Genomic DNA, 72089 nt, shown 5'->3' on the forward strand with positions numbered 1-72089 from the left:
CCCTTTCTCTGTTTCTCTTTCTCTCTCTTTCTCTCAGTGAGAGCCGAGAGCCTGCCTATATATAACAGAGTAATAATGAAGTCAAACTGCCATACATGGCTTTGCTTTGGGAGGCTCCAGATGTAACATTTTCCTGCTTGCAATTTGGTTCCTTCCACACTCCCTTTCTCTTCCTCTCCCTCTCTGTTTGCCCTCTTTTTTTGGATGATGATCCATATTTTTGACGTGCCCCACATTTCTTAAACAATGCCTGGAAAATGATATGCTATAAACATATGACTAACAGACACAACTACAAGAGAGAGAGAGAGAAAAAACCCTTTGTATATTGTATACATATCCCACTGGGCACGCCACGTCATTTCAAAGTGGATAATATTTGACAGCAAAGTTCAAATGGGAATACAATGTCAGACCTTTGTTTATTTATAAAACAGATTCATGTGTTATCACTGTGCTTGGTCAGAACCAAATGACCTGGATTGGAGTTGAGATTACATTAAAAGTACATGGTGCAAGTGATCAATGCCGTTTGAGATTCTGCACAGATTATTACAACAATTGTGAAGATCTCCATAGACCTGCAACGACCTATGCATGCTATCTTGAACATGCACGCTTTATATGATTCATAAGAAGAAATGCATAGTTAGACAGTAGCCTCAATGTGGCTATGAATGAGTTCATCATTCTAAGGTTGAATGTTACATTAGTTTGAAAGAGATGTATCTTCTGCTTGGATAGTTCCATCTGTGCCACTGGCTGTAATTCCAGTTGGTCTACAAATTAATAATTTATGTTGAATTCATGTCTCCATCTCATCCAAAAATCAAAGTTAAATAATATGACTAAATCAAATCAAACTTAAAATGCACTTTAAATAAAGTTTGATTTGATTTAGTCCCATTCTTTAACTTGTATTTTTGGTTGAGATGGATTTGTGTATGTTTACCATGATGAAATAATCCTGTGGTTTAAATTTTACCCCCAAAACAACAGTTTACATTGATGACTTTTTCAAATCGAATGTATTTTTCACATAGATTCCATGTCATAAAACATTGACAAATTACATTGAGTCAACCAGTTTGTACCCAGTGGGAAGCTTTTTCATTTATCGTTGGCAACAAGCCTGAGGACGACTGTGAGAACCAAAAATATTTTGAAGAGGGGAAAAGGGGGAGTGAACAGATGTGTAAATGTTTTTATTTGGAATAAATATCTTGATGTCAAATACAATAAAAAAAATTGCCAGCGTAGATAAACCCCCCCCCCCCAAAAAACATGAAAAAGTATTTACAATACTTATTTTGCGCAAAGCGGAATGGATGTATACATAGTATACAAAGACAGCCCATGCAAGGACATGACATTGCACTCTTTTGCTGTACAAAGTGCAAAAGATAAATGACAAATAAAATATTCCAAGTAATACAGGAACCATCGTGTAGATGGACAATGTGGTCCCTCTGAAGAACCAAAACAAGAAGCATATAATGGATTACAGGGGGTTTCATTAACTGTGTACAAAGAACAGCTTGCCTCTCGCCTTAGGGCTCCGGCTGTGGACAGGATGGAACAGAGAGCTCCAACAGAACACACATTCTGTCACAGTCTCAGAAAGATTATGACATTTTTCTATACCACTTTGATGATTTAATTTCAATGATAATAACTTGGCTATGGCAACTAAGCCAAACACTTTGACAGGATTTCAGAAGCTGCACCGCTGGCTCAACAATTGGAATGATAAGGGCAACAATGAACACACAATCAAACCCAGTGATAAAGATGCTTACATGCTTGCGATGTCCTAGTACAAGTTCAAATACTGCATCTATGCTAGCACACTACTTGGAAGAATGCATGCCCGACACCCACTGCTTAATTCCTTGTGGTCTGCCAGTGCAGATATTGGAACACACTGTCTGTCCATGTGCATGTGTGGAGGGGACGGTGGGGAAAGGGAGAATGAAAGGGAGAAGGTATCTGCAAGTTAGCATTTCGTTGGACGGTGTACACTGAGTGTACAAAACATCATGAACACCTGCTCTTTCCATGACATAGACTGGCCAGGGGAATCTAGGTGAAAGCTATGATCCCTTATTGATTTCACTTGTTAAATCCACCTCAATCCGTGTAGAGGGAGGGAGAATCAAACAGACTGAGTCAACATCGGTCTCTGCTAAACTAAACTGAACTGAACAACGTGGTAACGGCCGGTGAAGTCAGGGGCTGGGGCGCAGCCTAACTTAGTGTGGGGCTGGGCGCAGCCTAACGTAGAGGATGATGACATCGCTGAAAGCTCTCTCTCTCTCGCTAACACACTGGTGTGGTGGTGACAGAGTGCAGACTACTACAGAGGCGTCGGTAGCGAGTTTCCTTTTTCCTGTCCCAGTTCGCTTCTAGGGACTGACTACACTACTGTATGGGACTTTTTCTAAAGCAGCCAATAGGACGATTTTTGCATCTATTTCTGTAACAGTTTCCGTTACTGAAGTTCTGCTGTCTGTCAAAGTTCTGTAGAAAGTTAATGTCTTATGCTGCACCCAAGGACAGGTTTATTTCAGCTCTTCTGTATTGTTTGCAAGAGGAACACAAGGGAAACAGATATGATATCCCCATTGCACTACCCCTTTTTGTCATTACTAAAAAAATGTGTAGGCATATTTTCATGTCGTGGAGGAGCAGAACACCATAGGAAAACAATTATTTTCGTGGATCACGGAACAGACATCATCACATTCTATGCTTACCAAATTAATTCCTAATAAGAACATGTGAATTCTAGAACCAGGTGTGGAATAATTACCATGATACTGTATCTACTGGTAATATCCGGTGCAATAATACTCAGTACAATACTCTGTATAGTACAACCATTTCTCCTGATTCTTATTCTACCTCTGGACGTAAAGGGGATACAATAAGTATTTTTGCAGTATAAAGTATTCTCATGCAGTACAAGGGCATTATGATCTTGGTCCAGTTAGCAGATGGTTTTTCCATACTGTATGTTTTCTTTATATTTTCCCACAATGTCTGGCTTCAGGATAAGTAGGTGAGAAAGCTGTGTGGACAGTTGGCTCGCGAGCAACTTAGAGTTCTGCTATGTCCCACAGAACCTGAACATTACAACACCAGAGAGGGACAAGATGGTGCATTGGTTCCAGATTCATCAGGTCAACTGGATGGATTGCTGGCATATGGACATTCTAGAATACAATCTAGAATACATTGGGATTGTAACAAAAAATACAAACACCAACTGTTTCTGTAATATTGGCTCTTCAAAAGTGTTAACGGTAACCAACTAACCAATGACCTAAAGATTACAGCACAGTTCCCTCTCAGTCTCTCTGTCTTTCCAACAACATTGGGTCCTTCATTCTTCACATTTGTCCCATTCTGCAGGCAGATGCCAGATACACCAGAAACAAAGTTCAGGATCATTATTGGGATTGTTTATTCTTGTTGGTTTTGTCTTTTCTTTGTCAAATGCATTTTTGAAAAACACACCAGTCCATTGAGGAGGGATAGTACTGTAGACTAGGAGGCAACAAAAGGAGGGTTCATGGTGTGTTAACAGGGCTTTAGGTGACAGAAGTCCAGTTCCTGTGGCTTGCGTTTCCCCGCACTGCAGTGGTCCCGGGGCAGCTGCAACCCCGTCTGCGTGGTACAGCGCAGCGGCCGCCTCTTGAAGCCTTTCCCGCAACTCCTGGAGCAGGGCGACCACTCCCCAATCTCCCACACCGGACAAGGGTCCCCACACACCCTGGTAGCCGAGGGCCTCACGATGGAGTCACAGTCCAGCCCTGGCTCTCCGTCCTGCCCCAGGCACTGCACCAGCCTCCCTTGCACCCCTCTCCCACACGTCACCGAACACTCGTCCCACATGCCCGCGGACCACTTACCTGGAATGGGTCCCTCAATACTGTATGAGGACTTCTTCAGGAGGTCCCCTCCTTCTCCTCCCTTCTGTCCCCCGCCCACGTCCTCAGCTAGAACACTGTTATGTGACCTCGTCCGTTCCTCTTTCTTCTTGTCCTTGCTCTCGCGGGCCAGGTAGAAGGAGTAGCGGATGCGGGGAGGGGTCATTTGACCGACAGACAGGACCTCCACAGTGAGGGCCTCGCGGAGCGGCTTCACAGCCAGCAAGGTCTCTGCCAGGCCGGCCGTACCGCTGTACCTCAGCAGGCTACCCTTCACGATGATGTCCCTCTCCACGGCAGAAACCACGTAGTTCCCGTTAAGCAGGTACTGGCCCTGGCTGTTCTTCACCGCCAGGTAGTTGTCATCACTCACCAGGCCCTTGTAGCCGCGCTGCCGTACGTCTATGTTGGATGCCCCCACCGGAAGCATAACCACAAAGTTGTAACCGTGTCTTTGGGGAAAATAGAATACATTCATAAATCAGTAAAACCACTGTTATTAAACAGTTACAGTAATGTTAACAAAACCATTCCTTTTACATGGAATTCATCCAATCCATTCCTGTTATCGGAATTTGTGTCACTTGTAAACAATGACAACTTCCATGCATTACAAGATGGTTCTCTAAACACCTATGAGAAATTGCATAAATGGTCCGAGAACTCACATGGGTTTGGTGAAGAGTCCCGACACCTTCTTGCAGCTCTTGTTGTCACCTCCACAGGTGCCACACTTGTCAAACTTCTTGTTGGAGCCCAGCTTGCCGTCACAACCAGCCTTGATACACTTCCCCTGGACACACACTGCTGAGGAGTCTGGAGAACATGGGGTCCCATCCACTACCTGGGATACAGAGAGAGATATATTTTATTACTCAACAAATGTTATGCAACATCAATAGCGGCAGGTAGCCTAGTGGTTTGAGCGTTGGACTAGTAACCAAAAGGTTGCAAGATCAAATCCCTGAGCTGACAAGGTAAAAATCTGTAGTTTTGCCCCAGTTAACCCACTGTTCTTAGGCCATCATGTTTAATAAGAATTTGTTCTTAACTGAATTGCCTAGTTAAATAAAGGTAAAATAATAAATAAATACAATTAAGTTCTGGGCTCTGAGATTAGTGTACATAACATACACAAACTATACATGCAAAATACCACACCTGAGGGGTATTTGAACGAAGCAGGTTTGAGGAGCGAGGTAACTTTGGTCAACTCAGGATAACTGGTCATACGAAAGTGGAAAACCTTTTAGCCAGGTAAATTTCTATGCCCACGAATTCTTCAGAACTAACCTGCACCGGGCAGGCTAACTCCCGGAAAACTTACCCTGAGTGAAATGACTGAGCTGTGAGTTGAGGACCAAATGCAATCAGATTCTGTCCCTGTTGCAAAGATTGCGTCATCATCCCCTTCATTTGAGGAAGACCACTGATTAAATACTGCATTATTCAATTGTTTTTTGCGTGTTAAAAAAACCAGTAATGTTAAAATATTACATTGCACATTTAGTAAGAACACAATTCATTTAAAACTTCACGCAACGTAACCCTTTTGTATGACTTAATAAAGAAAGAAAAAATGGGGGAAATTTTTTTTGTGTTGATAAATAAGCACACCAAAGCACACAAAAGATGTCATTAACAAGAAGTAATAAAAAATAAAAAGTCTATTTCACACCATCAAAAAAATCATTTTGATTTCGGCACAAATGAAAATGTGGCACTGACTCGCACATGGATTGATATTTCAGCATTGTCTCAATGAAGAATTTGTTGTTCGACTTGCCAAGTGCGACATGCACGTGCAGTTAAACGCCTGCTAGAGTTAGCGGCAGGCGGATGAGCAATATCCACTCTCATAGTATGGATGAAGCCTGAGCTGGAAAGCGAAGCTAACTGAAGCTGGTTAGCTTTAGAAAACCCTAAGTAGATGTAGCTTGTTTTGTCCTACTGTGATCATTTTAGACACGCTTAGACTGAGCAAAATATGTAGTTTACATACAGCCTTATAGTTGGTTCTCACACCCTGAACATGACCCTACTAACGCATGATCAGCCTGTCTGGAGTGGAAGCAGTCGACCAGGTCAGTATGCTCAACAGTCTGTGTCGGCAGAGTCGGGACCATGGTGAAAAATGTAGCTGATAACTCAACATGGTGTCTGTGAGTACTGCCTCAACTGAACTCAACTAACGTTTTCCCATGACCCGGTCAAAACTGGGACCCAATTGAAGTCCCAATTTTTTTAACCCTCCTGGTGTGTTCCGATCGAATTGGACCGATTTACAAGTATTCTCTCTGACAAATATAGTTAATTTAATCTTGTTGTCATAAGGTTCCATGACTTCGTCCACACAGGGCATCTGAACACACAAAATACATTTGGATGATTTTCAGAACATTTTGGGTGTTTTATTTAACTTTTGTACACCTGTGGTGTTCCTAGTCAAAAATGACCGATCATTATAAATGAATGGGTGAGACTACAATTACTGTATAAAATTGAGTGGCAACCCCAATGGGAACCTTTCCCCAATAGAATCTTTCTGCCACGGGAACCACACCTGTGGTTGGCATTCTCACAAACATTCACAACATTGTTTCAATAATATATAGAACTTTTCTCGCAGCTCTGGTATATGAAAGCTTTTTGAGGCCTTGCTCACAATTCATTCTGTGGCAGCACAATGACCAAACGATATACTGTATGTGAGGCTCTTGATCATATATTTGATCATGACACTGGTGAGGAGGAGAGAGTCCTTGTTAAACTTTGACACAAAGTAGTCTGTGATAAATAGCACAATATGTTTCATCTGAGTATTTGTTAGAGTCAAAATAATCCATACATTATGCTTTTTTGACTCAAAAACGAGTTGTGTGAGCTCAGGTCAATGAGGCCTACAGGCCTTGTAATGTTCACAAGAACTTAAGTTGATAAAAAGATCTAACACAACATTAGGTGATAACATTAGCTATAATGGGGTGGTCATTTTGGACTGGGAACACAGAATTAATTCATATGAAACGAACACAACAGGAGGGTTAAATAAACATACTTGTTCTCAGAAACTCTGTTCCAGTATTGACCAGTCAGAGCTCTTACCCCTTCATGTCTCTCTGCATATCTGCCCCTGCTCTGAAAGCCTGATAGTGTGACGGCAATGTGAAGTGGAGTTTGTGGACTGTGGAACCCGCAACTCCATGCCGTGACTGAGGCTCCTGCTCTGTCTCACTCCACACCACTCTATCTGAACAAGATAAGCCTTGTCTCCATGCCCTCCTTCTCTCTCTACATTCCATCCTCATTCCTTTCTTCTTAGACGCTGCTCTCTTAGGTCAGTTCATCTGCATGTACGTGTGTGTGTGTGTGTGTGTGTGTGGGGGGTTTGCCGCGAGGTGCTGTCTGTGGCTCCAGGAATACGTCACATCATCTCATAATGCTTGACTGCCTGCAATTGTTCTTTTCATGTCTTTACTACTGATACTGTACTGTAACATCTGAAACACCAGTCAAAACATTATGCTTTAGTAATTCTGGACAAAAACATATCTCAGGTGGTCTGGACATGTGTAGGAGAGGTCTTGACGGATATACCCTAACCCGATTACCCGAGATCCGACACGATATTCGAACAGGTCAGATATTCTGTAGTTGACCCTTGGATCCCGGGTTGGATCACGCTCGGTCGCCAGGGATTTCGGAACTGTCTGACAATATGTGAAATACCGACCAGATCCAAAACTGTATTTGAAGAAAATATCCTGATGAAAATAAATATTCCCCATGAATCACGTTTGCTACACATGGCAGTTGTCAAAAGCATGAATCTCTCTCCTCTGCCTGTCTGCCTCTTTCTCTGACTGGCTTGATCTCTCGCTGTAGCGGACATGCTACATTGTTTCAACTGGGCCCTCCCAAGGGGGAAGTGTTCAGGTAGCATATTCCATGATGTTTCCACTGGAGATATGAGATCAGCAATATGTTGCTATTTCATACCAAGGCGCAGTGGTTACTTACTTCGAGAAGGAGAGTGTTGGAAAGATCTTTCAAACCCAGTGAGGAACTACTGCTTACATTTACACACAGACCAGGTACTTTTATGCATGCTCAAGCTAAAAATGGCCTGGTCCTGTCGGTGTCGGTGGGAATTTAATGGATCCGATTCCATTCGGATCGCAATTTCGGGATCCGAGAAGACCTCTGATGTGTAGTGGTTAACAATGCTGCTTCTAGCACACGTACCATGTCTTCATGGTTTCAAATGTGCCTGTTGCTAACCTTAGGTTTGAGGGTATAGAATAGAATAAAATAGAATAGGAAGGTGGCTGCTAACTAACCTTGGGTGCAAGGACGTAGAAGTATCCGGTGCCGTTGGCCCTGCAAATGAGCTTGCACTTGTCCTTGGGGGAGACCCCGGAGTACTTGGGGACCCAGACCACCGAGGGGGTAAGCCGGTTGGTGTTGAGGCTGAACCCGTTAAACGCCTCACACTGCTCCTCACGGTAGCTTTTACCTAAGACAGGGAGAGAGAGGTCAGATGTTAGAGGTGAGGACCAACCATATAGTCATGTTGATTTAATGTGTACTGTCCCAGTAAAACAAAATGTAACAAAGTAAAAGTAAGAGTAAAGTAGTTATAGGTTTTGAGAGATGACCTGGCAGGGATCACCTCTCTTGGAGCAAGGTACAACATGTTGCCATGGTCCGGAAGAAGTGGAGTGAGCTCATTGACCTTACAAAATGTCCCAAAGGGAATAGAGAGGATTAAGTAATTAAATATAGGTCTTGGGCCGACTCTTACCTGTGTCAGAGCAGGGGTTCAGGCTACAGGAGCGGTACTTGACCCGGACCCCTTGGCAGTATTTGCCCCCGTTGGAGGGCACTGGGTTGTTACACTCCCTCTTGGCCAGTTGGACACCCCCGCCACACGTACGGGAGCAGGAGCCAAACGAACCCCACCTCCCCCACCGCCCGTCCACCTGGGGTGAGGTTATAACAGGTTATTATACGGCTATAACAGTTATTAAAGTGTTATTACATGGTTCTTATAAGTGATATGACAACATGGCCTATGTCAGTGGCCAACGCTCCAGCGTGAGTAAAAGACCTAAATAAGTGTGTTTGACAACATGGAGCTTGCGTCATTCACACCACAGTGGAAGGGCATTCACATCTCTACTGACATGACATATCTCACACTGGTGTGAGAATTGTTTGAAGTGTTTGAAGTGTGTTGACGAGTGTTGGACGAGCAAGCGAGTGCGCGTGCGTGCCTGCCCACCTGCATGTGCATGCATGTGCATATCTCACAGCCTTACCTTAGTCTTGTGTATATCCATCTTATCCATGCAGACGCCCCTCATACACAACTTTCCATCCCCACAGGCGGTGCCATCAGCCCAGGGGAAGTGACGTGTCTGACACACCAGCTGGCCCCGGGACTTCCCTGTACACCAGAGCCGACCACAGGGCGGCTGCATGAAGGGACAGGGCTTGGAGCCATCTCCGAAGGCCAGCTCACACTGCCGGTCCAGGCTGTAGGAGGATCCAGGGAGGACTTCAGGCAGGGCCAGAGGCTTCAGGGGCTGATCCAGCAGACACTCACCTAGTGAACAGAGAGAGAGAGAAATACAGGCCATGAGTTACACAGCTACACCAACAGAGGTTTTTTACTCCAACTCTTAGTAAGGCTGAGCTTACTGTATTTCAAGTGCCTTCAATTCAAGTGTTTAACTGCTCTGTCTTTTTGCATCCTTTCTCTTTTTTTATTTTTCTGTAGTGAAACACTTTGCACGTGAGGATTAGGATTTTCAAAAGTTTGTGTGAGTGGGTACGTGTGTATCTCTGCATGTGTGCACGTGTGTGCAGATTAAACATGTGCACAGCCTCTCAGCCAGTCACCCAGTTGTGACCCTGTGACGTCGACCCCTTTGAAGACGGCGCTTCAGAAACTGCTGATGGTTCATTACACTTAGCTGTTAAAGACCAAACACACACACACACACGGGAGGTGGTACGTCTACCTCCTAAAACATACACACACAATTTCTTGACTCGGCCAAGTCTAGTTTAACCCATTAGTGTGCTGTTCCATAGACATCTGCCTAGTGTCTGCCTAATGTCTGCCTCTGCCCTGCTGAGTAGAGTAACGATCACACACACACACAAGCACACAGACATGCACACACACATGTGAACGCACAGACATATACAGAGACACATGACCACACACACAAACAGATATATGCAAAATCATTGATCTAAGGCTAGGGTTGCAAAGGGTCGGAATCTTTCTGGTGAAATAGTAGCTTACAGCAAAGTGTGTTTAAATTATTTCTAACTTGTTAACAATTTCTGCTAGTTAGTTTTTGCTACCATGTGGGTTTTAGCTTGCTAACTGAGGAGTGTGTTAAGTCACCTGTTTCCATACATTCCATTCATTTTAAAACATTTATCTTACAAAGCAGTTGTTTAATCTAACTGCTGAACTATTTATCTATAAATGGAATTGTATTTGTTGTTTTTTTTTACTCATTTTTTTTCTAATCTTTACAGGAAAAGCCACAGGCACTATCTGATTGATGTGTGGAGACATTTCACTGCAGCTAATGTAGAAGGAAAAGCTGTGTACATTTGCAAATACTGTGCCAAATCATATGTGAAGAATGCAACAAAGATGCAGAATCATCTGGTGAAGTGCATAAAGTTCCCTCATCGCTCACAACAAGCAACCTCTGACAAAAGTCCCTCTACTTATATTTGAGGGGGAAATTATGAATCAGACACCTTATCAATAGCAACAGCTCATGGTCCTCCTGGAATCAGATATTTTTTGACTCAATGGAGGAATGTAGTCAGAGAAATGCTGATGAATGTCTTGCTCGAGATGTATATGCAACTGGTTCACCTCTGATACTCACAGTCAATGTGTATTGGAAGAGATTTCTGAATGTTCTTCGCCCAGCATACACACCTCCAACCAGACATGCTTTATCCACTCATTTGCTGACTTCAACAGAGTTCAAGTGAAGGTCAAGCAAATCATAGAGAAAGCAAACTGTATTACATTCATCTCTGATAGGTGGTTGAATGTTCGTGGGCAAGGAATAATTAACTACATCATCTCCACCCCTCAACCAGTATTCTACAAGAGCACAGACACAAGGTACAACAGACACACCGGTCTCTACATAGCAGATGAGCTACAGGCAGTCATCAATGACCTTGGACCACAGAAGGTATTTGCACAGGTGACAGACAATGCTGCGAACATGAAGGCTGCTTGGTCTAAAGAGGAGGAGTCCTACCCTCACATCACACCCATTGGCTGTGCTGCTCATGTATTGAATCTGCTCCTCAAGGACATCGTGGCACCGAAAACAATGGATACACTCTACAAGAGAACCAAGGAAATAATTAGGTATGTGAAGGGTCATCAATTAGAGCAGCAATCTACCGCACTAAGCAAAGTGAGAAGAATAAGAGCACCACTGTAACGGTTCTCTTGTGGTGAAGGAGAGGAGGACCAAAACGCAGCGTGGTGGTTATTCATGTTTCTTTAATGAAGACGCTATACATGAATAAACTAACAAAAACAATAAACGTGAGAACTCAAAACAGCCCTATCTGGTGCAAAACACAAAGACAGGAACAAGGACATCAAGACACTAAGGACAATCACCCCCAAAAAAAACAACACCAAACAGGCTACCTAAATATGGTTCCCAATCAGAGACAATGACGAACATCTGCCTCTTATTGAGAACCATATCAGGCCAAACATAGAACTAGACAAACTAGACATGTAACATAGAATGCCCACCCAGCTCACACCCTGACCAACCAAAACATAGAAACATACAAAGCAAACTATGGTCAGGGTGTGACAACCACATTGAAGCTTCCCCGCAACACCCATTGGGGTGATGTTGTCATCATGTTTGACAGTCTCCTGGAGGGGAAAGAGTCTCTCCAAGAAATGGCCATATCACAGTCTGCCGATATGGACAGCCCCATCAAGAGGATCCTCCTGGATGATATATTTTGGGAGAGAGTGGTAAAAGCAGCCTGAAACTCCTGAAACCTATAGCAGTAGCCATTGCACGGATTGAGGGAGACAATGCCATCCTGTCTGATGTTCAGACTCTACTTGCAGATGTAAGAGAAGAAATCCATACTGCCCTGCCCACTTCACTGTTGCTCCAAGCAGAGGACACTGCTGTTCTGAAATACATCAAAAAGCGTGACGACTTCTGCCTGAAGCCCATACACGCCACAGCGTACATGTTGGACCCCAAGTATACTGGCTAAAGCATCCTGTCTGGTGCAGAGATCAACAAGGCCTATGGTGTCATCACTACCGTGTCTCGCCACCTTTGCCTGGATAAGGGCAAGGTTCTTGGCAGTCTGGCGAAGTACACTTCCAAACAAGGGCTTTGGGATGGAGATGCAATATGGCAGTCGTGCCAACATATCTCATCAGCCACCTGGTGGAAGGGACTTTATGGATCTGAGGCTCTTTCCCCTGTGGCCTCCATCATCCTCCAAATCCCACCAACATCAGTCGCCTCAGAGCACAACTGGTTCTTGTTTGGGAACACACACACCAAAGCACGCAACAGGCTGACCAACACAAGGGTTGAACAATTGGTGGCCATCCAGGCAAATTTGAGGCTTTTTGAGCCTGACAATGTGCCATCCTCAACAAAGTTGGAAAGTGACAGTGAAGATGAGGCCTCAGAGTCTGATGTTCAAGAGGTGGACATTGAGGAGGTCCAGGGAGAAGACATGGAAGTCTGAGAGGAAAACAACCAAAGTTTTTGTTTCTAAACTATCATTTTACAGATGTATTTTGGGAGATGTGATGGATCATTGGGGATCATTCAATATTCCCTTTCTTTTGTTGTTCAGTGAAATCATCCCACGTGTGAAGAGTCAACTAATTTAATTAAAGTCCAATTCGTAACTAAATCGTATTTTTTTCTTCTATTGGAAGCATTTATCATTTGCAACTATGTCAACTTATGATAAGGTAAAAGGTTATGTTTCTGTCTCCATGTGATATGCTAAATATATCCAATACAAAAAAAATCTAAATTTAAATGGTATTAATATTAATGTGCATATATTTCCATGAATTCCCATATATTACCGATAATTCCTATATATTCCCGTTAATTCCCACGGAATCTTTCCACCTCTGAATATTCCCCAAAATGTGCAACCCTACCTAAGACAGCACACCTGAGTGACAAAAGCCCTGCAGAGTGGAGTTACGATAAAAAGAAGAAGCACAGAGCAGAGGGCCTAGCTGTTTCCAGGAAAAGTCTAATAATAATTCAGGTTTGACAGGCCTGTGTTACACAACATCAAAAGGCCAGACTGAATTGGAAGCGTCGGACGGTCTGTGACTTAGCACTCAGTGAGACTCTCCTAACTTCTCAATGCACTCAAATCTAATTTTATTTGTCACATGCTTCGTAAACAAAAGGGGCATACTAACAGTGAAAGGCTTACTTACAGGACCTTCCCAACAATGCAGAGAGAAAGATAAAAAAAATATATATATATAATGTATATATATATATATATATATATATATATATATATATATATATATATATATATCTATATACATTATCATTCAAAAGTTTGGACACACCTACTCATTGAAGGCTTTTTCTTTATTTCACTATTTTCTACATTGTAGAATAATAGTGAAGACATCAAAACAATGAAATAACACATGGAATCATGTAGTAACCAAAAAGGTGTTAAACAAAGGGTACAAAGTAGTCGCTAGCCTTTCTTGATACAGCCTGTTCAGAACTTTGGTTTAAGGTTTAAACCAGTTTGCAAGTGTTTTATTTCATTATCTTCAGCCATTTTCTTTGGCCAAATGAAGTTCCAAATGCAATGTTGTGTTTGCTGTGATATTTTCCCTTTGGCAATAACTTGACTTATGATATTACATTACCTTAAGTTTAGAAACGGTTTTGACAGTTTGGTGTGGTGTGATATGAAGGCAGTGTGCACTGGCACTCCAACTGTCTATGACAGTAGAACTTGAGGAAGAACATTTTAGGCCTACCAAAGATTCTCCTATAATCTAACATACAATGCTTATCTTTATTAAAAAATATTAGGATAAAACATTTACGAATTAGCCTCCTATGTCTATATCTGTATAGCAGTAATTCAGTGATTTATTCTCATAGTAATTCGTTATGGATCCAAAGCTAAATCAACATCTGCATTTTGAAAGGGTATTTTTATTGTCACGCCTTGGTCTTAGTATTTTTGTGTTTTCTTTAATTATTTGTTCAGGCCAGGGTGTGACATGGGTTTATTGTGTTTTTGTATTGGGGTTTTTGTAGGCATTGGGATTGTGGCTGATTAGGGGTGTGTCTAGCATAGGCTTGGCTGCCTGAGGCGGTTCTCAATCAGAGTCAGGTGATTCTCGTTGTCTCTGATTGGGAACCATATTTAGGTAGCCTGGGTTTTACTGTGTATTTTGTGGGTGATTGTTCCTGTCTCTGTGTTAGTTGTCACCAGACAGGCTGTAGGTTTTTACATTTCCGTTTGTTGTTTTTGTATTGTTCGTATTTATCGTCATTAAAGATGTCTCGATTTAACCACGCTGCATTTTGGTCCGACTCTCCTTCAACAGACGACCGCCGTTACATTTATCATTATTTTATTAATGAAAGCATAAAGATGCTGATGAGGAAATACAGTACTGTAAAGTATATGCTTTCACATTTTGATAATAAAGCATTTAAAGCATTTTGAAGATATAAGCCACCTGCATTTGTTTATTAGGCCAATGTGCAGTCTGACAAGTAAGCATACAATACATACATGTAAACATGGAAAAGTGCCTAATTTCTTACATAAGGGGGAGCAGGCCATGTCCAGACTTTCTCGGTGACCTCAAGTACCTTCCATGATGGCTGTACTAGAGAATGCAGGGAGACTGGGGTTCAATTCCCTGACGGGGAGGAAGGAGTAGGCTGTCCTTGTAAATAAGAATTTGTTCTTAACTGATTCCATATGTGTTATTTCATAGTTGTGATGTCTTCACTATTATTCTACAATGTAGAAAATAGTCAAAATAAAGGAACATCCTGGAATGATTAGGTGTGTCAAATTTTGTTACTTGTTTAATTAATTCGATTAATATTATGGTGTTTCTATTCCAAGAAAAAACAAAAAACCTCTGGGTTTCCATTAGGAAGGAATGGAGAATATGACGCTGTACAACGTGACGGTCGGCAGTACAGTACTTGGCTATTTAGCTAAAGAATCCCCATGTCATGTGGACAGGGCATGCGGGAGACCGGGGTTCAATTCCCCGACGGGGAGGAAGGAATAGGCTGTTCTTGTAAATAAGAATTTGTTCTTACCTGACTTGCCTAGTTAAATAAAGGTTACACTAAGAGCATAACATATCTGCGACCTAATTTTTTATTATAGTCTAACCAATATCCAAACGGAGATTAAGTGAAAATAAAAGCCTCAATTGATTTATCAAGACCAGTCCCCATGCTTGTCTCAGAGCAGCGCGAAACGGTGCTAAAATAGTTGTAGGCTTTTGCTTCAAATCCTATATTGCTTCTAACTCCAATATGCTCTTTAAATAAATAAGACCTACACCACTTTAACAGCAAATTACTCAACACTAGTGAGACTCATGTCGCCTACGGTAGGCCTACACTAGATCAAAAAATATGACGTGACTCTCCACCAATAATTACATATAGAGAGTTGAAGGATTCTAAATTAAAACTAAAAGCCACCTCATGGATCTCCTGGTGGCGGCCGGCACAGGTATCAAACCTGCATCTGTAGCAACGCATTTTACATTGCGGGAGCCCCCATCCACTCCGGAGCTCCCATCTACAAAGTATCAAAATACAGAGAGGTGTTGGTTAAGGTATATTGTCCTGCTAATAGTCCATAATGGTAGGCTCAAATAAAAAGTAATAATAAAAAGTAACACAATAAGAATAACAATAACAAGGCTATATAAAGGGGGCACTGGTACCAAGTCAGTGTGCAGGGTACAGGCTACTTGAGGTCATCTGTAGGTGGGGGCGAAGTGACTATAGGTAACAAACAAACTGCAAGTAGCAGCAGTGTACAAGAGGGGGGGTCAATGTAAATTGTCCAGTGGGGATTTTTATGAATTGTTCATCTGTCTAATGTCTTGAGGGTAGAAGCTGTTGAGGAGCTTTTTGGTCCTAGACTTGGCGCTCCGGTACCGTTTGCCGTGCTGTAGCAGAGAAAGCGGTCTATATCTTGGGTGACTGGAGTCTCTGACAATTTTATGGGCTTTCCTCTGACACCGCCTATTATATAGGTCCTGGATGGCAGGCAGTTTAGCCCCAGTGATGTACTGTGCTGTACACACTACCCTCTGTAGTGCCTTGCGTTCGTAAGCCGAGCAGTTGCCGTACCAGGCAGTGATGCAACCAGTCAGGATGCTCTCGAAGTTCCAGATGTAGAACCTTTTGAGGATCTGAGGACCAAAGCCAAATCTTTTCAGTTTCCTGAGGGGGAATAGGCTTTGCCGTGCCCTCTTCAAGACTGTCTTGGTGTGTTTGGACCATTCTAGTTTGTTGGTGATGTGGACACCAACGAACTTGAAGCTCTCAACCTGCTCCATTACAGCCCCGTCAATGAGAATAGGGGCGCGCTTAATCCTCCTTTTCCTGTAGTCCACAATCATCACCTTAGTCTTGGTTACGTTGAGGGATAGGTTGTTATTCTGGCACCACCCAGCCAGGTCTCTGACCGCCTCCCTATAGGCTGTCTAGTCGTTGTCGATGATCAGGCCTAACACTGTTGTATCGTCTGGAAACGTAATGATGGTGTTGGGTTGGAGTCGTGCCTGGCCACACAGTCATGGGTGAACAAGGAGTACAGGAGGGGACTGAGAACGCACTCGAGGGGCTCCAGTGATGAGGATCAGTGTGGCAGATGTGTTGCTACCTACCCTCACCACCTGGAAGTCCAGGATCCAGTTGCAGACAGAGGTGTTTAGTGCCAGGATCCTTAGCTTAGTGATGAGCTTTGAGGGTACTATGGTGTTGAACGCTGAGCTGTAGTCAATTAATAGCATTCTTACGTAGGTGTTCCTTTTGTCCAGGTGGGAAAGGACAGTGTGGAGTGCAATGGAGATTGCATCATCTGTGGATCTGTTTGGGCGGTATGCAACTTGGATTGGGTCTAGGGTTTCTGGGATAATGGTGTTAATGTGAGCCATTACCAGCCTTTCAAAGCACTTCATGGCTATGGATGTGAGTGCTACGGGTCGGTAGTCATTTAAGCAGGTTGCCTTAGTGTTCTTGGGTAGAGGGACTATGGTGGTCTGCTTGAAACAGTGCCATTATTCGTGCAATGTCCCAATAACATCAAATTGAAAGAAGGCCCATTTTATTGCTTCTTTAATCAGTACAACAGTTTTCAGCTGTGCTAACATAATTGCAAAAAGTTTTTCTAATGATCAATTAGCGTTTTAAAATGATAAACTTGGATTAGCCAACACAACGTGCCATTGGAACACATGAGTAATGGTTGCAGATAATGGGCCTCTGTACACCTATGTAGATATTCCATTTTAAAAAATCTGCCGTTTCCAGCTAAAATAGTCATTTACAACATTAACAATGTCTACACTGTATTTCTGATCAATTTGATGTTATTTTAATGGACAAAAAATTTGCTTTTCTTTCAAAAACAAGGACATTTCTAGGTGACCCCAAACTTTTGAACGGTAGTGTATGTTTGTTATGTAGGGTATCTTATTTATCACACGTGCACAGCTTTTATAAGCCCAATCGTTGCTCAATAATTTGAAATGCAATCGCATGTTAAAAATCATTTTTCTGGCCACGATTAAAAATAGCAACAAAAAAATCTCAACTCGTAATTGTAGCACGATTCCCTTTTGCCTTTCAAATGCATAGGCAATGGAAGGCAGGCTTCATCAGCGCGCCACACAACACTTTGCAATGTGCTGGAGGCAATACACATTTTGAAAAAGTATAGCTATTTGTTTGAAACCTGAAAGTTTTACTACATATTATACTTTGCTTCAAGGTAGTCTCGGCAAAATCCGACCATATCTGTATAGGCAATTATATTATAAAGAATATGCCATTGAAACCAGTAGCCTATTTTTCTCATGTTCTATTGGTTTTCAACTTTCTTTCATTGTCCAGTAACCAAAGGCACAATCCTGGTCATATTAGCAACCCATGCTAGTTGTTGCATCTTTAGATCTCCCCTCTTTCTACATTTCTAAAGGATATTTTCATATCTGTCACTTTGACAATGGTATTTTCATGCTAATTGCATTATGAAACGAACATTCACGCGTAGCCTACTGTCTTGTGCACATTGTTGCGCTTATAATGTGAAGACACAGACTAATAGTGCATCAACATTTTCTGATCTGTTGCATCAGACTCATTGATTTTTGTATGTTTTTTTATGTAGCCTAGGCCCAGTGTTGTGTTCGAGACCACCTAAAGCGAGACAAATTCAGGACCAAGAACGGAGCAAATCGAGTCCGAGTCAAGACCAAGACCGGAGGGAGGTCGAGACCGAGTTGACACCGAGACCGGGAGGGGGACAAGCAGGTTCGAGACCAATTCAATACAGAGAACATAAAAAAGCGAGTCCCATTCAAGACCATAATTGTAATTCTTTGTCCAGTATTTCTGCATATTTCAGAAGAACATATGGATTCTATAGACATTCAGAATGGTAAACAAATGCATGCTGAGGGCAATTATTACTAACCCAAACACAGCGGGGAACAATGAGGACCTTCTACGCCTTCAGAGGGCTAAGGATTTCTAATATAATAAAAACAATAATTACAATTATATTATTATTTTCAATCATGTTCTGATTTAATCTCTTCAGTTCAGATTTTGTCTTTGACGAGATAAATCTACCTAGCTAATTCAGCCATTAGCTAGGCCATGAGAAGCTGGATAGAAGGCACATGCCATTCAACTGTATTAGGGCAACATTTGGGAGTGACAGTGGAATAAACCAATCACATTTTAAATTGTAATGGGTGGGACCGTTTTTACCAAAAATACGTATGGAAACTTCTGCCTTATCAAAGGCCAACAGATCACTGTGCAATAGCGAGCAGTAGTTTTCCCAGGGTCTAGCTAGCTATCTTTTGTTGTTGGCTAGTTTCAGCGGCTGCAACAGGTGTTATCGAAGAAGATGTTGTTGCTAATTTGTTAGCTTCTCCCTTTTCAATAATAACTTTTAACAAGAAGTTAACCTTTAACTGCAGTGGGCTAAATCAGGGTCACACAGAGTGATTCTTAGTAGTCTTAAAAAAAATGCATTTAAAAAAAGTATACACCTCACACATGGTTATGGACTTGTACCTTGGACTTGGACACTTGTACCATGTCAGATATAGAACTAAAATGTATTCAAATTGTTGTTTGCATCCCAATATTACACTTTATTTACATCACAGAAGACTGAAATATAACAAAACTGTTTGACATAGAAACACTTGATATTCATTTTATTTTTATAATCTTCACAAATTACAAAATTATTAAAAATATTAATATCCTTCCAACCTTTGAGGTCAAAGAAGGCACTTTTGGTCATTGACTGCAGGGAAGGGTTGTTTCAAATGATTATCATCTGGTGAGTGGAACTGTGTTGTTGTTTTTTTGCTCAATCTGATTGGGTGGGCCTGGCAGGGCCCCAGTGGTTGGGCCTGTGTCCAACCAGGCCCACTCATGCCTATGCCCCTGATGCAAACAGCACATGATGACTGAAATCACAAATAGCCTACTAACCAAGACTTCAGACTAACATTTTTTAATACCTGGTTTGCATACCCATTGTTGCCTTAGTTAACATTTATTGGTAGATATCATAAGTTGAAACGTCTTTCCTACCTACCAGCTGTGAGTGACATTCTTCTGTGAGCTGCTCCATGCCAAAACCAGTTAAGAGCTGCGCGCTCTTGCTGCCTACCTGCAGATGATATTTTGCTGAAACTAGGCTATGTGAGCAGCGTGCTATTGAATATATTTCACGTGTTTTGCAATTGTGTAGGCAGGATTCCACTATTGTACTACATACTTGATATTGTATACCTCTACTACACTACTTTGTTACACATAACTGGGGATTAAGAAGTGAGTAAATGCAATGCCCACTGAAAGAAAAGTGGGTATACGGCATATACCTGCATTTAAAAACTGGATGGTTCGAGCCCTGACAGCGTTGGTATATCAGGCCATATACCACGGGTATGACAAAAACATTTATTTTTACTGCTCTAATTACATTGGTAACCAGTTTATAAAAGCAATAAGGCACCTCGGGGGTTTGTGATATATGGCCAATATACCACGGCTAAGGGCTGTTGAGTCCACCCCCCACCCTGTTGAGTCCACCTGTCTTATTGCTTAAACATCCCCCACTACACCACTGGCTTAAATAGCCCCCGCTATCCATACATTTTTTTTCTTCTTCACCTGGGGATCATCTGTTTTACAAAAAGTGCACTCTCCTACGTACATGAGTTGCTGGTATTACCATTGCTGTCTTTTCAGCATCACCAACCTGTCACACAATGAAGGCCTAGGTCCAATATGTTCGCCACTGCGCAAACATGTCTATAATAGATATAAAGACTGCAGGAATTAATGTTTCAAGAAAGGAGTGTGTATATTTGGCCTGGTGAAGTGGTTGTATGCGCTTATTAAATGGAGGCTGATAATTATGTGTTTTTTACTCCGCTGGTCTCGGCTGACTGAGTACAAATGTCTCTGACAGGACAAGACCGAGACAATAAAAATGTGGTCTCAAGAACGGTCAAAGTCTCCAGTATTATAACACTGCCTAGACCTACTGATTGTATGAATTTGGGTTCTATTGTCCAACATGTGTCCCAGTGTCTGCTGGGGTCTTTGACAACTTTTAGGACCTTTCTCCACTGCCTGGTATAGAGGTCCTTGAAGGTCTTAACCTGCTCCACTACAGCCCCGTCGATGTGGATGGGGGCATGATCAGCCCTCCGTTTCCTGTAGTCCACGATCAGCGCTCTTGTCTTGCTGACATTTTTAATTTTTTTATTTAACCTTTAACTAGGCAAGGAGAGGTAAGGTTCTCCTGATACCACACTGACCTACTTATAGGCTGTCTCATCATCTTTGGTGATCAGAGCTACCACCGTTGTGTAGTCATCATCAGTAAACTTAATGATGGTGTTGAAGTCATGCATGGCCACGCAGTCATGGGTGAACAGGGAGTACAGGAGGTGACTAAGCACGCACCTCTGAGGAGCCCATGTGTTGAGGGTCAGTGTGGCGGTTGTGCTGTTGCCTACACTCATCACCTGCGGGCGGCCTGTCAGGAAGTCCAGGATCAAGTTGCAGAGGGAGGTGTTCAGTCCGAGGGTCCTGAGCTTAGTGATGAGCTTGAAGAGCACCATGGTGTTTTAATCGATGAACAACATTCGCACATAGGTGTTCCTCTTGTCCAGGTGGGAGAAGGCAGTGTGGAGTGCAATAGAGATCGAATCATCTGTGAATCTGTTGGGGCGGTATGCAAAGTGGGTCCAGGGTGTCTCAGATGATGGTGTTGATGTGACCCATGCATTTCATGGCTACAGATGTGAGTGCTACGGGGTGATAGTCAATTAGACAGGTTACCTTGACGTTCTTGGGCACAGGGAATATGGTGGTCTGCATGAAACATGTATGTATTATAGACTTTGTCAGGGAGAGGTTGAAAATGTCAGTGAAGACACTTGCCAGCTAGTCAGACCATGCTCTGAGTACACATCCTGGTAATCCGGCCTTGTGAATGTTAATCTGTTTAAAGGAATTACTCATATTGGCTACGGAGAGTGAGATCACACAGCCGTCTAGAACAGCTGGTGCTCTCATGCATGGTTCAGTGTTGCTTGCCTTGAAGCGAGCATAGAACGCGTTTAGCTCATCTGGTAGGCTCGTGTCACGGGGCAGTTCGCGGCTGGTTTTCCCTTTGTAATCCGTGATAGTTTTGCAAGCCCTGCCAAATCCGGCGTGCGTCAGAGCCGGCGTAGTAGGATTCGATCTTAGTCTTGTATTGATGCTTTTCCTGTTTGATGGCTCGTCAAAGGTTGAAGAGGGATTTCTTATGAGCGTCCGGATAATGTCCCACTCCTTGAAAGCGGCAGCTCTAGCCTTTAGCTCAGTGAGGTCGCACAAGAATCCATGGCATGCCTGTAATCCATGGTTTCTGGTTGGGATATGTACGTACGGTGGGGACGACGTCATTGATGCACTTATTAATGAAGCCGGTGACTGATGTGGTACACTCCTCAATGTCATTGGATGAATACCGGAATATATTTCAGTCTGTGCTAGCGAAACAGTCCTGCTGTGTTTCATCCGCTTCATCGGACCACTTCCGCATTGGTTCTTCCTGTTTGAGTTTTTTGCTTGTAAGTAGGAATCAGGGAGGGCGAGGGAGAGCCTTGTATATGTTTCTGTGTGTCGAGTAAAGGTGATCTAGAATCTTGTGTCCTCTAGTTGCACAGGTGACATGCTGGTAAAAATTAGGTAAACGTATTTCAGTTTCCTTGCATTAAAATCACCAGCCACGAAAATCGCCACTTCTGGGTGTACATTTTCTTGTTTGAATATGGCCCTATACAGGTTGCTGAGTGCAGTCCCCCTAGCATCGGTTTGTGGTGGTAAATAGACGGCTACTAAAAATATAGATGAAAACTCTCTTGGTAAATAGTATGGTCTGCAGCTTACCATAAGGTATTCTAACTCAGGCGAGCAAAAACTTGAGACTTCCTTAACATTAGAGAACATGCACCAGCTGTTTTTAACAAAGAGACACACACTCCTAATGTCTCAAGGCACTTCTAACTTGCGTGCGTGCTTGTGCTACTTTGAACCAGCCATTGTCGTTGTCTACTTTTCTCTTTCCTGAGGAAAAATGTCATGTAACGGCCATGAAAACAGAATGGAACGAACAGAGAATTTTTCTTATATTCTATTTTAACCTATGTGGGAAGTATTGAGGACTACACCTAGCTGCCCAAACCACTGCGGTGGTTCTTCGTATAACAGCCCCTCTAATTTGGGACAGATGGTCAGGATAGCAGGCCTTGAAATAACAGTTTGTCACTGATCTGGGTCCAGACCTTGTGGTTTGCCCTGCTTGGCACAAGCTCCATATTCAAGAGAGTAGGATTAGGATGTCTGCAGAGAGAGTTCTCTCTCTCATTGTCTGTAATGTAACATTTTGTGAGTGCCTCCAACGTTACAGTGAGTGTAGGCTGTCTGGTCTGTGCACATGTCCCATTTAGAGTTATCTGATACGTGATTCGTCTTTACGACAGAGATAACTATAGCTGTTGTTACCCCATCAGGTCATATTCATGACTGAGAGGTTATTATATTCTTGGGCTATTTGAAGACTTATAATCATTATGTTAAGCAGTATATATGTCTAAAACACATTTCCCTTTCAGGGACAATAACTACCATCTTTATCTATTTGATCTTATCAGGCGGAATTGAGAAAAATAAAGAGACAAATGTCTGCTTTGCGAAGTAAGTCAGCCTGCTCCTTGCCAACCGCAGGCTTCATAGCCCCCTAGTTACTGACCCTGTGGCAACAGATAACAGGCTAGACTGTGTGACTCTGTTTGTGACAGGGACACAACAGGAACAGAACAGGCTCTGTGATTATGTGCTCAGCAGCACGTTAGGATGGGCATGTGTTCTCTCAATGTGATCAGCCATCAGCAGTCCTGGTGCCAACACAACACAAGATGTTTGTACTGTATGTTGTCAACCAATGAGTGTGTTATAAGGGGTGCCTGAAGCACCACAGTGAGACTGAGTTCAGCTGAGTCTCACTCACACCTCTTTATCAAACACTCTCCCTACATTCCTTCCACTTGTTCTACACAACAAGGGTCAGGGGTTAGGGGTCAGAAGGTAAGAGTCACGATGACTCACCATTTCCACTGTCCAGGCAGTGTACCAACCTTGTAGGGTTTTCCCACATATTACACAAGATAAATGGGTTTGCCCACTTTTTTACCGGCAGCACTCAAGGGTTACCCAAATATCTCTTTACCACTACCACACCTTAGTAAGGGTCAGGTATGTGCTGTGCGTACATGCCTATGTGTGTGCGTCAGGGGTTAGAGGTCAGAGGTTCTGCTGACTCACCATGTCCGCTGTCCAGGAAGTCAGTGATGATGGCTGCGCTGCAGTGGGACCAGGGGCTGGTCCTGTTGATCTGGATCAGAGTAGGGGACATCATGTGGTTGTCCTTCAGCTTCCCAAACGTCTCCTCACACGCCTTCACATTGTCATGCGGCATGTTGAACACGTGGCCTATAGCAGGAAGAGGAAGAAGGGAGACATTACTGTGTCATTCATCTTTGTTATTCAATAAATTACTTACTGGATTTACTTGGGCAGCATAGGTCATATACCTTGGTGTCAACTGGCTTGTTGTTTTTGTCAGTCAATAAACACTGGACATTTACAAAAATTATTTTATGGTTGCTCAGGTATTGTGAAAGGAGGTGATACCGTCAACAGTTACGTCTTTGTTTGACCGTTTTTACAGCTTTACATTCACATAAAAATACAATGAGAATCTGCATAGATATCGGTCTTCCTTTATATCAGCTCTAATGCTGTTCAAACTAAAAAGTGGAAATCTGGGTCATTTTTAGTAACTATTCTTGTCACACTGACAAAACAGTAACTTTGGGTTCTCAATGACTGTGCCAGGGGGGTTTGGAGAGGACAGCAGGTTTGGGTGAATGGGTTCACCCTATTGAGTCAATTCAGTCAATTCAGGAAGTAAACTGAACGTTCAATTCCAACCCTGGAGGACGGACTAAGGTGATGTGACAGAGCACTCACCAAGCTCGTGAGCAGTGGTGAAGGCGGAGGGCAGACCGTCGTCTTCTATCACAGAGCAGCTTCTCTTGGGGTCACACATGGTGCCCACGTCAGCCATGCCCAGGGTGTCACAGGTGGAGGCTCCACACAGGTCCTGGACAGGAGATAACACACACGCCACACGTTGGTCAGACAAACACACTCATCTCTCCCATTACACGTGGCAATAACATTTCTATTGCTGTTCTGAGATTTAACTAGGATATTCACTTGCTGTCAAGCTAATTTGACCCTCTTACTTGTCGTGCTTTTAATACATTGAAAGAGGTAGATAACACAGTAGTATGTACTATATATAGTGATTATACTGTGTGTCATCAAATCAAATTGTATTTGTCACATACACATGGTTAGCAGATGTTAATGCTGTGAGAAACCATTCTAATGTGGCTTGCCATACGTTCTCCCAATAGGCATTGCTTTCTGGAAACCCCCACTACACATTCAATCTACCTGTACTTGAGTTAATGAAAATGCCTCCAATTGTTCTGCCAAGTAGCAAAGTTTCCAATTTACCTATATTTCTGCACCACACTGTTTTAAACACAATATATGTTAGTGAGTAAGGACCCATTGGGACCTCATTATCACAGGCCTCACTGACAACCAGGCAGTACCTAAACAACCCATAGAGCAATGCCTTTCTGCCCAGTTTGTATTATTCTGTAAATAAATCTCTGGAACTGAATTTAGTATGATACAGTATGTTACGTTATGTCGGGTTACATTATGAATGGAATAGCGGTCGTACAATATCATACAAATTAGAGGATGTATAGTATCATACATTTTACCTGGTCATACAGTAGCATACGAATTGGATGACGGAAGTTATCACACATCTGGGAGGACATATAGTATTATACGTCTTTCTCTGAGACAAGGTTGATTGTTGCATGTAACAACAAAGTAGAAATACGGGGAGAATTTACATTGTTGGTTTGGGGAACTAACAACAAAGGTTAGGATAAATTACGTGAATGGTTAGGGGAACTAAAACAAAACTGCAAGGTGAATTTAAGTAGTAGTTTAGGTGAATTGGTTTAAAGTTTAGAATAATGGTTAGGGGAAGGGTTAGCTAAAATAATACAGTTGTTCCCGACGTGACTCAAACACACAACCTTTAAATTGCTAGGTGGTCGCGGACTACATCCAACCAATCTCCCTACTTTTGTTTCAGTCTAAAGTAACTAGATCATTAGTAGGTATCATACATCTTGGAGATGCTCAGAAATACATTAAGTATGTTTCATATTGTTCTGATGCCAGGCTGTGCACACTAGAGTAGAATCTTCGACAAACACACAGTAAAAACCATCAATCCCCAAGCTCCTCTCAGCTTTGATCTGGTGTTTAAAAGTATATCCAAACTGAAGCCTTAAAGTACTATGACAAATTATTTGAAGTATCTACCACAATTGCTTGACAATGAAAATCCAATCCAGATGTGTGTGTGTGTGTGTGTTTTAACTCAATATCAAATAATAAAGTACCTGGGATTCTTTTCAATTAAATTGGTCAAAAATTTTAATTTCTCAAGCAATCATTTTCTACGACTGTCTGGGAGTGGTTTGAGTGGGGAGGGAAAAACTGAGAACTGTCTTTTCAAATAGCTCTTACACTAAAGGGCCATTATCATCATATTCACAATTTCATATTATTATTCCAACCTCATAGTGTGGAAATATATATAAAACACAGGACAATCACATTTTTTGATTGCGCTAGGCCTATGAGAAAGTATACTAAACTGCAATGAGCTGCTGTGTTTTCATCTGCCAATGACCTACTTTTCCCATCCGCCATCTGCCATATCTTTCCATGGTGTGGACTCACTCACCCAGCTGTTTAACACACACACAGACACGCACGCACGCACACAAACACAACTGCCAATCCTGACTCTCCATCCTATCCATCTTTCCACGGTGTGGACTCACTCACCCAGCTGTTTAATGACAATGACCAATAATATCGTTCCAATCCTGACTAATCATAATTAAAAGACCCACTGCTTTTGGTGACCTTGTTTCTGCATGTTACTTCCTCTTTTCAATGAACCAGGCATAGAACAGAGTAGGATTTGGGATGGCCTAGTGGTTAGAGTGTGGGTCCAGTAACCGAAAGGTTGCTGGATTGAATCCCCGAGCTGACAAGGTAAAAATCTGTCGTTCTAAACAAGGCAGTTAACCCACTGTTCCCCATTAGGCTGTCATTGTAAATAATAATTTGTTCTTAACTGACTTGCCTAGTTAAATAAAGGTTAAATAAAAAAAATACTCTCCCCTCCATAACATAAGTCATGTTGCTAGTGATGGCTCAGTAGGGCCTGGGGGGACAGTCAAAAGCAACAGAACAGAGTAGGGCCGGGAACCAATCAAAGTTGTAGTGATTCAATCAATCAGCCGGTGGCTGATTAGTAGGGGCCTGGCGGCATATTCAAAAGCAACATGTTGTTGCAAAATGTTAAAAGAGCAACAGCGAGAAAGAATTAGGCTAGGCACTAAACAAGTTACACAACAACAACTGCAGCAGCTTGCAACGACAACTGGAAACCTTGGTCTGATACACCAGTATCACCGGGAAGGGTTTTATAAGATCTGGAAATACTTAGCTAGGTGTGTCCTTCCCCCCTTGTTACCCTGGTGTGTATCTGTCTATCATGGAAGTTAATAGCAAACTTAGTGTAGAGTTACTCTCCCATCCAGCCCTCTCTGGGGAAATATGAATCTGGCAGGTTTATGGTCAGAATCCATTACTAATCTTTTGGAAAAGGGGTTTTCACATACACTGCACATTCTGTGGACGTTACTGTGCGATCTCAGCAAGCTGCAGAGCAGTAAGGAAGGAGCCATGGGGAGAACTGAGGCTCCCTGTGAGAGCTGAGTGGTCTATATAAAACACATAAGTATAGTACATTAAACTCAGCATAAGTAAACATCACATCAGGCGCAATCTGTGCCTTACTCAAGCCATTGTGCTGTTGATTGCAAACCATTTCAAGACCCTTTCACAGGCGTCTAAATCTAATGTGCCTAACCAGCTGGGGGGAAATGGTTGAAATGGCGTTAGAAACTGATTGAAATTACGTCATTGTGATGTCATGCCCTCTGGGCATTTAGAATGAGAATGCCTATGCCACAAGCATGGAAAGTGTCCCATGACTGTCTCCTGCTATGGACCAAGGTCGGCTGAGTGCATCATCAGCATCACCACCAGCCCATGTCTGTCAAAACCTATTCATTTTCACTGTGTCAAAGACGACTCCTCTCCTCAAGCAACACTGACCCAATTGGCACCCGGTGGTACAAACAGCCGACTTTCATTAGGCTTTTATAACATCCAAACTGTTCCATGTGTGCATTCCCCCTCCTTCTCTTTCCATTTCTCTCTCTTCCTCTCTGCCTCTATCTCACTCCAACTCCCTCTCAATTTGTCTACTTTCTCCCACTCTCCAGTTCTCGCACTCTCCCCCCCTCTCTCTCTCTCTCTCACTTTCTCCCTCTCTTTTTCTCTCTAGTTCTCCCACTCTCCCCGTCCTCTCTTTCTCTCTCTCTCTCTGAGTCACAGACTACATACCAGTGTCCACCACAACTCAGCTTTAACATGTTTAATCAGACTTGTTATTATTATAGACAGAAACGAGCGGAAATGGAAAGGAGAGCTGGAGAGAATGGGATTGGGGTGAGAGGAGGAAGTTAGGATTACTGCCAATGAAAGATAGTAAAGAAATTAGCTCACACAAGGGTCTGCTGTGTGGTAGTTGTAAGGGCCCATTGGGAGTATTGGGTCTCATAATGACAGCTTCACAGCTGAAGGTGAGATATGTTAGTCTTTCACGTCCACTCCAATGTTCAGGAACAGTAAGACTCATTTGTTATGAAGAATAATCTGAATGCCTGAGGGAGCTACATTTAAACTGAAACTGATTGTTTCAAGTCTTTCTTTCTCCCACTTCCTTTACAAGTCCCCATGGCAGTATTTTTTAAATGATGAGCCCAAGCCCATGCTTTGGAAGGTTTTAACCTCACAGAACTGCATAGTATCTCAGTGGTCATAACAAATCCTGTTGCCAATGGTCTGTATGGTTACCAAGATTACTGCAAAGGCAATGACTGCAGAGTGTAATTCTAGAGATAAAATATTCATCCAACTTGTTGAATTAAGTTTTATCAATCTACTCCTCTTCTAGTAGGCCTATTATCATTGACATTACTTTTTAAGCCTACATTCAGCCTATACAGCTGCCAACTAAGCCAACAAAAGTGTTGCCTGGAGAGATATGATTCTGACACATTCAATTTTCTAATAGTGATGCTGATCCATATTGCCATTCTTTGCCACTCTTTACCACAGCGAATGTTCTCACACACACAACAGTCAGTCTCTGTTATGTTATTCATGTGTAATTACTTGGTTATAGCCTGGCGTGAGACTGTTTATATTTAGTGGTTTTAGGATGACAGGCTCATATGGTGCTGCTTAAAATGACTTGCAAGGCTTCTTTGTCACTTTTGGGGTTTTGAGAGGAAAGCGTGTGACTGATGATGGCCAACTGTGCCACGCCACACTGCCAGTGCTACTAAGCCTCTTTTATTAGGTGTAAATCTGAGGGACTCGATAAAGTTGGGCTTTATTAAAGGTAAGGTTTAGCCAACTGGAAACCACTATGGTAAATTAAAAAGCAACAAGACATGAAATAGTGTAGTTATTGTGCAGTTGTTTAAAATCTCCAGTGTATTTTCAATACTCAACAATAAATTCTCAATCAATTTTCAGAATGACTTTCACATAATGTGTAGGTGAACAACCCTGACGAGTGACAGGTAAAAAAAAGAATCGCTGTAGAGGTCACATGGTAGAAACGCAGGAGTGAATGGAAATACACAGATCCAGATGAGACAACAACCCAGATGAGAAATGTGCACTAGGCAGAGGAGAGGTGTGCTGAATCCTGTCCCTTGCGGCTAGCTGCAGCTGCGAGGCTCTCCCTCCTCTAGTGCTGCTGTGGTTTCAGACTGGGGGCAAGCAAGTGGGCCAGGGCCAGAGACGTGGCGGGAGGGAGGGAAGGATAGGGGAATTTCTGACATGTTCATGGTGATCTTCCCCAGGGGCATATTTAATGGGGAGCAGGCAAGGCATCCTCAGAGGGGGAAGGGGGAGGGACAAGCCAGCACATTTACAGCTGGAGGCAAGGCAGGGTGGGAAAGGTCCACATAAAACAAGACACTTCCGATTGCTGCATCCCTCGGGGTACTGACGGACTGACTGACACTCCCTTGTCACAGAGCACAGGTCAAATAACTAAGCTAGCTGTTAGTTTATTGGTACATTTTCTATTGGATTATTATGTTCCGTATGTTTGCTGGAAAGTACAGTGACTTGGTCATGAAGAGATTGGCCATGACATAATGTGCTATATGACATGATCCGGAATTATTTAAATTACATCTGCCAAGTAAGGGTGGTTGAGTACAGCACTGCACTGACATTAAGTTTGGCTCTGCCAATCTATTTATTGCATGAAAGCTCTGAGACTAAAGTAGCTAACTGCATGGTAACTGTATTCCTTGCTACTATTGGAGGTGTCTGAATCTCTCTCCCCACTTCAAGACAGTAAACCATGGACAACCTTCTTTACTAAGGAAAACAAAGGACTGTATAACGTCTGTGTCTGTCTGTCATATCACGGCTGTCTGAAACTTGGCTGAGAAGTGAGTGTTCACATGTCTCTTCATGGGTCAAAGAGCTACACCTTCTCTAATAATGGTTGGAATGTAAGGAGGGACTTCAACTCTGACCTTGTCTGAAATTTAGAAATGAATCAAAAAGAAAATATGTCAGCAAAACAGAAACAAATAACTGCCACTCTGCTCTGACAGTGATTATTTTTGGTTGTAATGGTAAACTTGGACCATGACAATCCCTGACCTTACTTCAGTGTTAGGGCTGACCAGCCGGTTGGCCACGTGGCATGTAGAGTCTTGTTGTTTGGCTGTGTGAGTAATGAGTGGTCTGGTCTGTCGACACTGTGCTGTGGGCGCGGCCCTCCATTTCACTCTCTCTCTCTCCCTCTTCCTCTCTGTCTACCTCTCCCTCCCAACAGGTGGGGTTTGTCTCAGAGTTCATCAGAGATGGAAAGTGTGTTTGAATGCAAATCAATTAATGTTTAAGGGCAGGGACAACCCACTGAACCCAGCCTTTTATAAATAAGCATTGTGATTTGTGAACAAGCATAAATCAAGTCAGTGTCTACTTTATGAGACCTGGGGTTGGGTTGGGTTGGTTTAGCTAGTTTTATGTCTATGACTATGTCTCATGTGCCATTAGGTTTACATGGACTTATGCCAAGGCTCCCATACCTCCTTGTGACACAAGTTCTATTATATGGCATCTATGTCACCATAGACAAACACACTGATGACTAATAGAAGATGCTGGTCAGCATTATAGACTGGTTTAGACTACTTATGTGGTGCGTTCAATTATATTCCCATTTTCAAACTATTGCAATGATCCAATGCATCCTCATTCTGCATACAGATTACACAGTAATTCTAATTGCACAGATGCATACATACTTGCAAACCAAGGTAAAATAGAGGGTGCTTAAATCTATCCAGTTTCACGGCATGTACAAGTGTGAGGTGTAAAAATGGAAATGTGATTTTTGCTTATTGCAACTCCCCCTGAGAGTGGGGTCATTGGCAGGAATCAACCATTATTGACAGAGACCCTGAAACATTTAGGGTTATAGGGAAGATTTTTCATCTTGTGGAATTCAAACTAGCAACCTTTCGGTTACTGCCCCAACACCTTTGCAATAAGCTACCTGCCATCCCATGCTCCCATGGTGATCGCAAGGTGACAGATAGAGAGCACCCCATGTTGACAGAATAAAGCTCAACTTTACCTGCTTGGTGAACAGTATGGCAGTATCCCAATAGTCTGGATGCTTGTCGTTATTCTTATTCATCTTTTTTTGCCAAGTGCAGAAGTTACGCAGCGTCATTGCTGCATTGCCTGAGACTTTGGGTCCTTTGTCATCATCAGTTAGCACAATGAACTTGACAACAACAATGTTGATGGAGTTGAGAATACTGGGGTGTTTGTAGAGCCTAGCTGCCACAGACATGAGTGTCAAGAGGTAATGTTTAAGGTCATCTCCATGGAAACTAGCCATGGACTCATCAGCAACAACCAGCGTCTCCACGTATCTGGGGATGGAGGCAAATCTCTTGGATCTACCTTGGATACCTTCTAACATTGTTTCAGTCACATTGTGCCCTTTGTAAAAGTGCTTGTATTTCTCCAAAGACGCGGCGACGTCGGGACTCAGACCCGTGTCCACCGCGCACCTGGAGGTCGAGTTACCGTTGAAGTTATCGTTGCTACGGCGCCGGATAACATGCACGCTCTCGGCGCTCCTGGTATTTCCTGAAGTGGTGTCATTGTGGACAGGGTTGATGAAATATTCCCAGCCTTTGAAACCGAATGCGCCTTGCAAGCCCTTGCACAGACTCAGCGCTGCGTATGAGAGCCGGTCTGAGTTGACATAACCAGAGTAAAAACACCTGCTCAGGTCCCCGCTTGCAGCTGGACTGGAGGCAGAGACGGTGGGGGCAAGGAAATTTGAATCTGGATGCAAATCAAGCACTAGCTCCTGCTGGAAGGCGCTTATTTTAAGAACAATTATCCCCGTAAGAATATCCTCGCCGTTGTCAAAAACATTATGCTCATATTGTTTGTCATCCAGTCTAATGGGGTAGCAAAGTTCACTTTCACTCTCCATGCAATTAACGGACCTGGAGTGTAGAATCACGAAACAATAGAGCAATATTGTCCTTATGAACATCACCATGATTGATTTTATTGAGTAACCTAATGTAATGATCATGAATTTAAATGAACAACAGAAGTAGCCTGCACGAGCCGTAAACGTTCCCTCTAATGCAGTCGTAATGAGTGATCGATACAACAGAGAATAATCCAAGGCGCAAATGGAAGGCTATTCTAAAACATTGCCGTTACAAGTCCGCTCAGTGCAAAATCCTTCAGTATCTGACCCGTTCCCATCATCTACCTGTCTGCTGAGCCGATTGCTGCCTTCTGTGGACTTTATGCTTTTGCGTCATGAGTAGCCTAAATATTGAGAAATTGTAATCAGAGTTTTTGGGGTCGTAACTAGTTACCACAGCCGCAAAGTCGTAATTATGGTTTAACCCCGCCTATTTCTACAATTTCTTTTAAAATCGGATTTTAAACCTAACGTTAAATTTATCCATAACCTTAACCACACTGCAAACCTTATGCCTAACCATAACCTTAAATTAAGACTATAAAGCACATTTTGTTTTAATGATTTTTTACGATATAGACAATTTTGACTTTGTGGCTGCAGTAACTAGTGACAACAGAGTTTTTGGGGAGGCGCTCGGGAAAGCTCATTGGTTATGCGTCTCAGTTCAAGGTTTACTCTGCAACCACTTGAAACTCTGTACTGTATTAGCATCACAACTTCCGCGCAGCACACGAAAAACAGGGTTTCCTTCCACTTTCCACTTTACCCCTCGAGCTGGGTCTGTGCTATGCTATGCAGTGCATAGCGCGCAGCCTGCCTCCATACACATTTGTATCCAACGCAACATCCAAAGCAATGTAGCACAACACCAAATGAGTGATATATTTTGCATATGTTTACTAGCCAGTGCCAGTGCACAAGATAAAACCACATAAAAAATATGAATTATTAAATGTGGAAAAAATATACAAAACCCTTTTGGCTTCCCCCTAGACAACAGCTACAATCTACTTTATATGTTTTAACTAAAGCTTAAACTATCTTCTCAGCGTCATGTGTCTATGTGTATGTGTCTATGTCCATGTGTCGCCGCTTATTCTACAAAATGTCCTTTTATAACATGGCTTTGTGAATTAGTAAAATGTATCTAGGAGTTAGGCTATGCTTCAACGCCCACTGATGATACAAATATGATCATCTTATTGGCATACGAGCTCAGAGACAAACATCAGTGGCTGTGGATAGTGTGCATAATTTTAGTCTTGTGCTCAATATACTCAATCTTCTTGGGGTTTATAATTAACTGAAACCAGTGGGTTACATGCCTATGCACTGTAGTATAATTGAGCCAGTGAGACAGGGTTTAGGCTATATCTGATTATAAAGTAATCATGCTGTCACAATCATCATACTAATCATCATCATCAGATCATTGGGGAAATTCAAGTTCAACAAGAGTTTATAGCCTACAATGTAACACAGTAGAAAATAATAATACAACACAACCTTGAAAAAGTGAAACAATGTGATGTGTTGGGTACTTTTACTTGACTTTTTTGCTCTTTCAAGATTGTTCGGAAGTCCAACTTAATTTAGATGGATGCCTGGCGGTGTCCACAGTCCTCTTTTCAGATACAATATTCTGGAGGCTGATACAAGTGCGGCATCCTGTGGCTAATAGGCATAATCATGTACACCGCTTCCGTCTAACTAAACAAGACTAATCAAATAAATTGAATACAATTAGCTGCTATCATCCATTAACTGTTACGTTTTAATTGTGTGCATCATTTGTTTGATTTCTTTCCATTTAAATGCATTTTTTGTAACATACATGGGCTTCAACTCCATCATCAGAAGCGCCTACATTTGAATTGTGAAACAACACTGCCACATCGTGGTTAAAATACGGTGATTTAAATATACTTTTGTTTTATCATTGGTCATTATGATAATTTAGCTGACGCCTGATAGAGACTTCGAAGTAAAGTAGCCTATTGAAATGTGGCCAAAATGGGAAATACGTAATAGACATCGAAGCATTTTAAAAGTCCCAAAGTGAATGTGATGCGATTGCATTTTTTTTTTTCATTGTAATTTTGGAAATGTTATTTAACTCCACATTTGTGTGTTAGGCGTGGGCGTGTTTTAACTTAATTTAATGTTTCTAACGAAAACACAATTATTACATTATTATTGTTGTGTAACAAATAGCCATTTTACATTTTTACTACCAGGCTATAACTGTCAATGGCTATAGCCATAAACTGCCTACTGATCCTAAATAATGTGCACGTGTCGAGCTCAGTCAATCACTGAGAATGAATAAGCAGCACAAGCACAGCCTACAAAATAATTCCAGAGAAAGAAAAATGTGCTCAAGTCTTTCCTCTGTGTATCACTCACGGCTTTATTATGTAATCTATGTAAGTGCTTCCTTTGAGCAGAAATCAAATATTTGGTGGTAACAGTCCAGTCACAGAGGTTCTAAATACTGTACTTCGGTCCAGTCTTGTCAGATGGAACGTGAAGATGAGACTCGAGCCTTAAGTGTGCGCATGCAGTTCTGGAAGAGATTTGATTATATTTTCAGACTTAGGCTGCATTTTGCCGCTGAAATAGAGAGCTAAGCGTAATGGAGTGAGTTGAGCCAACGGTTTGCTGGTATTACTTCGACCTTACTCGGTCCAGGGACGTCCCAGGGATCCCGTTTAGACTGTCCCGTCTAGAATATCTGTTGGAACTATTGAAGAGTGGGCGTGCCAGTGAGGTCCCATTGGATCAATTTGATTTTAGTTTATGTTTTTTTCTGTAAGCACGAGGGGGTGGAGAGAGCAGCAGCAAATTATATAAAAAAATAAACCACTTAGGCCTATGTTTAAGAAGAGCAAGGCTGTATAAATACCACAGTCACGAGAAGTCGCCGCTTATTCAGTCCGCTACAGGTCTCGAGTTCTGACTTCAACTAACTATAAGAATAATTCTTTATTTTTAGTATAGCCTACTGTTTTGCAACTCCTATAGATGTCAATGGATATAGGTGATTGGTGGTTGTTTAATTTGGATTTATTAAGTAAAATTAAGATGTATAGCGCAATTTTATGTTGAGCACTCAAGACTGTATGGTACCTGTCATACGCGCTCTTCTTTATTCATAGCAATTTCTCTATTAAGATTAAGAAGAAAAAAGATCTTATCACACATTTACATCGTTTCTTTGATATAAAGGGTGCTTGTGATAGTAATAAAATGGGTTCAACTTTACATATCACTTTATTAACCCTGTCCTTAAACAACGTTGTGCTGTCGGAATTGTTCCACTCGGAGGAGACCATACCCGTCATAAACAGTGTGAAGACCAGCGATCGGCTCTGGAAAAGGAGCGAGGATCAACATAGCTTCAGATTGACAGCTTTCGGCCAGGACTTCACATTGAATTTGACTCCGGATGACTCGTTTGTTGCTCCAAAGTTAACCATTCAGCACATACAATCGAAACATCTGGCTGCGCTTTTCAACGGAACCAGATCAGGGCATTTTACCGGTGGTATCATCAAGACAGAGGGGAATGGGGACGAGCTTAAAGACTGCTTCTTCTCAGGGAAGGTGGACACCGACCAGGAATCTGTTGTCGCGGTGAGCCTGTGCCACGGGATGCAAGGGTTCTTCATAGCGCATGGGGATGTGTATCTAATTCAACCCAAAGTTCTTGGCCATGGTAAAACAGAGAGATCATTCTTGCAGGTGCACATTATAAAAAGGAGAGTTTTGACCGAAGTACAAAATTTGTCCAAGACTTTCCAAGCTTTTGATCAGGTGAAGGATAAAAGCCGTCTGGCCATAGATGACGGCACTGCATATCCTGTTGATGATGCTGAGCTAGCGACGGGACGGAAGCGACGGTTTGTCTCCTCTCCAAGATATATCGAGACGCTGGTCGTAGCTGACGCTTCGATGACACATTTCTATGGAGACGAAATAAAGGTGAGGGCATGAACTGGCACAAATTGATAACCACAAACGGAATATATCGTTAACAAAAATTATAAACCAATACACTAATTATATATTTTTTTGCATTGGATGCAATGTGATGGGCACATTTCCAAACGCGTCATTACACACAAGGGATTTCCAATGCAGTTTATTTTCCAGGCAAAAATAAGCGCCATTTGTGGAACTGTCAAGGCAGCCCAGCGTGATCTCATAGACCAGGCGTAATACAGTAAAATTAAATCCGTGAAAACTAAATTAGTATATGTTACTTGGTATGGTTACCTGGTAAAATAAATAAAAACATATTAAACACAAGATATAAGGTTATTTAAGGCAAAAACAAAGGAGGGTGGGTGGGTGGGCATATAATGCAAACGTCTAGCAATCTTTGTTCTAATCTCATCATGGATAACTTTAGCATGTTAGCTAATTAGCAACTTTGCAACTATTTACTACTTTTTAGGTAGTTTGGAACCACTTAGCATGCTAGCTAACACTTCCTCAACCTTAACCCTAACCCTTTTAGCTAACCTTAACCCTTTAACCTAACTCCCAACTGTAACAATATCCCCTAGCCTAGCTAATGTTAGCCATTTGGACCCACCTACTCATTCCAGGGTTTTTATTTATAAAAAAAAAAACTACATTGTAGAATAATAGGGAATACATCAAAACTATAAAATAACACATATGGAATCATGCAGTAAGGAAAAAAGTGTTAAACAAATCAAAATATATTTAATATTTGAGATTTTTCAAAGTATCCACTCTTTGCCTTGATGACAACTTTGGACACTTGACATTCTCTCAACCAGCTTCACCTGGAATGCTTTTCTAATACTCTTGAAGTATATCCTGAGCACTTGTTGGCTGCTTTTCCTTCACTCTGCAGTCCTACTCGCCCCAAACCATCTCAATTGAGTTGAGCTTGGGTGATTGTGGAGGTCAGGTTATCTGATGCAGCACTCCATCACTCTCCTTCTTGGTCAAATAGCCCTTACAAAAACTGGAGGTGTGTTGAGTCATTGTCCTGTTGAAAAACAAATGATAGTCCCACTAAGTGCAAACCAGATGGGATGGCGTATCGCTGCAGAATGCTGTGGTAGCCGTGCTGGTTAAGTGTGCCTTGAATTCGAAATACATCACTGACAGTGTCACCTGCAATGCTCCCCCACACCATCACACCTCCTCTTCAATTCTTCATGGTGGGAACCACAAATGCAGAGATCATCCATTCACCTACTCTGTGTCTCACAAAGACATGGCGGTTGGAACCAAACATCTTAAATTTGGACTCATCAGACCAATGGACAGATTTCCACTGGTCTAATGTCCATTGTTAGTGTTTCTTGACCCAAGCAAATCTCTTCTTATTATTGGTGTTCTTCAGTAGTGGTTTCTTTGCAGCAAATTGACCATGAAGGCCTGATTCACACAGTCTCCTCTGAACAGTTGTTCAGATGTGTCTGTTACTTGAAGTATGTGAAGCATTTCTTTGGGCAGCAATTTATGAGGCTGGTAACTCTAATGAACTTAACCTCTGCATAGAGGTAACTATGGGTCTTTCTTTCCTGTGGCGGTTAAAGTAATGATGGACTGTCGTTTCTATTTGCTTATTCGAGCCATTCTTGCCATAATATGGACTTGGTCTTTTACCAAACAGGGCTATCTTCTATATACCACTGCTACCCTGCCACAACACAACTGATTGGCTCAAACGCATTAAGAAGGAAATACATTCCACAAATGAACTTTTAACAAGGAACACCTGTTAATTGAAATGCATTCCAGGTGACTACCTCATGAAGCTGGTTGAGAGAATGCCAAGAGTGTGCAAAGGTGTCATCAAGGCAAAGGGTGACTACTTTGAAAAATATCAAATATCAAATATATTTTGATTTGTTTAACACATTTTGGTTACTGCATGATTCCATATGTGTTATTTCATAGTAGGACAGACTATGTTTGTTTCCACACACTATGTTTGTTTCCACTCTCTATTGGTTATACAGACTCTTGGCCTCCCATCCTATTCTAACCACCTCTTCCCGGCTTTGTATTCATGTTTCCTGATGAAATTGCTGTACAATATGATCTTGTTTCCATTTAATGCACATTCAAATGTCATAAATCAACACTGCAGAGCTCTCTATCCTCTGCTGTGCCCTGATTGTATTACTGGAACATCTACCCTGGACCATCTACTGTTGCTAGCCGCAATTCAGACTTGATATCTGCTTCACTGATTTCTGCTCTTGTAAAAGCCTGGGTTTTCTACACACGTTAACCCTAGAAACGTATTACCTAAAATGTATCAATTGAAAGTCTGGGTTCACAGCTCCAATCCAGACGTGTTGGTCATTACTGAGACGTGGTTAAGAAAAAGTGTTTTGAACACTGATGTTAAACCTTTCTGGTCATAACCTTTTTCGGTAAGACAGATCTTCCAAAGGTGGTGGAGTAGCAATCTTTAACAAGGAACACCTTCAGTGCTCGGTTGTCTCCACCAAGTCTGTCCCCAAACAATTAGATTTTCCGGTTTTAAGCATTAAACTTTCAAATAGCTCTTTGTTGACTGTTGCTGGGTGTTATTGTCCACCATAAGCACTGGCCTGTACCCTAAATGCCCTATGTCTGAATTTGTCCTGCTAGGTGACCTAAACTTGCAGATACTTAAACCACCTGACCTAAAGTCCTAAAGAAACTAAAATAAACTAAAATAATGGGACTCCCTAATTCTTTCTCAGATTATTACTAATTCCACAAGGTATTCCACAAACACCCAGAAAAGGCTATTTTCCTTGATGTTATCATCACAAATAATCCTGATAGGTAAAAGTCTGGTGTTTTCTGTAATGACCTTATCGATCATTGTTTTAAAGCCTGTGTTCATAATGGCTGCTCAGTGAAATGACCTGTACTGATTTGTCATCGACGCTTGCTAAAAAACTTTAATTAGCAAGCCTTCCTTCAATTCAATTATTGGTCACATATGCGTGTTTAGTAGATGTTGCGGGTGTAGCAAAATGCTTGTGTTTAAGCTCCAGTAATATCTAACAAGTAATATCTAACAATTTCACAAAAATACCCACAATACACACAAATCTAAGTAAAGGAATGGAATTAAGAATATATAAATATATGGATGAGCAATGTCAGAGTGGCATAGACTAAGATACAATAGAATAGAATACAGTATGTACTGTACATATGAGATGAGTAATACAAAGTATGTAAACATTATTTAAGTGACTAGTGTTCCATTATTGGAGTGGCCAGTTGATTTCAAGTCTATATACATAGGCAGCAGTCTCTAATGTGCTAGTGATGGCTATTTAACAGTCTGATGGCCTTGAGATAGAAGCTGTTTTTCAGTCTCTCGGCCCCAGCTTTGATGCACCTATGCTGACCTCGCCTTCTGGATGATGACGGGGTGAACAGGTAGTGGCACAGGTTGTTGTCCTTGATGATCTATTTGGCCTTCCTGTGACATCGGGTGCTGTAGGTGTCCTGGAGGGCTGGTAGTTTGCCCCTGATGATGCATTGGGCTCACCGCACCACCCTCTGGAGAGCCCTGTGGTTGTGGGCGGTGCAGTTGCTGTACCAGGCGGTGATACAGCATGCTCTCAGTTGTGCATCTGTAAAAGCTTGTGAGTGTTTTAGGTGCCAAGCCAAATTTCTTCAGCCTCCTGAGGTTGAAGAGGCGCTGTTGCACCTTCTTCACCACATTGTCTGTGTGGGTGGACCATTTCAGTTTGTCAGTGATGTGTACACCGAGGAACTTGAAGCTTTCCACCTTCTCCACTGAGGTCCAGTCGATGTGGAGAGGGGGGTGCGCCCTCTGCTGTTTCCTGAAGTCCACGATCAGCTCCTTAGTTTTTTTGACGTTGAGTGGGAGGTTACTTTCCTGGCACCACACTCCAAGGGCCCTCACCTCCTCCCTGTAGGCTGTCTCGTCACTGTTGGTAATCAAGCCTACTACTGTTGTGTCGTCTGAAAACTTGATGATTGAGTTGAAGGTGTGCGTGACCATGCAGTCATGGTTAAACAAGGAGTACAGGAAGGGGCTGAGCATGCACCCTTGTGGGGCCCCAGTGTTGAAGATCAGTGAAGTGGAGGTGTTGTTTCCTACCTTCAGACCCAGGGACTCAAGCTTAATGATGAGCTTGGTGTTGAATGCTGAGCTGTAGTCACTGAACAGCATTCTTACATAGGTATTCCTCTTGTCCAGATTGGATAGGGCAGTGTGCAGTGCGATTGCTATTGCATCATCTGTGGATATATTGGGGCGGTAAGAACATTTAAGTGAGTCTATGATGTCGGGTAAAGTAGAGGTGATATGATCCTTGACTCGTCTCTCAAGGCACTTCATGATGACAGAAGTGAGTGCTACAGGGCGATAGTCATTTAGTTCAGTTACCTTTGCTTTTTTGGGTACAGGAACAATGGTGGCCATTTTGAAGTATGTGGGGACAGCAGACTGGAATAGGGAGAGATTGAATATGTCCGTAAACACTCCAGAAAGCTGGTCTGAGGATGCAGCTAGGGATGCCGTCAGGGCAGCCTTGCAAGGGTTAACATGCTTAAATGTCTTACTCACATCGGCCACAGTCCTTGGCCCGCGTCGTTGGCACTGGGTTATCCTTAAAGCTGGCGAAGAAGGTGTTTAGCTTGTCCGGAGGCAATATGTCGATGTCTGCGACATGGCTGGTTTTCCTTATGTAGTCTGTGATTGTCTGTAGACCCTGCCACGTACGTCTCGTGTCTGAGCCGTTGAATTGCGACTCCACTTTGTCTCTATACTGACGTTTTGCCTGTTTGATTGCCTTACGGCGGGAATAACTGCACTGTTTGTATTCGGCCATATTCCCAGTCACCTTGCCATGATTAAATGCAGTAGTTCACACTTTCAGACCTGGCCTCTGTAAATTGGTATAGAATCAGCATGATCTCTGTCGAAGACAAGGACCTTCTTTTTTAATATTTTCAGTGGTATTGTTAACAAACACACGCATTAAGTAAATTGAGAATTAAAACAGGTTCAGCCCCTGGTTCGACCGTGATCTGGCAGAGTACTCCACCTCAAGAATTCCATTTGGCGCAAGGCACACGCATACTCAGGCTGACTGGCTCTCATTCAGGCAAATGAGAAATAGTGCACTCAGGCTATCTGGAGGAGCAGTTCTCTCTCTGTGGGTCTAACCCCAATAAGTTCAACAAAAAAAAAATGGTTAAAGAACTAGAGAATAAACCCTCCTTCTCACAGGTGCCCATGTCCCTTAATGTTGATGATGTGGTTGTTACTGGCAAGGAGCACATGGCTGATCTCTATAATCACCACTTCATTAAGTTAAGATTCCTATTTGATTCAGCCATGCCTCCTTGCCCGTCCAACATGTCTTCATCACCCACCCCTTCTCGTGTTTTCCCCTGTTCTGCTACAAAGTTTCTCCCTGTAGGTGGTCACTGAGTAGTTTTGACATTCAGATAACGTTTGTATCAGCGTGTACAAAACATTCATTTGATGTTGCAAGAATGTTGACAAAACAGTGTTTCTGAGTTATTTAAAGGTTTCAAGAACATGTAATTAGGTTGTGGGAACAGTGTGGGTAAATTATGATAGGTTACCAAAACACAAAATATGCTCAGTTGTGATGGCATTCATACAATGTTTAAGTTAGGTTGCACAGGACATTCCCTTAATGTTGTAAGAATGAAATGTGAGTTTTTATGAAGTTCAGAGCATATTTCTTTTAAATTTAACATAATAGTCCATTGATGTTCACTCAATATACATTTTACCTTGTCTTGGAGGTCTTCACAACATTCAAGAGCATTTAGAAAATGATGTATTTACGTTTGACCTAATATTACCACAACAAATGCACATTAAAGCATAGGAAAGCAGATTGGAATGCATCCACATTATGGTTCTCTCCGGATTTAATGGCAATTCACATTTGAGGACTGTATTTGACAAATAGTGCATTCGGAAAGTAATCAGACCCCTTGACTTTTTCCACATTTTGTTACGTTACGTTTTTCCTCATTAATCCACCCCATAATGACAAAGTGAAAACAGGTTTATAGATATTATTTTTTTTTTAAACAGAAATACCTTATTTACATAAGTATTCAGACCATTTGCTATGAGACTCAAAACTGAGCTCAGGTGCATCCTGTTTAGATTGATCATCCTTGAGATCTTGAGTCCACCTGTGGTAAATTCAATTGATTGGACATATTTTGGAAAGGCCCCAACTGTCTATATAAGGTCCCACAGTTGACAATGCATGTCAGAGCAAAAACCAAGCCATGATGTCAAAGGAATTGTCTGTAGAGCTCCGATTGAGGATTGTGTCGAGGCACAGATCTGGGGAAGGGTACCAAAAAATATGTGCATCATTGAAGGTCCCCAAGAAAACAGTGGCCTCCATCATTCTTAAATAGAGGAATTTTGGAACCACCAAGACTTCCTAGAGCTGGCCGCACGGTCAAACTGAGCAATCGGGGAGAAGGGCTTTGGTCAGGGAGGTGACCAAGAACCCGATGGTCATTCTTAAAGAGCTCCAGAGTTCCTCTGTGGAGATAGGAGAACCTTCCAGAAGGACAACCATCTCTACAGCACTCCACCAATCAGGTCCTTATGGTAGAGTGGCCAGATGGAAGCCACTCCTCAGTAAAAGGCACTTGATAGCCCGCTTGGATTTTGCCAAAAGGCACCTATAGACTCTCAGACCATGAGAAACAAGATCCTTTAAACAAGATCCTCTGGTCAGATGAAACCAAGATTGAACTCTTTGGCCTGAATGCCAAGTGCCACGTCCCGAGGAATCCTGGCACCATCCCTATGGTGAAGCATGGTGGTGGCAGCATCAAGCTGTGGTTATGTTTTTTAGCATCAGGGAGACTGAGGGAAAGGATTGAGGGAAAGAAGAACGGAGAGATCCTTGATGAAAACCTGCTCCAGAGTGCTCAGGACCTCAGACTGGGGCGAAGGTTCACCTTCCAACAGGGCAACAATCCTAAGCACACAGCCAAGTCAACACAAGTCTCTGAATGTCCTTGAATCCAATCAAACATCTCTGGAGAGACCTGAAAATAGCTGTGCAGTGACGCTCAACATCCAACCCAATAGAGCTTGAGAGGATCTGCAGAGAAGAATGGGAGAAACTCCCCAAATACAGGTGTGCCAAGCTTGTAGCGTCATACCCAAGAAGATCCGAGGCTGTAATTGCTGCCAAAGATGTTTCAACAAAGTACTAAGTGAAGGGTCTGAATACTTATGTAAATGTGATATCTGCAAAAATTTCTAAAAAGCTTATTTTGCTTTGTCATTATGGGGTATTGTGTGTAGATTGATGAAGGATTTTTAAAAAAAAATCTATTTTATAAAAAGGCTATAACGTAACAAAATGTGGAAAAAGTCAAGGAGTCTGAATACTTTCCAAATGCACTGTAGAGACACAGGACATTCTTATTTAATTCGTAGGACATTTGAACAGCATTTAATCATACAAGCACATCCATAATTTTAACACTTCATATGTTGACAATCTGTATTTAATTTAATTCATAGGACATTTGAATTTGAACATTTAATCATACAAACACAGCCAAAAAAAATGTACACTTGCTATGTAAACAATTTGCATATAATTTCATTAATAGGACATTTGAAACGCATTTAATAATACACATAAACATGTATTTTTATACTTCATACAGTGCCTTCAGAAACCACATTATTCTCTATTCTTACCCCTTGACTTTTTCCACATTTGTTGTGTAACAGTCTTTTTTTCTCACCCATCTACACACAATACTCCATAATGACAATGTTAATACATGTTTTTAGAAAATTTTGCAAATGTATTGAAAATTAAATACAGAAATATCTAATTTACATAAGTATTCACACCCCTGAGAAAATACACTGCTCAAAAAAATAAAGGGAACACTTAAACAACACAATGTAACTCCAAGTCAATCACACTTCTGTGAAATCTAACTGTCCACTTAGGAAGCAACACTGATTGACAATACATTTCACATACTGTTGTGCAAATGGAATAAACAACAGGTGGAAATTATAGGCAGTTAGCAAGACACCCCCAATAAAGGAGTAGTTCTGCAGGTGGTGACCACAGACCACTTCTCAGTTCCTATGCTTCCTGGCTGATGTTTTGGTCACTTTTGAATGCTGGCGGTGCTTTCACTCTAGTGGTAGCATGAGATGGAGTCTACAACCCACACAAGTCCCTCAGGTAGTGCAGCTCATCCAGGATGGCACATCAATGCGAGCTGTGGCAAGAAGGTTTGCTGTGTCTGTCAGCGTAGTGTCCAGAGCATGGAGGCGCTACCAGGAGACAGGCCAGTACATCAGGAGACGTGGAGGAGGCCGTAGGAGGGCAACAACCCAGCAGCAGGACCGCTAACTCCGCCTTTGTGCAAGGAGGAGCAGGAGGAGCACTGCCAGAGCCCTGCAAAATGACCTCCAGCAGGCCACAAATGTGCATGTGTCTGCTCAAACGGTCAGAAACAGACTCCATGAGGGTGGTATGAGGGCCCGACGTCCACAGGTGGGGGTTGTGCTTACAGCCCAACACCGTGCAGGACGTTTGGCATTTGCCAGAGAACACCAAGATTGGCAAATTCGCCACTGGCGCCCTGTGCTCTTCACAGATGAAAGCAGGTTCACACTGAGCACATGTGACAGACGTGACAGAGTCTGGAGATGCCGTGGAGAACGTTCTGCTGCCTGCAACATCCTTCAGCATGACCGGTTTGGTGGTGGGTCAGTCATGGTGTGGGGTGACATTTCTTTGGGGGGCCGCACAGACCTCCATGTGCTCGCCAGAGGTAGCCTGGCTGCCATTAGGTACAGAGATGAGATCCTCAGACCCCTTGTGAGACCATATGCTGGTGCGGTTGGCCCTGGGTTCCTCCTAATGCAAGACAATGCTAGACCTCATGTGGCTGGAGTGTGTCAGCAGTTCCTGCAAGAGGAAGGTATTGATGCTATGGACTGGCCCCCCCGTTCCCCAGACCTGAATCCAATTGAGCACATCTGGTACATCATGTCTCGCTCCATCCACCACAGACTGTCCAGGAATTGGCGGATGCTTTAGTCCAGGTCTGGGAGGAGATCCCTCAGGAGACCATCCGCCACCTCATCAGGATTATGCCCAGGCATTGTAGGGAGGTCATACAGGCACGTGGAGGCCACACACATTACTGAGCCTCATTTTGACTTGTTTTAAGGACATTACATCAAAGTTGGATCAGCCTGTAGTGTTCCACTTTAATTTAGAGTGTGACTCCAAATCCAGACCTCCATGGGTTGATCAATTTGATTTCCATTGATAATTTTTGTGTGATTTTGTTGTCAGCACATTCAACTATGTAAAGAAAGAAGTATTTAATAAGAATATTTCATTCTTTCAGATCTAGGATGTGTTATTTTAGTGTTCCCTTTATTTTTTTGAGCAGTGTACTTTGTAGAAGCACCTTTGGCAGCGATTACAGCTATGAGTCATGGGTAAGTCTCTAAAGCGCTTTCCACACCAGGGTTGTGCAACATTTGCCCATTAGTCACAATTCTTCAAGCTTTGTCAAATTGGTTGGTGATCATTGCTATTTTCAGGTCTTGCCATAGATTTTTAAGTAGATTTAAGTCAAAACTGTAACTCGGCCATTCAAGAACATTCACTGTCTTCTTGGTAAGCAACTCCAGTATAGGTTTGGTCTTGTGTTTTAGATTATTGTCCTGCTGAGAAGGGAATTCATCTCTCAGTGTGTAAAAGCAGACTGAACCATGTTTTCCTCTAGGATTTTGCCTGTGCTTATCCATTCATTTTGTATCCTGAAAAACTACCCAGTCCTTAACGATTACAAGCAACCCATAACATATTGCAGCCACCACTATGGTTGAAAATATGGAGAAGGGTAGTCAGTAATGTGTTGAACTCAATTTGCCCCAAACATAACACTTCGTATTCAGGACAAGAAGTGCATTGCTTTCCAACAATTTTTGCAGTAATACTTTAGTGCCTTGTTAGAAACAGGATGCATGTTTTGGAATATTGTTCTTCTGTACAGGCTTCCTTATTTTCCCTCTGTCAATGTGGTTATTATTTTGGAGTAACTACCATGTTGTTGATCCATCCTCAGTTTTCTCTTATCACAGCCATTAAACTCTGTAATTATTTTAAAGTCACCATTGACCTAATGGTGAAATCCCTGAATGGTTTCCTTCCTCTCCGGCAACGGAGTTAGGAATTACGCCAGTAGTGATTGGGTGTATTGACACACCATCCAAAGTGTAATTAATAACCTCACCATGCTCAAATGTCTGCTTTTTTATTTTTACCCATCTACCAATAGGTTCCCTTCTTTGCGAGGCATTGGAAAACCTCCCAGGTCTTCATGGTTGAATCTCTGTTTGAAATGCACTGCATCACTGAAGGACCTTACAAATAACTGTATGCATATCAGCAGCATACCACCCTGCATACCACTGCTGGCTTGCTTCTGAAGCTACGCAGGGTTGGTCCTGGTCAGTCCCTGGATGGGAGACCAGATGCTGCTGGAAGTGGTGTTGGAGGGCCAGTAGGAGGCACTCTTTCCTCTGGTCTAAAAAATACCCCATGGCAGTGTTTGGGGACACTGCCCTGTGTAGGGTGCTGTCATTTGGATGGGACGTTAAACAGGTGTCCTGACTCTCTGAGGTCATTAAAGATCCCATGGCACTTATTGTAAGAGTAGGGGTGTTAACCCTGGTGTCCTAACTAAATTCCCAATCTGACCCTCAAACCATCAAGGTCACCTAATAATCCCCAGTTTTCAATTGGCTCATTTATCCCCCTCATTTCCCCTGCAACCATTCCCCAGGTTGTTGCTGTAAATGAGAATGTGTTCTCAGTCAACTTAACTGGTAAAATAATGGCTATATACATAAAATAAAAATATGTGAGGGTACTGAGATGAGGCAGTCATTAAAAAATCATGTTAAACACTATTATTGCACACAGAGTGAGTCCGGGCAACATATGTAACTGGGTAAGCACACTTTTACTCCCTAACTTATTTAGGCTTGCCATAACAAAGGGTTTGAATACTTATTGACTCAATACATTTTGGCTTTTCAAATTCAATTAATTTGTAAAAATTTAAAATCAATAAAAAACATCTCATTTTGACATTACAAGATATTGTGTTTTCAGGCCAGTGACAAAAAAAATCTAAATTTAATCCATTTTAAATTCAGGCTGTGACACCACAACATTTTGAAAAGTCAAGGGGTGTGAATAAATAAGACTTTCAACACGTGATGTAGAAAGAAAATCATGAAATACAGTGTTACAAGTACACAGCATATGAAGAGGATGGGTATATTGTTATGTGTTCTGTGTCCTGATTGACCATATTTGGCTGAACAAAGCCACAAGGCTATCCCCCAGTGGCTCAGATGGTTAATTATCTGGTTGGAAAACCCAAACATTGAAAGTTCAAACCCCACATATGCAGTTTGTCAGCATATGAAGGGTAATATAGATAGTTGTGTTGTGTTTGTATGATTAAATACTGTTCAAATGTCCTGTGAATTCAATTAAAATGCCATGTGTCTCTATATCATCAAATTTGATTGGTCACATACACATGGTTAGCAGATGCTAATGTGAGTATAATGTGCTTGTGCTTCTAGTTCTGACTGTGCAGTAATATCTAACAAGTAATCTAACAATTTCACAACAACTACCTTATACACACAAGTGTAAAGGAGTGAATAAGAATATGTACATACAAATATATGGATGAGCGATGGCCGTGCGCCATCAATGTTAGTGATAGCTGTTTAACAGTCTGATGGCCTTGAGATAGAAGCTGTTTTTCAGTCTCTCGGTCCCAGCATTGATGCACCTATACTGACCTCGCCTTCTGGATGATAGCGGGGTGAACAGGCAGTGGCTCGGGTGGTTGTTGTCCTTGATGATCTTTTTGGCCTTCCTGTGACATCAGTTGGTGTAGGTGTCCTGGAGGGCAGGTAGTTTGCCCCCGGGAGTGATGCGTTGTGCAGACCTCACTACCCTCTGGAGAGCATTACGGTTGTGGGTGAAGCAGTTGCCGTACCAGGCGGTGATACAGCCCGATAGGATGCTCTTGATTGTGCATCTGTAAAAGTTTGTGAGTGTTTCCGGGGACAAGTCAAATTTCTTCAGCCTCCTGAGGTTGAAGAGACGCTGTTGCGCCTTCTTCACCATGCTGTCTGTGTGGGTGGATCATTTCAGTTTGTCCGTGATGTGTAAGCAGAGGAACATAAAACTTTCCACCATCTCCACTACTGCCCCGTCAATGTGGATAGGGTGGTGCTCCCTCTGCTGTTTCCTGAAGACCACGATCATCTCCTTTGTTTTGTTGACGTTGAGTGAGAGGTTATTTTCCTCACCTCCTCCCTGTAGACCGTCTCGTCGTTGTTGGTAATCAAGCCTACCACTGTAGTGTCGTCTGCAAATTTGATGATTGAGTTGGAGGAGTGCATGGCCACGCAGTCATGGGTGAACAGGGAGTACAGGAGAGGGCTGAGAACGCACCCTTGTGGGGCCCCACAAATTGGAGTGGGTCTAGGGTGTCAGGTAGGATGGAGGTGATATGATCCTTGACTAGTCTCTCAAACCACTTCCTGATGACGGAAGTGAGTGCTACGGAGAAATAATAGTTTAGCGCAGTTACCTTAGCTTTCTTGGGAACAGGAACAATGGTGGCCCTATTGAAGCATGTGGAACAGCAGACTGGGATAGGGATTGATTGAATATGTCCGTAAACACACCAGCCAGCTGGTCTGCGCATGCTCTGAGGACGCAGCTAGGGATGCCGTCTGAGCCGGCAGCTTTGCGAGGGTTAACACGTTTAAATGTTTTACTCACGTTGACTGCGGTGAAGGAGAGCCCGCAGGTTTTGGTAGCGGGACGTGTCAGTGGCACTGTATTGTCCTCAAAGCGAGCAAAGGGTTTTTTTAGTTTATCTGGGAGCAAGACTTCGGTGTCCACGACAGGGATGGTTTTCTTTTTGTAATCCGTGAATGACTGTAGACCCTGCCACATACGTCTCGTCTCTGAGCCGTTGAATTGCAACTCTACTTTGTCTCTACTGACGCTTAGCTTGTTTGATTACCTTGCGGATGGAATAGCTACACTGTTTGTATTCGATCATGTTTGCGGTCACCTTGCCATGATTAAAAGCAGTGCTAACGCACTTTCAGTTTTGCGCGAATGCTGGCATCAATCTACTGTTTCTGGTTGGGGAAGGTTTTAATAATCACCGTGGATACAACATCACCGATGCAATTGCTAATAAACTCGCTCACCGAATCAGAGTATACATTCATGTTGTTGTCTGAGGCTATCCGGAACATATCCCAGTCCATGTGATCGAAGCAATCTTGAAGCGTATAATCAGATTGGTCAGACTATTGTTGAACAGACCTGAGCATGGGCGTTTCCTATTTTAGTTTCTGTCTATAGACTGGAAGCAACAAAATGGAGTCGTGGTCAGATTTGCCGAAAGGAGGGCGAGGGAGAGCTTTGTATGCATCGCAGAAGTTAGAGTATCTATGATCCAGAATGCTGCCAGCCGAATGCTGCCAGAATGCTGATAAAATGTATTTTAAAAATATATTTAAAAAATCGGCGCCCAAAAATATCAATTTCCGATTGTTATGAAAACTTGAAATCGGCCCTAATTAATCGGCCATTCCGATTAATCGGTCGACCTCTAGTTGAGGTGTTACAGATCATTGGTCAGGTCATTGTTTCCCATGCTTCCACATGTGCTTCCAGTTGCTCATTTGGTTAAAACATGGTGCTGGCAACACCAGGGTTCGATTCCCGCATGGGCCACATTTCTGTAATATATGTGTCACTGTCAATGCTGACAGTTCTACTAAATTATATATTACAAGGCATATCTCTCTCTTCCCTCTAAAGCACTACCTACTGACTCTGATGGCAGTGGCGGCGCAGGTCTACCGCCACCCCAGTCTGAAGAACGCAGTGAGCCTGGTGGTTGTGAAGATGCTGGTGGTGGAAGACGAAGATGTAGGGCCCCAGGTGTCCAGCAACGGAGGAATGGCCCTCAGGAACTTCTGTAACTGGCAGCAGCTCTTCAACCCCTCCAGCCAGAGGCACCTGGAACACTACGATACAGCCATCTTATTCACCAGACAGGTGAGAACTTAGAACATTAGCCATTCCATCTCAATCACCCAGCAAGCTAGGACACAACTATCCAATTCACCAGGCAGGTGAGATGAACCCTATTACCCTTTTACTCTCTTGTGCTGACCAAACAGTACTAGCCCAAATATTTTATTTTAACATGGTCCTTTTCAGTATGGTTCCAGCAACTATGGTGGATGCAAAACCAGGCCATGCTCAGTACAGCTTGGTTTGGCTCTGTTTAGTGTGAAAAGCAGGCACGTGCACAGATAGGGCTCCACCTGTGCAGCGCAGGAGGCTGCTGAGGGGAGAACGGCTCATAAAAATGGCCGGAACGGCGCAAATGGAATGGAAACCATATGTTTGATGTATTTGATACCATTCCACCCATTCCGCTCCAGCCATTACCACCAGCCTATTCTCCCATCAACCCCTGTGTTGTGCAGAGCACATGCCCCTTTGCCCTTCCAGTCTCCAAAGTACCCTTTTTTGGGGATGCCTGTCTGTAAGTGTAACTGAAACTAGAGCTTCAATGGCCTTGTTATACTGAATCCCCCTTCACTGTGTGCTTCAGATACCACACAGTTAAATGTTCTTTCTCCCCAAATCTACTGGCTGCCATGTATTTGCTTCATTTTACGATGGAAACACTGACAAATATGTTTTGCTGGCAAGAGCTTCACTTTTAGGGGGAAAACCCCCTCTGTCTGGAACAAACGTAGCAATGTCTGGATATCAGTGTCTGAAATGTGTCTCTCCTCTTCCTACTCTCCCTAATCCCCTAGCCCTTTTCCTCTCCTCTCCTCTCCTCTCCCTCTACCCCATGTAGGATATCTATGGGCAGATGAGTTGTGAGATCCCTACTCCTCTCGCCCTTTTTCTCTCATCTTGTCCTCTTTCCCATTGTGATAAAGTCCTCATGCCCTCTCTCCCTGTACCCCCTATGCAGGACATCTGTGGTCAGAGGAGCTGTGACACCCTGGGGGTGGCTGACGTGGGCACCATGTGTGACCCCAAGAGAAGCTGCTCTGTAATAGAGGATAACGGTCTGCAGGCCGCCTACACCGTGACACACGAGCTAGGTATGTTAATACACTATAGAAATATGGGCTTGGTATGTTACAGTAACACACTATGGAACAAACTGCATACTTGTGTGTTTCCTATCTCACAAGGTAGGAAACTTGAGTAAAGGCCAATGTGAATGGATGTCCAGTACTTCTCCTGAGTCACCTGTCATGGCTGTCCTGCTTTGCCTCTTGTTTTCATTCAGTTAATATCATAATTAGGTTCCTTGTAAACCACGAAACCATCCAAATAGCTTAAATGAGAAATAAAGTTAGAAAAGTGCATGATGTAAGCCATAATTCAGCTCTCAGCAGCATCTTCTTCTTTATCTCCTCAGGTCATGTACTCAGCATGCCTCATGACGACTCTAATAACTGTATCAGATGGTTCGGACACCTGGATGGGCCACACATGATGGCGTCTGTGTTCTTTAGCCTCAACAAGGCTTTGCCATGGTCGCCATGTAGCGCCCGCTATGTCACAGAGTTCTTCGACAATGGATATGGTAGGATAACTTACCCTTTTAAACCTTTATCCCAGTGCTTTCTTCTCTACTTTTTTATTCTATTCGATTCTCTAACCACTGTATCAAGTGTAGATGTATTGAGTCAGATGTATTGGCTGAAATCATGATTCCCCGATGCACTACTTACTACCCACGAACATAATTGCATCGACAGTTTGTTCTTATTGGTTAACATGTGGTTCCCAGCTTTCATTTGGTTTTGGTCATGAGGTACCGTTCAAGACAAACTGAATCTGAGTAAAAACAGTTTGCGGTTTCATTATGTTTGAATAACAGTTTTGAGACATTTGTCCTAAAGGGCCATAGGCTGTTATTATGCAGTTAATAGACACCTGCCACAGAGAGTGTGCTATGTAATTTAGGACTCAGAGAGTGGGGAGAAATCCCTATATAATATGAACCCCTAACATTTCACAAGTTTATTTTATTTCTCTCTCTTTTTAAAAAGCCCATTCTGCCTAAACTCGCTCCATCAACCTCTATTTATGGTCTCTGAAAACCACTATTTGTAATTTTGCTGAGAGTGTCCAAACTAACAGTCCTTGGAGAGTAAGCTCCTCTCTCTTTGCAGTGAGAGGCTCTTCTCTTCACTTCTGTCTGCTCATGGCAGGGCAGAGACACAGACAGCACTGTAATAATTCAGATGACACACACACACAGCAGACATGCCTGATATTGCTGGGAGAAGGCATCTCAAGATGGATGTTTTTGCTCCTAGAATGGAAGATAGCAAATTTAAGGCAAAGCAGATATTTGTGGTGCGAAATAGCATACATTTTTCTCAGTCAATGTTTTATCCCCCATTGATATTTCAATCTCCACTTTGATTTCTCTCTCAAATTCAAATTCAAATTGCTTTATTGGCATGAAAAAAGCATTGCGTCAATATTGCCAAAGCAACAATATATACAATATACATTGTAATAAAATAATCTCTCTGTCTCTCTCTCTCTCTCTGACTCATCTGCTGGTGAGTCACACATTCCAGATTTAACAACTGTTTTCCCTCACAGAGAAGAGAAAACGAGTGTAGCCAAGCACATGTTGTCTTTACCGGCCTTGCCACAGATATATAGTGGACTGATGTTACAGAATTCTCCTTTGTTAAAGGGGCCATACCACTAAAAAGATCTAACAAAATAGGATTAAGCAACATACTGTACCAGGGCAGAGAGGCAGTAACTCTTCTGTCTGACATGCACATCAATGCCAAGAGTTAAAGTATATTTTTCTACATAGAGTTCATGAAGAAAAGCTGCTTCAGAAGTCTAAAGTTAAATGTAATGTTTGGCAATGATCTACAACCATTTCTATCACCTGATTCAGCCACTGGATATGATGTTACCTTCTGTCAACAAAATGTTTAGAGGCAAAGAATGTATCTTCCCTTAAACACATCTCTGTGTATTTGGCCATTCCATTCTGCTATGAAAATAGCCCCCTCAAGCTAAAACTGTTGTACACCTGTTTTAGGTTTGCAAAAAATAAACATAACAGTCGAATTTCACGTGCTTCAGGCGGACTGGCACCCAGTTGCAGTTGTCGTTTCCTGGTGATTGATAGAAGAGGAACGTGTGCTCCCAACTTTATCAGAGCTTTAGCCCCCCCCTAGGTCTTCTTAACACCTTCAGTATAATACAGTATGTACAGATCTCTCAAATGTCAGTCACTGACTAACACGTCCTCCAGATCTTATTGACATTTTGTCACCCCTGAGCTTACTGGAACTTCCATGCCTGTTGATGTGTCTGTGCCTGTTTGTTAATGTAGCTAGACCATCGTTGTAATGCAATCATTTATCCTCAACTGACTAAATAAATACAAATGTGTCTCTTTCCAGGTGACTGTCGGCTGAACTAGAATGGGCTTTATAAATCAATTTGATTGACTGATTTGTGCCTGCTTTATGTTCCTCTCTCCCAGGTGACTGTCTGTTGGATCCTCCAGAGCAGACTCTCCCTCTCCCTGTTGATCCCCCTGGTGTCTCCTACAACCTGGACCGTCAGTGCCAGCAGGCCTTCGGGGAGGAGTACAGCCTGTGTCCGGACACCCCAGAGGACCAAACTTGCAGCCAGCTGTGGTGCCGGGAGGAGGGCCAGCCACACTGCACCACCCGGAACGGCAGCCTGCCCTGGGCTGATGGCACGCTCTGCTGGGCTGGGGCCGGGGCTGGAGCTGGGACCAACACCACCTGTCAGGGAGGTGTCTGTGCTACAGTGACTGATCAGCAGAAAAGAGAGGTACTATATGTACAGTTGAAGTCGTAAGTTTACATACACTTAGGTTGGAGTCATTAAAACTAATTTTTCAATCACTCCACAAATTTCTTGTTAACAAAATATAGTTTTGGCAAGTCAGTTAGGACATCTACTTTGTGCATGACACAAGTCATTTTTCCAACAGTTTACAGACAGATTATTTCACTGTATCACAATTCCAGTGGGTCAGAAGTTTACATACATTAAAATGACTGTGCCTTTAAACAGCTTGGAAAATTCCAGAAAATGATGTCATGGCTTTAGAAGCTTCTGATAGGCTAATTGACATCATTTGAGTCAATTGGAGGTGTACCTGTGGATGTATTTCAAGGCCTACATTCAAACTCAGTGCCTCTTTTGCTTGACATCATGGGAAAATCTAAAGAAATCAGCCAAGAACACAGAAAAAAAGTGTAGACCTCCACAGGTCTGGTTCATCCTTTGGAATCAATTTCCAAACGCCTGAAGGTACCACGTTCATCTGTGCAAATAATAGTACGCAAGTATAAACACCAAGGCACCACGCAGCCATCATACCACTCAGGAAGGAGACGCGTTCTGTCTCCTAGAGATGAATGTACTTTGTTGTGAAAAGTGCAAATCAATCCCAGAACAACAGCAAAGGACCTTGTGAAGATGCTGGAGGAAAAAGGGACAAAAGTATCTATATCCACAGTAAAACGAGTCCTATATTGACATAACCTGAAAGGCTGCTCAGCAAGGAAGAAGCCACTGCTTCCAAAACCGCCATAAAAAACCCAGACTACAGTTTGCAACTGCACATGGGGACAAAGATTGTACTTTTTGGAGAAATGTTCTCTGGTTTGATGAAACAAAAATAGAACTGTTTGGCCATAATGACCATCATTATATTTGGAGGAAAAAGGGGGAGGCTTGCAAGCCAAAGAACACCATCCCAACCGTGAAGCACAGGGGTGGCAGCATCATGTTGTGGGGGTGCTTTGCTGCAGGAGGGACTGGTGCACTTCACAAAATAGATGGCATCATGAAGCAGCATCTCAAGACATCAGTCAGGAATTTAAAGCTTTGTCACAAATGGGTCTTCCAAATTTTAATTTTACCTTTATTTAACTATTTAACAGTTACTAGTCCAACACTCTGACCACTAGGCTACCCTGCCGCCCTTGGACAATGTCCCCAAGCATACTTCCAAAGTTGTGGCAAAATAGCTTAAGGACAACAATGTCAAGGTATTGGTGTGGTCATCACATAGCCCTTACCTCAATCCTGTAGAACATTTGTGGGCAGAACTGAAAAAATGTGTGCAAGCAAGGAGGCCTACAAACCTGACTCAGCTACACCAGCTCTGTTAGGAGGATTGGGCCAAAATGGAAGACTAACTGAAACGTTTGACCCAAGTTAAACAATTTAAAGGCAATGCTACCAAATACTAATTGAGTGTATGTAAACTTCACTCTCTACTATTATTCTGACATTTCACATTAAAATAAAGTGGTTTTCCTAACTGACCTAAGACAGGGAATTTATACTAGGATTAAATGTCAGGAATTGTGAAAAACTGAGTTTAAATGTATTAGGCTAAGGTGTATGTAAATTTTCGACTTCAACAGTATTCTGAACCATTCTGATTCTCGCTCTGTCTGTCTGAGTGACTGGCTAAAATCCTCCATCCTTCTGCATAGGGATCGGATGATTGTGTCTGAGGCACTAACTCCTCCAGTCTCTGTGTGATTTATGAACCCTCTTACCTGCCTGAAAAAAACACGTTTAAATAGGCTACCTCAACGATTTACTACCAACTTCAGCTTTTTGCATGCAGCGTTTGTGTCATAGCCTACAGGATTTCTCTCTTGCAGTCTTTCTCTTCTGACTTTCTCTCTCTTGCGCTCTGCTTCTCTCACTGTCTACACTTGACCATGACAGGTGTTATTTCTTTTCACTGCTTTGGTGAGAGACAGTTTCTGGTTCCCGTCTGTTTCAATACAACATCTTCAGAAATAGAATGTAGTCTCATTTTGTCATGTGCCCCCATCCGGCCCTGGCCCTATGCCCGGCCCCAGTACCAGCCATGTCGCGTGGCAGCTGAAAATAATAAATCCCTCTCTTATTCAGACCCCCAAATGTCAGTCTGAGGGCCCGGCTTAGTATATTTGGTTCAGGCCTTTAAAAAGTAAGTATATTTAAAAACAGCCAACCCTGTTCCAAGGGACTAGCTTGTGATTCCAGACACTCTGGCTGTTAGAGGAGTTGTTGCAGCCAACTCGTAAAAACCCCAGAGAAATGAAATGCTGTGTTTTAGTAGCACATGCCAGGAGCTGTGAGTACGCACAAGAGGCAGTTACACGCGTGGCAGACTGCAGGCCAGGCCACTATATGTCACAAGAGATGCCAAACTAAAAACCTAACCAAGCAAAGAAAAACTCTTATCAAGACTGCCATATAGTAATTGTTTTCAAATGACACGGGTAGGGAATTTCATTACTGAGGGTAGAGATTCCATTTTTGTAGTGTGAATAATTTAATTTCACATGTTCACTCAAAGCCTGTAAACTTTGTGACAACAGTGGAAGGGTTCTAAGCACAATTTCATTGATTTAATTACTGATTGGTCTGTCTGGTTGTATCTTGTAGGAGCCTGTGGACGGAGGTTGGGGTGTGTGGGGCCCCTGGGGGTCATGCTCCAGGTCATGTGGTGGAGGGGTGGAGTTTTCCCAGAGAGAATGCACTGATCCCAAGCCACAAAACGGAGGAGCATACTGTGCGGGACAGAGAGCCAAGTACCAGACTTGTCACATACAGGCCTGCCAAGATGAGCATGGTAAATTAACACCAACAATGAATCACTATATCCAAATCAATAACTGATCAATATATCCACACCTCAACAATTACATTGGGCGGGCACCCAAGCACAGACACACACATACACATGCGAACACATGCACTCTACACACATGTACACATGGATTTTGTATTGTAGATATGAGGTAGTAAAGTAGTGGCCTGATGGCACACACTTAATGTGTTGTGAAAAGTGTTATGAAATGTAATGTCATGTAATATTTTTAATTGTATATAACTGCCTTAATATTGCCTTGGCAGCAGCTAATGGGGATCCTTAATAAATACAAATGCATCTTCCATATAGTGCATGGCAATGATAGCATTTCAAATGTATACAGTTGGCATTATCACATACAGTATAGATACAAGGCTAGTTTAATTAGTAGTATAAGAGTTTCCTTGACATGCTTGAATGTCATCAGTAGAGATAGGATTGATAATGATATGTCATGTTCGTTCTCCCAGGTAAGAGCTTCAGAGATGAGCAGTGTGAGAAGTACAACAGCGACCGATACATGGACATCCATGGGAACATCAAGCAGTGGATCCCCAAATACAACGGTGTCTCACCCAGGGACAGGTGCAAACTGTTCTGCAGAGCAAGAGGCAGCAATGAATTCAAAGTCTTCGAGGCCAAGGTAGCTATAACTCTACTCAAATTTGAAATAGTTCCCAGCTGGTTGAAATGACATCATTATAACCAGAAACCAGTTTTGCCTAGTTTTGATCACTGGGTTGATTCATTTCCAACTCATCAACACGCTTGATTTACAGTGCTCTAGGAATTGAGGCGAATACTTTGCATGTTTTTCTATGTTGTTTCAGGTTGTTGATGGCACCACCTGTGGCCCAGACACCACCTCCATCTGTGTCCAGGGACAGTGCGTCAAAGCTGGCTGCGATCAGGTGATCGGCTCCAGTGTGAAGCTGGACAAATGTGGCATGTGTGGGGGTGATGGAACAACCTGCAGGAAGATCACTGGATCGATGAATAAAGCCATGTGAGTAAAATAAATATATTCAGGATTAAATTCCTTTGAGGGCAGAGTTGTTTCTCTGAATTCGTGAAAATGGTTGACTGATTCACGTCTTTTGAAGATGATTCTGATGTCATAGAAAGCATTCAAATGCTGGTCATGGAAAGTCATTAGCATACATCCTGTAGATAAGTATAAGCTTTCAACTGAAACTTTCTTCTGGCTTAATTTAATTCAACACAGTTTCGGCTACAACGACATTGTGACCATTCCGGCCGGGGCCACCAACATCGACATCAAGCAAAAGAGCCACCGCGGGATCAGACACGACGGCAACTACCTGGCCTTGAAGACAGAGGTTTCCTACATCCTGAATGGGAATTTCTCTGTGTCCACAGCAGAGCAGGACATCCCAGTCCTGGGCGCCGTACTCCGGTACAGTGGTTCCTCCACCACCCTGGAGAGGGTCTTGAGTTACCAGAAGCTCCGACAGGCAATCACTGTCCAACTCCTGTCCACAGCCGGAGACGCCTCTACCCCTAGGGTCAAGTACAGCTTTTTCCTCCCCAGGGATGTCCCCTTCACCAAGCCTGGAGCTGAGGGTAGAGCTTCGCTTCATGCGATTCTGCCACTAGGGGGCTCAGAGTGGGCTCTGGGGGAGTGGTCCGAGTGCTCCAAGAGCTGTGGTTCAGGTTGGTCAAGAAGGAACGTAGAGTGCCGGGACGGGGCAGGCACCCTGTCCTTCTCCTGTGATGAGGACCTGCGGCCGGCAGACATCCGGCCGTGTGGGGACCTGCCCTGCCCTGTCTGGCAGATGGGTCCCTGGTCGGCATGCTCGAGGACATGTGGTGTGGGGGTGCGCCATCGAAGCGTGCTGTGTATTGACTACACCGGTAAGATGGTGGAGCTAGGAAAATGTAACCTCGCCAAGAGGCCAGAGGTGGTTTCTTCAGAGTGCAGCTACCAGGACTGCTGAGTCTGTGCTAATAAAGCAGGAAGGGAAAGGGCAGTTGGTGGCAGTGGTGGGATCCAAGGCCGAGGGAAGTAGTGTAGGAAGCTAGTTAGTTAGTCAACTAACCAATGCACAACCCTTTCCCAACCACCACAACCCTGCTTCAGAGACAAGCAGGGAAGCTAGAATAATCAAGAGTTCACTATATCGGCCAGAACCAAAACTGGTTTGGCTTGGTTGTAGAAATATTTCACATTTGATAGATTAACTTAATTATTTCAATGTTTATTTCCTTGATGATGTCATAGCTTCAAAACGCCTATTGACGGTTTGTTTTCCAACAGAGATCTACCTCAAAGGATGTAAAAATAATCAACTATCACTTCTTAACCTAAAGTTTCTGTTTGCATCTAGCTTAACACATTATCAAAGGTACATCTTAACTTTCCACAAATGCTGCTGATAGTCCACTGGAGTGGTTGAATACCACTGTCATTCATTTTTGTCGGGCCACATGCCCCCCTTTTGAACACACATGCCTTCAAATCAATTCAAAGTATACTACCTAATCAAATCAAGAGACATTCAATATTTTAGGGAATAAAGAAAAACCTTTCATATGAATAGAGAGACAATACCTCAAATCAAATTTTATTTCTCACATGTGCTGAATACAACAGGTGAAGGTAGACCTTAAATGCTTACTTACAAGCCCTTAACCAACAATGCAGTTATAAGAAAATACAAAAAAAAGTGAAATAAGAATAATAAATAATTAAAGAGCAGCAGTAAATAACAATAGCAGGGCTGTATTCAAGGGGTACCAGTACAGAGTCCATGTGCGGGGGCACCGGTCTCGAGGTAATTGAGGTAATATGTACATGTAGGTAGAGTTATTAAATTGACTATGCATAGATAATAGCAGAGAGTAGCAGCAACATAGAAGAGGTGGAGGGGCAATGCAAATAGTCTGGAGCTGCTGTTCAGGAGTCTTATGGCTTTGGGGTAGAAGTTGTTTCGAAGCCTCTTGGGCCTAGATTTGGCGCTCCGGTACCGCTTGCCGTGCGGTAGCAGAGAGAACAGTCTAAGACTAGGGTGGCTGGAGTCTTTGACAATTTTTAGGACCTTCCTCTGACACCGCCTGGTATAGAGGTCCTGGATGGCAGCAAGCTTGGCCCCGGTGATGTACTGGGCCGTACTCACTACCCTCTGTAGTGCCATGCGGTCAGAGGCCGAGCAGTTGCCATACAGTGATGCAGGCAGTGATGCAACCCGTCAGGATGCTCTCAATGGTGCTACTATGAAAGCTTTTGAGGATCTGAGGACCCATGCCAGATCTTTTCAATGATGTGATGCAACCCGTCAGGATGCTCTCAATGGTGCTACTATGAAAGCTTTTGAGGATCTGAGGACCCATGCCAGATCTTTTCAATCTCCCGAGGGGGAATAGGTTTTGTGTGCCCTCTTCTGCTTGGACCATGTTAGTTTGTTGGTGATGTGGATGCCAAGGAACTTGAAGCTCTCAACCTGCTCCACTACAGCCCTGTTGATGAGAATGGGGCGTGCTAGGTCCTCCTTTTCCTGTAGTCCACAATCATCTCCTTTGTCTTGATCACGTGAGGGAGAGGTTGTTGACCTTGCACCGCATGGTCAGGTCTCTGACCTCCTCTCTATAGGCTGTCTCATCATTTTTGGTGATCAGGGAAACCACTGTTGTGTCATCAGCAAACTTAATGATGGTGTTGGAGTCATGCCTGGCCCTGCAGTCATAAGTGAACAGGGAGTACAGGAGGGGACTGAGCATGCACCCCTGAGGGGCCCCCGTGTTGAGGAGCCATATCGGAACATCTGAAACCCTGTTCCATTCTGTCTGTGTTTCTGGAACACTGGAGCATGTTTTTGATGCCAAGTCTCTGGCCACAGAGTTAAACTCACACTATCATATTTCTCACATAAAATCAGAGCTATTTAATTAAGTAGGGATGATTGAAACAAACCCACATAACCTTATTAATTTGCTTGACTATTTATAGCTTGCTGAAATATGCATATTCATGATAGAAGTACTAGTTCTTTAGACTTAATTTTGTATCTACAGCTAGTTGGAATGGTTTTGTGGCATTCTTTTAAAACAAATGTCTGTCATGTTAATAACAAGGAGATTGTATTTATTTTCTTAACTTTGTGTTTTCGTTATTATTCTTGGCCATGGTGAATGCTGTAGATAAACATTTTATGAGTTGTGTATTTTCTTCAACTAATGACAAGGAAAACAATGGAATATCTGTCTCTAATGTAAAACATGTATATGATGCTTCATTTGAAATATGCTGTCCCAGAAAATATGGCATTATGAAAGGTTAGCTGAAGAATAATACTTTTGAGCTCAACTGAAACGAGCATAGCAGCTATTGAAATGGTGTAAATGGACTTTATGATGCCACAACCTAGATGTCATTCATTAATTTGTGTTAAATTGCATGTAGAATCACAGCTTCTTTTAGAAGTGAAATAAGAAATGAGAAGTTGTTTACGTAGATAGTAGATACACTCCTAATAGTCTAATCCACACACTCTTAGAAAAAAAAGGGTTCCAAAAGGGTTTATCAGCTGTCCCCATAGGATAACTCTTTTTGGTTCCATGTAGAGGAAACCAGAACCCTTTTGGGTTCCATGTAGAGGAACCCAAAGGGGTTGTACCTGGAACCAAAAAGGGTTCTCCAAAGGGTTTTCCTATGTGGGTAGCCGAATAACCATTTTAGGTTCCAGATGGCACCTTTTTTTCTAAGACTGTACAACTCAGAGTAACAGAGAAAGAGGTAATGGTTTCCATGTCCTCTGTTAAGTAGAAATAAAATATATTGTATATTTGAGCTAAGAGTCATTTCCACTCTCTGGGTGGAATGAGAACAGAAGTTTATAAGACACAGCAACAACTGAAACTGTTTAATGGTCATTTTAGTTAATAGTTAATAGCTACAGTTGAAGTCGGAAGTTTACATACACTTGAGCCAAATACATTTAAACTCAGTTTTTCACAATTCTTGACATTTAATCCTCGTAAAAAATTCCCTGTCTTAGGTCAGTTAGGATCACAACTTTATTTTAAGAATGTGAAATGTCAGAATAATAGTAGCGAGAGTTATTTATTTCAGCTTTTACTTCTTTCATCACATTCCCACTGGGTCAGAAGTTTACATACTAATTGAGTGTATTTGGCAGCATTGCCTTTAATAAGTTGGGTGAATTTTGGCCCATTCCTCCTGACAGAGCTGTTGTAACTGAGTCAGGTTTGTCGGCCTCCTTGCTCGCACACGCTTTTTCAGTTCTGCCCACAAATTTTCCATGGGATTGAGGTCAGGGCTTTGTGATGGCCACTCCAATACCTTGACTTTGTTGTCCTTAAGCCATTTTGCCACAACTTTGGAAGTATGCTTGAGGTCATTGTCTATTTCAAGACTGAGATGTTGAGATGTTGCTTCAAAATATCCACATAATTTTACATCCTCATGATGCCATCTATTTTGTGACAGATCGCGTCTCCTTCTTGAGTGGTATGACGGCTGTGTGGTCCCATGGTGTTTATACTTGCGTTCTATTGTTTGTACAGTTGAACGTGATACCTTGTGTGTTTGGAAATTGGAAATTGCTCCCAAGGATGAACCACTTGTGACTTGTGAGGTCTTGGCTCATTTGAGGTCTTGGCTCATTTTCCCATGATGTCAAGTAAAGAGGCACTGAGTTTGAAGGTAGGCCTTGAAATACATCCACAGGTACACCTCCAATGGACAAAAATAATGTCAATTAGCCTATCAGAAGCTACGTAAACTATGACATAATTTTCTGGAATTTCCCAAGCTGTTTAAAGGCACAGTCAACTTAATGTATATAAAATTCTGACCCACTGGAATTGTGTGAAATAATCTGTCTGTAAACAATTGTTGGAAAAATTACTTGTGTCATGAACAAAGTACATGTCCTAACCGACTTGCCAAAACTATAGTTTGTTAACAAGAAATTTGTGGAGTGGTTGAAAAACGAGTGTATGTAAACTTACGACTTCAACTGTATATTAAAATGATTATATTTCTGCCAGGTAAATCCCTGAGTGTTAAAACATCATTGCTTTATTTAATTGAAGATGCTGCTGGTGACAGAGTAAAAGGGGGGAGTTAGCTATTATGCCACCCCTTATGTGTCGTTAGTTGAAAACAGCTTTGTTTTTAGATTTCCTCTCACTAGGTATGTAATGATAGAGCATTCCAGAATGTATTTAAAGGAGAAAAGATGTAGAACTGATTTCAAAGCATTCTATCCCTTCAATGAAGGTCTTTACGATGCTATTGTTATAGCTTCCCTACAAAGCTATTTATTTTTTAATACTTTCAGACTAATTACTACAGTTTCGTCTTTATGTTGCTGCTGTCTATCTTCCCGAATTGTAAGAAATTAGACTGATTCATAATTTAACAATAAAGATGTCTCTTGACTGAAGCACTTTTGTTGGGTCTCTTGTTCAACCAGTTCTTCAACACAAGAGGATTCTCTTGTCTTGCAAGCCTCATTGTCCACATTTTGAGACCTGAAAATGTTTTATTTTAAAAATAAATATAATAAATTATATGTACAGTACCAGTCAAGTTTGGACACACCTACTCATTCAAGTTTCTTTTTCTTTTTACTATGTTCTACATTGTAGAAAAATAGTGAAGACATCAAAACTATGACATAACATATATGGAATCATATAGTAACCAAAAAAGTGTTAAACAAATCAAAATATATTTTATATTTGAGATTCTTCAAAGTAGCTACTCCAGGTTTGCACACTCTTGGTATTCTCTCAACCAGATTCATGAGATAGTCACCTGGAATGCATTTAAATTAACAGGTGTGCCTTGTTAAAATGTCATTTGTGGAATGTCTTTCCTTTTTAATGTGTTTGAGTCAATCAGTTGTGTTGTGACAAGGGGTGGTATACAGAAGACAGCCCTATTTTGTAAAAGACCAAGTCCATATTTTGACAAGAACCGCTCAAATAAGCAAAGAGAAAATGACAGTCCATCATTACTTTAAGACATGAAGGTCAGTCAATGCGAAAATAATTCACAAACATTAAAAGTTTCTTCAAGTGCAGTCGCAAAAACCATTAAGCACGATGATGAAACTGTCCCTTATGAGGACTGCCACAGGAAAGACAGACCCAGAATTGCTTTTGCTGCAGAGGATAAGTTTGAGTTAACTGCACCTCAGATTGCAGTACAAATAAATGCAACACTTATCAACATCAACTGTTCAGAGGAGACTAGGTGAATCAGGCCTTCAAATCAAATCAAATTTTATTTGTCACATACACATGGTTAGCAGAAGTTAATGCGAGTGTAGCGAAATGCTTGTGCTTCTAGTTCCGACAATGCAGTAATAACCAACAAGTAATCTAACTAACAATTCCAAAACTACTGTCTTATACACAGTGTAAGGGGATAAAGAATATGTACATAAGGATATATGAATGAGTGATGGTACAGAGCAGCATAGGCAAGATACAGTAGCTGATATCGAGTACAGTATATACATATGAGATGAGTATGTAAACAAAGTGGCATAGTTAAAGTGGCTAGTGATACATGTATTACATAAGGATGCAGTCGATGATATAGAGTACGGTATATACGTATGCATATGAGATGAATAATGTAGGGTAAGTAACATTATATAAGGTAGCATTGTTTAAAGTGGCTAGTGATATATTTACATCATTTCCCATCAATTCCCATTATTAAAGTGGCTGGAGTTGAGTCAGTGTCAGTGTGTTGGCAGCAGCCACTCAATGTTAGTGGTGGCTTTAACAGTCTGATGGCCTTGAGATAGAAGCTGTTTTTCAGTCTCTCGGTCCCAGCTTTGATGCACCTGTACTGACCTCGCCTTCTGGATGATAGCGGGGTGAACAGGCAGTGGCTCGGGTGGTTGATGTCCTTGATGATCTTTATGGCCTTCCTGTAACATCGGGTGGTGTAGGTGTCCTGGAGGGCAGGTAGTTTGTGTTGTAGAGGGTAGGTAACAACATCTCCACCCCACTGATCCTCCACACTGGTGCCCCACAAGGGTGCGTTCTGAGCCCTCTCCTGTACTCCCTGTTCACCCACGACTGTCTGGCCATGCACGCCTATAACTCAATCATCAAGTTTGCGGTTGACACTACTGTCGTAGGCTTGATTACCAACAACGACGAGACGGCCTACAGGGAGGAGGTGAGGGCCCTCAGAGTGTGGTGTCAGGAAAATAACCTCACACTCAACGTCAACAAAACAAAGGAGATGATCGTGGACTTCAGGAAAAAGCAGAGGGAGCACCCCCCTATCCACATCGACGGGACAGTAGTGGAGAGGGTAGTAAGTTTAAGTTCCTCGGCGTACACATCACAGACAAACTGAATTGGTCCACCCACATAGACAGCGTTGTGAAGAAGGCGCAACAGTCTTCACCTGGAATTTGAACTCACAACATCTTAGTTCACGGGACTCCGATCTTCCTGCTACGCAACCATGTCTTGTCAGGTATCAGTTAATCTGACTATTCTCTCATTATTGATTTTATTTACTTATTTCAGCAATTGAAGGGCTTTCTGTATTGTTGTCTAAAGTTGTTGTGGCATGTTAATTAGCCTGTTTTAATGATACTCCTGAATCACTATGATCAATAAAATATTTTAACAGAAATGATGTCACGTTCTGACCATCGTTCTTGTGTGTTTTCCTTGTTTTAGTGTTGGTCAGGACGTGAGCTGGGTGGGCATTCTATGTTGTGTGTCTGGTTTGTCTATTTCTATGTTTGGCCTGATATGGTTCTCAATCAGAGGCAGGTGTTAGTCATTGTCTCTGATTGGGAACCATATTTAGGTAGCCTGTTTTGTGTTGGGTTTTGTGGGTGATTGTTCCTGTCTTTGTGGCACCAGATAGGACTGTTTAGGTTTTTTCTTGTTTTGTAGATTGTTGTATAATTGTTGCATCTTTATTAAAGATGTACAAAACTAACCACGCTGCATTTTGGTCTGCCTCTCTTTCACCAGAAGAAAACCGTTACAGCTGAGATTTACTTCTGGACAGATTTTTTCTGGACCGGGCCTAATAAGCACATACCCTGGGGATATTCCTTATTGGGACAGTGGTTAGGGTGGTTGTCATTGGTGCTGGTGGCCTGGGTGTGAGACCGGCTAGAGGAGTCACCCTACTCTCACATTTTTAGCAATACATGATAATGTCATTATTGCTGTGTGAATAGCATTTATCAGACATTTCAACTGTTTATATGGAAATTTCTTTAGAACACTTGGAAATAATATTTGTTTATTTCCATAGTGTGCATATATTTCTCCTATTTCATCCACTTCTAAAACTTTGGCTTTTAGCATTGTGCCTTTGTGAGTGACCTCCAGATGTTTTTTCAGGTTTGATGTGATGTTTCTGGACAAAGAGATCTTTTTTCTCATTTAACTCAAAATAATTGTAGCATTACCACAAGGAAAACATTAACCTCTTGAAGCTAGGGGGCACTATTTTTATGTTTGGAAAAATAATGTTCCCAAAGTAAACGGCCAATTTCTCAGATGCTAGAATATGCATATAACTGACAGATTAGGATAGAAAACACTCTAAAGTTTCCAAAACTGTCAAAATATTGTCTGTGAGTATAACAGAACTGATATTGCAGGCGAAAGCCTGAGGGAAATCCAATCAGGAAGTGCCTCTTATTTTGAAACCCTTCTGTTCCTATGCATGCCTATCCTTCATTTAAAGGGAGATCAACCAGATTAATTTTTCTATGGCTTCCCTAAGGTGTCAGTCTTTAGACATGGTTTCAGGCTTTTATTTTAAAAAATGAGCGTGAAAGATCACATTGCGTAAGTGGATAGGTGGGAGCTCTCAGACTGAGTTTTTGCGCTACAGAGTAAAGCAGCCATTGTTCCTCCCGCTGTTATTGAATAACCTACACACGGTTGATATATTATCGAATATATATTTTAAAAACTACCTGGGGAATGATTATAAAAAACATTTGACATGTTTCTGTGGACATTATGGAGACTATTTGGAATTTCCGCCTGCGTTGTCGTGACCGCTCTTTCCTGTGGATTTCTGAACATATAACGCGACAAACAAACGGAGGTATTTTGGGTATAGAAATCATCTTTATGGAACAAAAGGAACATTTGTTTGTGTAACTGGGAGTCTCGTGAGTGAAAATATCCGAAGATCATCAAAGGTAAACGGTTAATTTGATTTATTTTCTGATTTTCGTGACCAAGCTTCCTGATGCTAAGTGTACATAATGCTATGCTAGGCTATCGATAAACTTACACAAACGCTTTTTGAGCCCAAATTAAGATGACTTTTGAGTAGTAAGACATGTATAAAAGCAACAGATACCATTAATAAGAAGGGGCTAGAAGAGTCTTATATGGTGAGCTACCGAGTGGCTAGGACAAGCAAGCCCCAAACTATTGTGGGGGACATAGTTCTTCCTGCTGCCGCGGATATGGCTGGGACAATCCTGGGGGAAAAGGCCAAAAAACTATACAGAAAATGCCTTCATCAAACAACACTGTTCCAAGACGCATTGATGACGTGGCAGGAGATGTTTTGAAACAATTACTGCTTCACAGGCCTGGCACAGCTCCTGGTATATGTCCATTACGTTTATGGGGGGTCAATTAAGGAAGACATCCTCTTCTGCAAACCACTGGAAACAGGAGAGGTTATTTTTAATGTACTGGACAGCTTTGTGACATTAAATGGAATTTGGTGGTGAAGATGTGTTGTTGTCTGTACTGATGGTGCAAAAGCCATGACCGGGAGACATAGTGGAGTGGTAACGCACGTGCAAGCAGTTGCTCCCGTCTCCATTTGGGTACACTGCAGCATCCACCGAGAGGCTCTTGCTGCCAAAGGAATGCCTGACAGCTTGAAAGAGGTTTTGGACACTACAGTGTGGAGAATAACTTTGTTAAAGCAAGGCCCCTGAACTCTCGTGTATTTTCTGCACTATGCAATGATATGGACAGCGACCATGTAACACTTTTACAACATACAAAAGTGCGCTGGTTATCAAGGGGGAAAGTTTGAATTGAGAGATGAGCTAAAAGTTATTTTACTGACCATTTTCACTTGTTTGACCGTTTGCATGATGACATGTTTCTCACACGACTGGCCTATCTGGGTGATGTTTTTTCTCACCTAAATGAGCTGAATCTAGGATTACAGGGACTTTCCACAACTATATTTAATGTGCGGGACAAAATTGAGGCTATGATTAAGATGTTGGAGCTCTTCCCTGTATGCATTAACAAGGACAACACAAAGGTCTTTCCATCATTGTATGATTTTTTTGTGTGCAAATGAACTTAAGCTTACGGACAATGTCAAATGCGATATAGCGAAGCACCTGAGTGAGTTGGCTGCTCAATTACGCAGGTACTATCCCGAAACGGATGACACAAACACCTGGATTCATTATCCCTTTCATGCCCTGCCTCCAGTCCCCTTACCGATATCTGAACAAGAGAGCCTCATCGAAATTGCGACAAGCGGTTCTGTGAAAAATGTATTTAATCAGAAATCACTGCCAGATTTCTGGATTGGGCTGTGCTCAGATTATCCTGCCTTGGCAATCGTGCTGTTAATACACTGATGCCCTTTGCAAGCGAGTATCTATGTGACAGTGGATTCTTGGCCTTCGCTAGCATGAAAACCAAATACAGGCACAGAGTGTGTGTGGAAAATGATTTAAGACTGAGACTCTCCAATACAACCCAACATTGCAGATTTATGTGTATCCTTTCAAGCACACACATTAACCTGTGGTGAGTTATTCCCAATTTTTGATTAACAAATAAAGTTTTATATCCAAGATGGCTAAATAAAGAGCAAAATCATTGATTATTATTATATTATTATTTGTGCCCTGGCCTATAAGAGCTCTTTGTCACTTCCTGTGAGCTGGATTGTGACAAACTCATTCTTAAGCTTAATAAATTGTCTTGGCTTACAATGATGGCAAAAAATAACATTTGAGAGTATGCTTACCCTGGTGCTAGAGGGTGTATGCAGCTGGAGCTGAATGTTTGAAGGGGTACAGGTTATGAAAAGTTTGGGAACCGCTGGCCTACAGCATGAATTCAGACATAAAAAATATATAACACGCTGGTAAAGATTTGCTTCTGAAAGTAAAGTGGTCCTTTAAAAGTTGCGGCACACTGCGGAAAAGCTTGCGGGGTGCCGAGGAATTCTATGGCACGTTATTTAAGTGTCAGCCATTGTTGCCAGAATGACTCAATTTACCACAATCTGCCACATCTACCACAAACGGTTGCAGCATAAGCTCAAAGCTTTTAAAGGAAGAACCAATGTAATATATGGGTTACTTGCAAAAGTAACTGTAATAATATTACAATATTTGAAGACAGTAACTCGTTATATTACTCTGTTACTCATAAAATGTATAAAACTCTAAGTAATATATGAATTATAATTATTTAGCAATTTGTCTATTTTTCCACAATAAAACTTGGAACACTGTTTTGTGTATTGTTTTGGTGTAATTGGCATCATCATTGCTTAAATGCAAATGTAAGAATGTACAGACATCAAATGCACAGCATCATATAATGCAAGATGCATCATTCCACTTGTATTTCTGTATTTTGAAAGTTATATATCTTGAAAACTTGATTGCTGACATGCAAAACATTTTGGGACTATATCAACCATGGACTAATGAAATAAATACCAAAATATCGTTTTTGGGTGGAGTTTTCCTTTAATTAAGGGAATGTTCTCCTAACTTTAACACCAAAACATGGTAAAAAGGTTCTCAGTAGGTTTTTCTAAAATAGATAGAATGTTCCCTTAACAGAAAACTGGACACAAACATTAGGGGAACATTATGGGTAACATTGCAAAAAATGTCTCTCTCCATAGAATTGTTAGCTGGGTAGGCAACGATTCAGACCAGAGCATGAACAGGCAAAATAGTTATCTTAAATGATTACATACTGTAATGACCTCAATAGATTATGAATAAAATAATGTCCAGAACAGTGGATCGCATTCTCGAATCAAACGGTTTATTATGAAACTCGAACAGGCTATAATGAATCACTATACACAAATGACAAATTACCAACTCTGAGAGCCATCTCACTGATCCAGGACGGAAAGATATAGAATAATGACCGGCATGGCAATATAACCAAACTTGCATATCTAGCCCCCTGTCCAGCCCCCCGCTGTTGCACCAACCTTAAGGACATCTGGCACGAAACATTCCAGGCATTCTTTTGATTGGCAGACAGCAGGGGTCTGGGTTGCTGGACCCTGTAAAACCTTGAGTAACTCGTAAACGTGCCCTGATAACCACACAACAACAGAATGTAGGGGGTTGTCCCTCTCGGGCACAGGTGGTGGAGACAGGGACATGGGAGAAAAGGATAAGGGAACAGGGGCTACAGTCGGAACAGGGGATACAGTCCGTGGCTCTTGGGAACCATGCAGTGGCACAGTGGAGACTGGGTGAGTGGGCCATCTGGAAACCTGTCTGTGGGGTGTGGGAGTTTGGGGAATGTCATTGCCAGAGGGAGGGGTTGTGGGGGTCCCTGGGGTTTGTGGAGGAGAAGCTGCCCCTCTGTATGGGCTAACCTGTCCCAGTGCAGTGCCATCTTTCTCACCCTGGGAGATAGCTAGACCCAGTACACCACCTCCCCATCCTCTCCAAGATCCTGCAGGGCCCCGCCCAGTCACTGTCATGCTTGGGGCATCTGCCTTTCTTTCTCAGGGGGCTGTAGACCCAGACCAGCTCCCCAGCCACAAAATGTCTTCCCTGGGTGTTCACATCATAGTTCCTTTTCTGCCTCAAACCTGCATCTACCAGCTGCTCTGTGTCGAAGGTGTGAGCTATCTCCAGATGGTCCTGCCTTACTCTGGCCCAGGAGAACAGCAGGGCAATCAGAGGGCCGCTTTCGGAGTCTGCTGAGGGTTTTCATGACAATGGTGGCCTCTGCTGAGCCTCCACCCACTGTAGCACTGTCTGTAGGCCTGTGACCTCCTGCCTCCATTCATCCACGTCTACAGCCTGCAGCTCACAGCAGACAGGCACGCACACTTTGCATACTGAGGCATAGAATTCCTCCTCTGCACACAGCTCTTACTCACGGGCCTCTCTCAGCTCACAGTTGCGGCACCCGTCTGTACTACAGGGACTGCGGGACATGGTGTCGGCGTTGGAGTGGTGTGCCCCCGGTCTGTGTACCACTGTGAAGTTGTATGGCTGAAACTCCTCCAACCAGCGTGCAACCTGTCCCTCTGGCTCTTTGAAAGACATGAGACACTGTAGAGCAGACTTGTCAGTCCTTACCGTGAAGTGCAGGCCACCCAGGTAGAACTTGAAGTGGCTGATGGACCCATCCACAACAAGGAGCTCCCGCCGGGTGGCACAGCAGTGGTGCTCGTGTTTGTTGAATGTTTTGCTGAAGTACACCACAACCCTCTCT

The 72089-nt window shown here is 42.5% G+C and overlaps 2 protein-coding genes across 2 annotated transcripts; one reads left to right on the forward strand and one right to left on the reverse strand.

Moving 5' to 3' along the window:
* Positions 1-526: 526 nt before the first annotated feature.
* Positions 527-33071, reverse strand: adamts15a (ADAM metallopeptidase with thrombospondin type 1 motif, 15a). The gene is made up of 8 exons (XM_024394847.2): positions 31839-33071; positions 24887-25019; positions 24179-24346; positions 9254-9540; positions 8737-8914; positions 8273-8448; positions 4601-4776; positions 527-4384 (listed from the first exon to the last, which is right to left on the reverse strand). Exons 1-8 carry the CDS (start codon positions 32820-32822, stop codon positions 3583-3585), a joined length of 2904 nt encoding a protein of 967 aa, XP_024250615.1. The 5' UTR covers positions 32823-33071; the 3' UTR covers positions 527-3582.
* A 2603-nt stretch (positions 33072-35674) lies between these two features.
* LOC112228997 (A disintegrin and metalloproteinase with thrombospondin motifs 8) lies at positions 35675-60257 on the forward strand. The gene is made up of 9 exons (XM_024394846.2): positions 35675-36710; positions 50708-50947; positions 51888-52020; positions 52344-52511; positions 54456-54772; positions 57404-57590; positions 58082-58254; positions 58442-58617; positions 58837-60257. Exons 1-9 carry the CDS (start codon positions 35976-35978, stop codon positions 59567-59569), a joined length of 2862 nt encoding a protein of 953 aa, XP_024250614.1. The 5' UTR covers positions 35675-35975; the 3' UTR covers positions 59570-60257.
* Positions 60258-72089: the final 11832 nt, after the last annotated feature.

The sequence above is a fragment of the Oncorhynchus tshawytscha genome, linkage group LG30, assembly GCF_018296145.1.
Source record: "Oncorhynchus tshawytscha isolate Ot180627B linkage group LG30, Otsh_v2.0, whole genome shotgun sequence".
In the NCBI taxonomy this organism is placed as follows: domain Eukaryota; kingdom Metazoa; phylum Chordata; class Actinopteri; order Salmoniformes; family Salmonidae; genus Oncorhynchus; species Oncorhynchus tshawytscha.

Bases quoted from the DNA above. Each gene is read 5' to 3' on its own strand.
- adamts15a (XM_024394847.2), bottom strand. From the start codon at position 32,822: ATGATCATTACATTAGGTTACTCAATAAAATCAATCATGGTGATGTTC. The intron at 25,020-31,838 runs GTAAAGTTGAGC...TCTCCTGTCCAG, and splicing joins CCATACTGTTCACCAAGCAG to GACCTGTGTGGAGCCTCCAC. The intron at 4,777-8,272 runs GTTAGTTAGCAG...TCTGTATCCCAG, and splicing joins TCTACGTCCTTGCACCCAAG to GTAGTGGATGGGACCCCATG.
- LOC112228997 (XM_024394846.2), top strand. From the start codon at position 35,976: ATGGGTTCAACTTTACATATCACTTTATTAACCCTGTCCTTAAACAAC. The intron at 52,512-54,455 runs GTAGGATAACTT...CCTCTCTCCCAG, and splicing joins GTTCTTCGACAATGGATATG to GTGACTGTCTGTTGGATCCT. The intron at 58,255-58,441 runs GTAGCTATAACT...ATGTTGTTTCAG, and splicing joins TCAAAGTCTTCGAGGCCAAG to GTTGTTGATGGCACCACCTG.